The sequence below is a fragment of the Panicum virgatum genome, chromosome 6N (genome assembly GCF_016808335.1).
Source record: "Panicum virgatum strain AP13 chromosome 6N, P.virgatum_v5, whole genome shotgun sequence".
NCBI classification, from domain to species: domain Eukaryota; kingdom Viridiplantae; phylum Streptophyta; class Magnoliopsida; order Poales; family Poaceae; genus Panicum; species Panicum virgatum.
Window position 1 is genome coordinate 20,296,235 of NC_053150.1, and position 70,830 is coordinate 20,367,064.

The 70,830-nt window shown below is 48.0% G+C and overlaps 4 protein-coding genes across 8 annotated transcripts; 2 read left to right on the forward strand and 2 right to left on the reverse strand.

Moving 5' to 3' along the window:
* Positions 1-19,177: 19,177 nt before the first annotated feature.
* On the reverse strand, positions 19,178-19,993 carry LOC120678007. The gene is made up of 4 exons (XM_039959172.1): positions 19,834-19,993; positions 19,609-19,739; positions 19,398-19,533; positions 19,178-19,245 (listed from the first exon to the last, which is right to left on the reverse strand). The coding sequence occupies exons 1-4, from the start codon at positions 19,991-19,993 to the stop codon at positions 19,178-19,180; spliced, it is 495 nt and encodes a 164-aa protein (XP_039815106.1).
* An 8,413-nt stretch (positions 19,994-28,406) lies between these two features.
* LOC120679370 (lysine histidine transporter 1-like) lies at positions 28,407-31,614 on the forward strand. Its single transcript, XM_039960948.1, has 8 exons — positions 28,407-28,804; positions 29,079-29,236; positions 29,485-29,871; positions 29,996-30,389; positions 30,507-30,612; positions 30,732-30,823; positions 30,943-31,011; positions 31,121-31,614. Exons 1-8 carry the CDS (start codon positions 28,763-28,765, stop codon positions 31,217-31,219), a joined length of 1,347 nt encoding a protein of 448 aa, XP_039816882.1. The 5' UTR covers positions 28,407-28,762; the 3' UTR covers positions 31,220-31,614.
* A 15,798-nt stretch (positions 31,615-47,412) lies between these two features.
* On the forward strand, positions 47,413-48,295 carry LOC120679934. The gene has a single exon (XM_039961593.1). The coding sequence runs from the start codon at positions 47,417-47,419 to the stop codon at positions 47,984-47,986; it is 570 nt and encodes a 189-aa protein (XP_039817527.1). The 5' UTR covers positions 47,413-47,416; the 3' UTR covers positions 47,987-48,295.
* Positions 48,296-51,069: 2,774 nt separating this feature from the next.
* LOC120678383 (protein phosphatase inhibitor 2-like) lies at positions 51,070-56,208 on the reverse strand. 5 transcript variants are annotated; one of them, XM_039959551.1, is made up of 6 exons: positions 56,056-56,208; positions 54,084-54,153; positions 52,618-52,733; positions 52,353-52,523; positions 51,425-51,632; positions 51,070-51,387 (listed from the first exon to the last, which is right to left on the reverse strand). In XM_039959551.1, coding segments are annotated over exons 2-6 (501 nt in total). In that variant the 5' UTR covers positions 54,089-54,153; positions 56,056-56,208; the 3' UTR covers positions 51,070-51,386. The 5 variants fall into 5 exon arrangements, with proteins under 5 accessions (XP_039815485.1, XP_039815484.1, XP_039815483.1 ...); XM_039959550.1 differs by adding an exon at positions 54,874-54,955 and having other exon boundaries at positions 51,070-51,632; positions 54,084-54,138; positions 56,056-56,192; XM_039959549.1 differs by adding an exon at positions 54,874-54,955 and having other exon boundaries at positions 51,070-51,632; positions 56,056-56,192.
* Between the last annotated feature and the right edge of the window lie 14,622 nt (positions 56,209-70,830).

The window sequence follows — 70,830 nt, forward strand, 5'->3', positions numbered from 1 at the left end:
CTGAGAAGGAATACCTCCGCGACACCATAAGGGGCTGACAATAATGATGAGCGATGAATGGCTGAAAGGAGAATTGTCCTTGAAACCCATTCAGATCAATTCCCCCACTTCATTCCTCCGTTGCCACCTCAAAAATCAGGACGTGGATGTTCTCTACAACCCCATTGTTAGAGAAAATCTTATATCGGATGAATTTGCATTAACCTTTTTGGGCGACAAAATTCTAACTCCGACCAAAAGAGGAAGCTCAAAAGATTTGCCGGATCTCTCGTGAGCAGCTATGGGGTGGTTAAAAACATGTCTCTACGACATGATTATGTTAGGGTCATTTTGGATTTCCATGCTTTGAGGATCTCAACTTTGATTTCCTCATTGGATATCCCATTAAGGCACTCCTTAAGGATGTTCCGGATTTCGGAGCCCTTAACATCAAAATCGGGAAAGAATCCCACTTTGTCCCAATGACTTGATCATCGAGTTGTGAGACAGAGCAGTTTCCTGCTATTGAGCCACTTGAGGAAGTTTTGGCAGTCTTAGTGTTCGACTCACTAGAATCGGCTCGAGAGAGAGATGCTGGACATTTTGACGAGAGAGAGGACATTGAAGATGAAACTCTTAAACTTCTTGAGTTTGAAAAGTCATCATGACCTCCAGTTGAGCTCAAGCCTTTACCTTCAGGGGCTCATATAGGCCTTCCTACATAGTGGTGCATAGTCTCCCGTAATCATCAGTGACAAACTTTTGGAAGAGGATACAGTCAAGCTCATCACTTTTTTAGAGAAGGATCGACCTGTTTTCAGCTACGCTCTTCATTATCTCAAGGGCATTAGCCCTACTCTTTGCATACACTGAATCCCTCTTGATCCGGGCATAGAACCTTCTAGGGAACCCCAATGAAGGTTAAATAATGCTATGAGGGAGGTGGTGAAGAAAGAGGTCCTTAAGCTCCTGCATGATGGGATCATTTATCCTGTCCCGCACAGTGAGTGGGTGAGCCTTGTTTAGGTTGTGCTCAAGAAAGGAGGTATGACGGTAGTGGAAAATAGAAAGAATGAGCTAATTCCACAACATACCATCACAAGATGGAGATTGTGCATTGATTACAGAAAACTCAACAAGGCCACAAAGAAGGATCACTTCCCGCTACCTTTCATTGATGAGATGTTAGAATGACTAGCGAAGCACTCCTTCTATTTTCTTGATGGTTACTCTAGTTACCATCAAATTCCCATCCATCCTGATGATCAAAGCAAGACAATGTTCACATGCCCATATGGAACTTATGCCTATCGACGAATGTCATTTAGGTTGTGCAATACACCCGCTTCATTCCAAAGGTGCATGATGTCCATTTCCTCAGACATGATCGAAGAAATCATGGAAGTCTTTATGGATGACTTCTCGGTTTACGAGAAGACCTTCGATCAATGTCTGGCTAATCTTGACATAGTCTTGCAAAGATGCCAAGAAAAGGACCTGGTACTCAACTAGGAGAAGTGCCATTTCATGGTCCGAGAAGGTATCGTCTTAGACACTTAGTGTTCGAAAGAAGAATAGAGGTGGACAAGGCAAACATCAAAGTCATTGAGCGACTTCCGCCTCCCACCAATGAAGGGAATTCGAAGCTTCCTAGGACACGTAGGGTTCTTTTGGCGATTCATTGCCAATTTCTCCCAAATCGCCAGACACTTGTCGAACCTATTTGCCAAGGAGGTTCCTTTCCATTTTGATGATGAGTGCTAAAAAGCCTTTGACACCCTCAAGAAGAAACTCATCTCAGCTCCAATCATACAACCCTTGGATTGGAAGCTCCCGTTCGAGATCTTGTGTGATTCTAGTGATTATGCGGTGGGGGTCGTACTTGGACAAACTAAAGATAAGAAGCATCACACGATTGTGTATGCTAGCAAGACTCTTACAGGAGCTCAGCTCAACTATGTCACTACGGAAAAGGAGGTCCTAGCAGTTGTCTTTGCTATCGACAAGTTTAGGTCCTACTTAGTGGGAGCAAAGGTCGTGGTTTATATAGACCATGCTACACTGAAGTATCTCCTCACCAAGAAGGATGTTAAACCAAGGCTTATCAGATGGATTCTCTTATTCTAAGAATTTGACTTGGAAATTAAAGATAAGAAAGGAGTAGAGAATTCGGTGGTGGATCATTTAACGCACATGAGCACCACTGAAACAAAGGAACTGCTGATAAATGATTTTCTTCGGGATGACATGCTCCTCAAGGTGAAAACTTCGCACCCCTGGTATGCAAACATTGTGAACTTTATGGTTTTTGGTTACGTACCCCCATGGGAGAGCAGAAATAATTTGGCCTATGAGAGCAAACACCACCTATGGGATGCACCATATCTATACCAAGTATGTGCAGATGGGTTACTATGAAGATGTGCACCCACAGCAAAAGGACAAAAGATAATTGAAAAATGTCATGTAGCACCATATGGAGGACTGTCAGACCCGGGGCAGCGGGACTGCTTATAGCCATAGAATGTTCTAGAGTAAGGGATATCTCATAGATGTACCTTACTTCTCTTGTAACTACCCAAAGGCGTAGAACTACCTGCAGTACAAAGGAAACTACCCGATTGTGTTGTAGTAGGACTCCAACTGTACTCGGCAAGGACTTTCCATGTAACACTGTCCCCCCGGATATATAAGGGCGGCAGGGACCCCCTCAAAACATCATCAACACCTAAGGCAATACAAACCACCACACAGGACGTAGGGTACTACGCAACTCGCGGCTCGAACCTGTCTAAATCTTTGTGTTCCTTGCACCATCGAGTCCCAGAGGAGTCGATCCCTACCTACAAACCTTACTGCTAAGGGTATCCCTTTGCAAGTTTGGCGGTAAACACCGACAGCTGGCGCGCTAGGTAGGGGATTCGGCGAGCTCATCAAGTGACGCCAACAACGTGCCTGAGGGCACAACCCTTGTTTTCGGTTTCTGGGCATGCACGGCTGATGGTTCGAGCAGCTTCTCCAGCCACCTTGTCGCGCCCAACTCGCCTAAACCGAAAGTCACTCTCCAACCCGCCGACATCTGTGAGTCTGCAGATCTCAATGAAAAAAGAGTTCTATTCGAGCTCAGTTCGGATAACACAGAAAACGTGTCAACTCCAACTCGACTTCTCGGATCAGTCGAGTTCGACACAAATTCTGATTCCAAAAAATCTCACTTTTCCAAAACCCTCGGAAAATACTTGAGTTGTCTCAAGTCAATCAAACGCCCCAAGATCATCAACCATGAACTACTCGATGGAGTAGATCAGGTTTCTCGATCAATAAAGAGATGCATCAAGCTTGCAGAATCTGCCCTTGGTTCATCGAAATCACAGTAGAACCCAGAAGCATTGAACCCACCACAGGAATGGTCAGGTGATATACTCTCAGGGATCGATCGAGTAGATTCAAATCTCGCCAATTGCATTAAGATGGCTGAAGGTACTCTGCAAGACATGAAGTAGAAATCGAGAGGAGGAATTTGCGAGGGATCTAGAAAGACAAACCCCCGGCTTGTTCGGATGGGATCGTCTATCTCCAGGATACCTCAGAACCCTTCATCGAAACCTGCTCACATTTGGACTCCTGAACCAGCCGAGTCCCCGTTTGATCAGGACTTTGATCAATTAATGAACAGCCTCGACAACTTTGAACCATTCGATGATATCGAAGACTGGTCCGACAACGTCGACTTATTCATGGACGCTATGGCCAACCCACCCGAACATGCTGACGCCCTCTGGGAACTGGCCAAACTCAAAAAGGGAAAAGCCAAAGCTCCAGAACAATCCAACAAGTCGATTTTCGACAAGCCCTGGATTAAGGAGCCTGAAGGACTGACTCCCACTCAATCATGGCTACATTGCATGAACGAGAACGCCCTCCGCGTGGAGATGGTCATCCTGCTTCTCGCTCACCCAAAGCACATGTACTCTAAAATCAGTGGCCTAACCGATTCCTACTCCGAGTACTCTTCCAACTCGGAGGATGAGCTGGATGACCTAATCCAGTACAGCAAACAAGTTGAGTCCAACTTGACTAAGAACTCGAAGTCCAACCAGGACTCCCTTCCAAACTTGGTCATCTATGCAACGCCTCAAGGACGGACAATGGGCCTGAAGAAGACACAAGATCCTAACACCTCGGGCTCTCAGCCGACAAATCTACCCTTCCAGCAGAGCACTCCAATAGACCCATCCTCAAGCAAACAAAATCAAGAAGTTGAAGACCTTTGCCGTGAAATTCTCATGGTTCGCATCTCTGAAGTCAATGAACCTGAGGATGACCCCGCAGAGCGTCTGAACCTCGACGACTACAATTCTGATGATTTCAACGAGTATCTTTCCGACAACATAGAGACTACTCCTCCCACGATCACAGAAGCCCAAGCTACTACCAAACAAGATCCGCCTGCACCACCTCCAGCAGTGACAGTCACTGTGCAATTGGAATAACAGCACTCAGCAGAAGATATTTACGAACGTCGTCGCTTGCTTAACCAAAAGAGGGCATTCAGGTGCCAGCGTCTCGCCAACAGCCAGCAAGAACAGCAGGGCGACAACTACGACTACTCCAACTGCGACCTCCGCAACGTGATCAATGTTGGTCGCGACGCGCGCAATGTTATCATCTCAAGGAGAAAGGAACGCGAGGAAATAGAGGATTACAGCCCTTCTTCCAACTACCGCATCCCACCAAAGGCTTCCGCTGTCGGTGTTTAATGCCAAGCCTGCTCAGGGATACCCTTAGCAGTAGGGTTTGTAGGTAGGGATCGACTGCTCTAGAACTCGATGGTACAAGGAACACAAAGATTTAGACAGGTTTGAGCCGCGAGTTTGCGTAATACCCTACGTCCTGTGTGGTTTGTATTGCCTTAGGTGTTGATGCTTGTTTGGAGGGGGTCCCTGCCCGCCCTTATATATCCGGGGGGACAGAGTTACATGGAAAGTCCTAGCTGAGTACAGTTGGAATCCTACTACATCATAATCGGGTAGTTTTCTTTGTACCACAGCTAGTTCTACTTCTATGCGAGTAGTTACAAAAGAGGTAAGATACATCCATGATCTATCCCGTACTCTAGAACATTCTATGCCTATAAGCAGTCCCGCTGTCTCGGGTCTGATAAGCCCCCGAGCTCTTCGTAGCCGAGTCCTGCATGCGTCGAGTACTTGGCCGGGCGTCTTCGAGTACTTCCAGTAGTCAGCACGTCCTTCTGGTTGCTTCTGGTCCTTTATTCAAATACGTCGAGTAGTCCTCCAAGTACTTCCGTTTGTTCCGAGGCTGTGAGGTGCTCAAGCCCCGAAATTTTGATCATATATGGTGCGCGAAGTACTCGCGCTCCATATGGAGTAGCCCCCGAGCCTTAGGTTGAATCGCAGAATCAGATTGAGGGTCACTTCAGTCTTTTTGCTTTATTATTTTCCAAAAAAATTGAAAAATAAATCTTTGATGCACACATCCCACAGCCCCCGAGCCTCAAATCAAAATTCCTTTTGCTGCGAGTAGCCCCCGAGCGTAGATTTGGAATTAAGGATTTAAGACGTGGCATCAAATTTTATCGTTTAGATTATTTGTAGGATTCATCAGATCTGGTATCCGAAAAGACCTCTTTTTCGGGCAAAATCCCAGAAAAATAATACAATTGGATACGCCACACTGATTGCACCCTAAATAACTTTAGGAATAAAACCTAAGATGTACGGCTCTTTATTCAGTGCTCACGTGGAACATTACTGTTTGGAGAATCTGCATTATTGCATCTTTGACTACATCCGTGAATGCTGCCATGAACACTGCAATGAATGCGTCCATGAAGCATGCACTATTGAGTCACGGGTTCTCCTTCAGCAAGCTCCCTTGTGGCTATAAAAGGCAGGGGAGAGGCCTTTGCCAGAAGCACCAAAGTGTAGCAGCCATGGCTTTTCCTTGGTGTTCTTACTCTCGCCCTCCTGAGATTTGTGAAGTCCATTCCAGCAAGAGATGCTAGAAGAGAACTTGCGAGTGACAAGAGAAGTCCCTGCTATCTCATCCTGCCACTTCCTTGCTCTCACTGGATCCATTCTGGACATCATGTCCTTGCATCTTCCAATGAGGCAAGTTCTTTGTGGACTGGTTGGGTCTTATTGTGTCACATCCTTGGGGCTGCCTATTTCTGAGTGCCCAAGAACTGACATCTCTAGCGGGAAAGCTTGATCTTGCCACAACGTATTCTGGGAGAAAGAGAAGTTTCTCCAAAAGATGCTACAAGAGGACTTGCGAGGTGATTACTGTAATCTGCCTCCATACTCTTGAAACTTTTCTTTCAGGATATGTGTATCATTATTCCCTAGATGGAAATAATAAGTTTGTACTTTGTCACGTCCTCGGGCCGATCTAGCTGCAGCAGGCGTCCAAGGAGGCCAAGATGTGTGCATGCAGACCCGAGTCGCTTGTAAAGTTATGTGGAAAAAGTACTTGAGTTGTAATATCGAGTAGTTGTACTGTGTTGATTACTTTTTCTTGTTCTGGAATGTAATCCCAGTTAAGGAAAGAAGAGTCGAGTAGTCGATTAGGGATGTGAGTGTTTTCTTTTTCTAGAATGTAATCTCAGAAAAAGGAATGTCTCTTTAAAATCCCAGTTTTTCCGCGATTTGCAACGGACTGTTGGCCTGTTAGGTGTTTCTACCATGTTGCCACTGCTATTATAAAATGAAACGGTAACTTAGGTTTTATCCCACCGGCCGCCATTTGCTTTCACTGCCTTAGATCTATTTTTGCTCTTGAGCCCCCAGATCTAGAGTTCTTGCTTCCCTTGCACTTCCCATCCTCATCCTAGGGTTTCCACCATTGTATGCGCGTGAAGCGACCCATGGATTTTCGGATGGCGCCCAAGAAAGCAATCAAGGGGAAGGATGTGGCTGCGGAGCCAACTCAAGAGGAAGGCTGGAACGCAAGTAAGTGTTCCCAATCCGACTTGGAATCTTTGGTAAAGCAAGGTCTTTTGGCTCCCGGATCTGTTGTTCAGTGGCGTCCTGCCCTGGGAAAAGATCATCCGTATGAAAATACGAGGGAGATTGTTGCTTTCACCTCATTCTTGGAACGGGGATTGGGGTTTCCTTGCTGTTCTTTCCTTTCTGGGCTCCTGCGCTACTACAGGATCCAGTTGCATCATCTGACCCCCAATTCCTTTGTTCATATTTCTATCTTCGTGCATTTGTGCGAAGCTTTCCTGGGCATCGAGCCCCATTTCGAGATTTTCCGATTATTTTTCCATTTGAAGCCTCAACCCGACTTCTTCGTCTTAGATGTAGTAGGAGGTGCGGGTCTCCAACTTAGTAATAAAGTAATCGAGTGGAAGCCCAAGTGGTTCTATGTCGAGAACCAGTCAGGATGCTTTCCACCTATTACTCCCGGCCCTCCAATCCAATGGCCTGAGTGGAATAAAAAACCAGTTGACGAGAGTCAGATCTCTGAACTACTCGAGCGGATTGCCATCTTGAGGCAAAATTTGTTGACTGGAGAGGCAGTCATATTCGACTGGATGAAGAGAAGAATTCAGCCGTTGCAGGCTCGGGAATCGCTTGGATTCCAGTATCATGGAACAGCTGATCCATCAAGATACTTGAAGGAAGAGATCTCAGAGGATATAGTTTTTAGTCGAGTACAACGACTACTAAGGAACGTAAAGAAAGTTCCAGTTGTTCCTAAGACTTTTTCTGCTGTGAATCCTCCGAATCAGGTACTTGATGAGAATAGTCGATGCGTAGAAATCGAGTACTATACCATAGTATAAATCTGATAGGATTTTGCTTTCTGTAGGAGGACGTGGATCGCTTTAAGAATAGTCCATCACTACCAGGCATTTATTTGCCCTTTTGTTCTTCCTGATTTTTTGATCTGTTAACCAAGTCTAAGTAAGTTTATATGAGATTCCATACAAACAATACTTATGAATGATTTTGATTTGTGCAGATGAAGAAGAAGCTGGAGGGAGGAGTGATAGGGATCTCTGCCCTACTCCAAGTGCCGATGCTCAAACCGGGCATCATAGAGGTACTCGATCTGCGGCGAGGAAGCGTCGTAGCTCCTCCCAAACTACTAGCGATAGGTAAGTAACTAGTTGTGTTTAGAATCGAGTACTTCTGCTTTCGATTTGCTGATTTGTATTTTGCTTTTCAAGCTCTGCGGCTAAAATGCCACGAATCGTATCATCTGGGGATGATACTGTGGTGGGACAAATTGTCCCCTCCACTATAGTGGACCCGTCAAGTGGGATCGGGGCTACTCCTTCAGCGAGTAGTTCCAATGCTGATAAAACCGTTGATGCGGGTAAGCTGGCCGTGATTACAAAGCCTGCCCGTAAATTTGGCATCAAGGGGTTTACCCTAATAAGAGCTCCTGCATAAGTTCCTTAGAACTTGTAGCCATAGGATCTGTTTTTGAGTCTAGTAGTTTGTAACTACTTTGTCTTTGCAGAGATGCGGTCCTGGAAGAGGATGTGGAGGCTGAGAGCCACTCAGCTTCCCAGTCGGGGCTGGAGAAGCCCCCGAATACTCCTGAGAGGGGCAACGATGAAGTCCCAGAAGGTGACGGAAGCAGCAAGCTTCCAGAAGGGGGAGAAGGCAAAAAGCTTCCTGAGGGAGGCACTAATGAACAGCCCGAGAAGACCCCTACAGGTAAGCTTGCAACACCTTATAGGGAATGTATCTTTTTGTTGCTCTTAATGTGATTAATTAGCATGTTCTTCCTTTAGATTCCCAAACCACAGGGAATACTGTAGGGAAAATTGAAGATGTGCCCAAAAGGGCCGTAGCTGAGGTGCCGACGAGTGCTTCCCAGGTCACATCGGGAAGTGGCTTGCCACGAGAGAAGGTGGACCTTGCTTTCAAGTTGCTGGAAGTGAGTGGTCGAATGTGTCGAGTACGTTTTGTAATAGATCGAGTAGTATGCTGATCTTTTTGTTTTTGCAGGAAGCACTGGGACGGGATGGTGGCCAGTCCCAAGATGAGACAGAGCTGAATGCCCTAAAAGAGAGGGTTAAGACGCTCTCCTCTGAGAAGACTACTCTTGAGGGGAAGCTGAAGAAGCTCTCCTAGTCAAAGAAAGGTTAGTCTTTAGCATTTGATATGCGTTCGACTAGTAGATCTGCTTAGTGTTTATAAGATTTTCTTTCTATCGAATACACAGCTTGTGCAGAATCTTTAAAGATTCAAGAAAGCTTGGTACAGGATCTAAAGATTCTTATGTACGGCAACGCAGATGAAATAGAGAAGCTAAAGAAGATCAAGCAGGACTCTGATCAGGAGGCGGCGTCGACTCTCCAGCAGCTCAAGACCCTATCTGAATCGCGGGACTCGATGTATCAAGAACTTGTGGAGCTAAGGGAAGTCAAGGGTGCCACCCTAAAGGTAGCCGAAGCCAGGGATATCCTAGTTAGGGATGGAGATGAACCACTCACTTTGGCAGGGAGGCTTCGCAAAGTTCCTGGAACCTTTGAGAGGTTTGTCTCCGCCATCACCTGTCAGTACGTGGGTCACGTGCTGGGGTTGGTGAAGTCCTATTGGCCAACCACTCGTCTGGACGCCCTTGGACAAGGAGCCAGAACTAATTTTATTAGAAGATAAGTTTCACCGGTATTTGGCGGAGACTTCGCGAGTGGCCGATCAAATTGTGGAGTCCTTGAGCAAGGCAGAGTCTCCTTGAACTTTTCTTGTAATTGAGTTGGTGTGTGGGCCGGGAGTACTGTTGAACAAATACTGAATATTTGTGTAATGTTAAGTACTCACTTTATATTTGGATTGTGGAATCCTTTGGTATGTCGAGTAGTTGTACTCAAAGATCCTGAGTGTAGCCAGCATCGGGCCCACTCAGTCATGGTAGTAGATACAAGGAATTGTATCCGTCAGTGCCTTGGACGGCAGGGTTTTCTCGAATAGGATCGAGTTTGTATGGTTCTAAATCAAAACCATGGTGCTGACCGGTTAGGATTGAATCTCGTGGGTTAACCAAGTGGGAATAGCACTATAAGGGTGTTCAAAGCCGTAGCTTAGTGTGGGTTTCCTTCTCAAAGGAAATGTTTTGTTAGCGCGTAGCTATTGTGGACTTTGTTGTCCAATCCAGGGGAGGACTCTTATTGAGTATTTAGGAGTTATAGGATGTTCCTTGATAGATAGGAGGACCTGCAGCTCTCGACAACTACTCAGAATGCTAAGGGAAAATAGGAGCTCTTTTTGTATCTCAAGCAAGCGAGTAGTACCCGTCAAGTACTTGAGGCAAAAAGATTCTGTAACGAAGATTCCCATAGTAGACTGAGCAAGCGGGAAACTTGTGTCAATCCTATTTTTAGAGTATCAAGAAGTGACCTATGTTTCTTAAGGGATTTTTATAGTTGATCAGTTAGGGTAGACCTTGTTCGGTTACCCAGATAGTATGCGACTGTTTGCGAAAATATCCCAAACTACTCGATCGTATCGAGTAGTATGTCCTGTTAATGGACTGGATTGATTTTTAGAATAGGGCTGTTAGGATTGAACTCTGTCGAGTTAACCAAGACGTGAATATTCTAAAAACATCTCAAACTTACTCGAGCAAGGCGAGTAAGGTGTCCTACCCGGGAACTGGAGTAACTCTGGGGCAAGTCTGTTAGGTACTAACCCCGTCGGGCTTTCCAAGACGAAGGTGCCGAAAGAGTATCCAAAACCTACTCGAGCTGGCGAGTAGGGTGTCCTTTAACAAGGACTAGAGTCATCTTTAGGACAGAACTGTTAGGTACGAACCCCGTCGAGTTGCCCAGGACGTAAATGTCGGAAAGATATCCAAAACTTACTCGAGCGAGGTGAGTAAGGTGTCCTTTTGACCAAGGACTGGAGTAATCCGTAAGACAGAACTGTTAGGTACGAACCCCGTCAGATTGCCCAAGACGTAAATGTCGAAGGGATATCCAAAACTTACTCGAGCAAGGTGAGTAATGTGTCCTCTTAACCAAGGACTGCAGTAACTTTTGGGAAAGTCTGTTAGGTAATAACCCCGTCGGGTTGCCCAAGACGAAGGTGCCAAAAGAGTATCCAAGACCTACTCGAGCAGGGCGAGTAGGGTGTCCTACCTGAGGACTAGAGTGTCTTTTAAGACAGAACTGTTAAGTACGAACCCCGTCGGGTTGCCCAAGACGTAAATGTTAAAAAAAACACTCGGGTAAAGACCATAAAACTACTTGTCAGACCTGGGCCCACGGGACTGTGCACACCGCATAGATGTGAGGAAGATTCCGGATACACACAAGGAAGGAAGAAATTGTAATCCTCCTAGGACTCTACTTTGTAATCCTCCTAAGACTCCTATCTTGTAAACCGACTAAATTCCACCTCATGTACTATATAAAGAAGGGTGGTGTACTTATATCGGTATGAACCAACTGATAGCTAGATTGCTCCACAGAGCACAACACTCCAGCACAGGGCGCAATATATCAAACCACCACACAGGACGTAGGGTATTACGCTATTCCGGCGGCCCGAATCTATCTAAATTTGTGTCTTGTGTCCTTGCGTTTACCTTTAAGTTCCAGATTCGGCGATCTGCTTCCAACAATCTCCTACCTTAGGGCATCCTAAGGTAGGCGAACGATAAAAATACTGACAGTGGGTGCCCACCGTGGGGCCAATCGTCGCGATCATTGGGAGAGCTCGAAGGACCTCAACAACAAAATCGATCTACTCGGCGAGATTCGATCAGCTCAGGACTCGTCGATCCGACGATGCAGCGTGATACTGTGTCGTCTTTTCTCCATTACGTGCCGGCCTCCAACTCTCCAAGCACCGCGCCTTGATGCAACTTGATGTCGGCAAGTAGCAACCCCGGCCCATGTATGCTGTTGAAGCTGCTGCGTGGCCGCATCCAGAGCAGAGTCGGAGACGGTTTCTGACAACATGCAAATTATCTTTGTGCTACCTGTATTCGGAATCCGAGTAAAAGTCGATGTGGAGCATGCCTCCCTCGCTTCAGAAAAGGAGGAGAGCTGCAACCTGGTGATGGCACGGAGGCCAAGATGGAAAAAAAAAAAGGCATCGGGCTGATGCTATGTGTGTGCGGCTGAAATTTCAATCTACCCCAAACTCGCTACATGCACATACAAAGCTACCAGCAAGTATCAAGCGTGGACTACTTTAACCTCGTGAAGACCTTCGGCGACCCGTCGGCGACTACAGCTCGCACCGTAGCTACGACTACTTCGACTATTCTCCGGCGACTACTTCGACTACTCAGGGACACTGCGTCGACAAACTTCGACCTGTCATCGACTACTTCGAATACTTTTCTCGACTAGAAAACTAGTCGAGAACGGGCCTCGCACCATCAATAACTAGTCGGAATCGATTCCGACTAGTCGGCATCGATCAAGCTAAGTCACTTATACCCCTTTTGACTTGTTTTTTCACAAGATCGACTGCTTTTTTTGGTGTACGCCTCTTGACCAAACCTACGCTCGGGGGCTACACCGTAATCGACTGCTTTGTGCGCAACCCGCACTCTCGCCGACCTTTTTTGTGCGCAACCCGCACTTTTGCCGACTTTTTTGTCGACAACCCGCACTCTCAAATGCTTCATGCGCGCCGCACATCTTATTTGTCGCCTTGTCGACTTCTTCTCTGTTTTCGTTGTCTTCTATCAACGGTTGCTAAAGTACTCGAGGAGCACACGCCAACCTCGACTCTTCTGTACGCCTATGTTCCTACGCGTGCATGCGGCCAAGTTCCCTGCGCTATGGGCTACGGCTATCAGGGATCGGGTGCTTACACGTAATAGGCTAACTGCTCGGGGAAATTACATGACCGCAAGACACGAAAAAAAATTTATATGCATTCTTTAATGCTGAGATTTTCTCCCGTTCTTTTACAAGCATTTTCTGCAATGCAAGGATTCGCTCCCAACTTGATATCATGTATATCATTTTACAACATATTTTTATTTTTATTTCACAGGAGATCGAACCTGGAGCGTGCTGCTGGCACGTCCTGCTCTCAGGCTCGGGGGCTGGACACCAAAAACTACTCGACATAGCTTCCATGGCTTTCCTGCCTCGCAGGCTCGGGGGCTGGACGCTGCAAAACTACTCGATTCTGACTCATGTGAAGACCGGAGGCAAGAAAAATTCTACACTGCCTGCCACGATTTTTTGGATCCTTTATTCCAAATCTTGGAATTTGGATTCAAGGCTCGGGGGCTTCGAGACATGTGTCATCGATGCTTATTTTTCAAATTTTTGGAAGATAAAGACGAGAAGACTGAAGACTGATTTGACCCTAAGCCTGATTCTGTAATTCAACCTAAGGCTCGGGGGCTACTCCATATGGAGCGCGAGTTCATCGCGCACCATATAAAAGAAGACTTTCGGGGCTTGAGCACCTCACAGCCTCGATGCAGCCAGTAGTACTAAGAAGATCACTCGAAGCACTCGACGGAGCACTCAAAGTACTCGAAGACGACTTCAGACGTACTCAACGCCTGCAGTACTCGGCTACGAAGAGCTTGGGGGCATGTCAGACTCGGGCCCACGAGACTGTGCACACCGCATAGATGGGAGGAAGATTCCGGATACACACAAGGAAGGAAGAAATTGTAATCCTCCTATGACTCTACTTTGTAATCCTCCTAGGACTCCTACCTTGTAAACCGACTAGAATTCCACCTCCTGGACTGTATAAAAGAGGGCGGTGTACCTAGATCGGTATGAACCAACTGATAGCTAGATTGCTCAACAGAGCACAACACTCCAGCGCAGGGTGGAATATACCAAACCACCACACAGGACGTAGGGTATTACGCTATTCTAGCGGCCCGAACCTGTCTAAATTTGTGTCTTGTGTCCTTGCGTTTACCTTCAAGTTCCAGATTCGGCGATCTGCTCCCAACAATCTCCTACCTTAGGGCATCCCAAGGTAGGCGAGCGGTAAAAATACCGACACTACTCGATAGCTACTCCAAAGTTGAGCGTGACTGTCGAGATGGGGTATTTTGCCCTATGAGCAAGAACCAAGTAGTCGATATAGGAGAAAATCAACTTTATTTGGATATGTCAAAATTACATAACTGTAAAGTGACAGACTCTGACTCTTAAGACCAACCCCTTGCTCGTTGGACGTGAGCAATGGTTTACATGACTGAATAAAACTTATTCGAAGATGGAACTTGGTCGATATGATGGTCGACTAAGTTCGAGGTAGAACTAGTCGATGCAGAGGTCGACTAGATTATTGATAGGGTTTCCTTCAGGAGAGGTGCCCCAAGGGCCTTGCGGAGTGAGTCACACTTAAAGATCATGTGAGAGCTCTTTGAGTGGACGAAGCACTTGCGTAGCAGTACTTTGTCGATCCTGTTTCTGCTCTGAGATGATTCTCCTTGATGCGGGGTGCACGGTTTACCTTGAGGACGGGTACCGATGGTTACCGGCTTGTGCTTTTTGAAGGATGCAGAAGCCTTTGGCGGGATGCGGTAGTTGGAAGAAGGGCTATATGCCTCGACTTCCTCGCGTTCCTTCCTCTTTGAGATGATGATGTTGCGCGCGTCGCACCCAATGTTGATCACGCTGCGGAGGTCGCAGTTGGAGTAGTCGTAGTTGTCGCCTTGTTGCTCTTGTAGGGTGTTAGCGAGATGCTGTCGCCTGAACGCCTTCTTTTGGTTGAGCTAGCGACAACGTTCGTAGAGATCTTCTGCTGGATGCTGCTCATCCAGTTGAACGGTGACGGTCACCGCTGGCGGAGGAGTGGGCGGATCCTCCTTGGTAGCAGTCTGCCCTTCAGTGATTGTGGGAGGAGTAGTTTCCATCTTATTGGAAAGGTACTCATCGAAATCTTCCGAGTTGTAGTCTTCAAGGTTGAGACGCTCCGTGGGATCACCCTCGGGTTCTTCAGAGATACGAACCATGAGGATCTCACGGCAAAGGTCTTGAATGTCTTGGTCTTGTTTGCTTGAGGACGGGTCTAGAGGAGTGCTCTACTGGTAAGGCAGATCCGCTAGCTGTGAACCGGAGGTGTTGGGATCTTGTGTCTTCCTAAGGTGCACTGTCCGTCCTTCCGGCATTGCATATATAACCAAGTTAGGGAGAGAGTCCTGATCGGACTTGGAGTTCTTGGCCGAGTTGGACTCGACTTGCTTGTTGTATTGGATTAGGTTATCCAGCTCATCCTCCGAGTTGGAAGAGTACTCGGATTCGGAATCAGTTAGTCCACCAATTTTGGAGTATGTATGCTTTGGATGAGTGAGAAGCGGGATGCCCATCTCTACACAGAGGGCATTCTCGTTCATCCAGTGTAGCCATGATTGAGTAGGAGTCAGTCCCTCAAGCTCTTTGATCCAAGATTTGTCATAGATTGAATCATTGGATTGTTCTAGAGCTTTGGCTTTTCCCTTTTTAAGCTTGGCCAATTCCCAAAGAGTGTCAGCATGTTTGGGTGGGCTGGCCATAGCATCCATGAACAGCTCGATGTTGTCTGACCAATCTTCGAGATCGTCGAATGGTTCAAAGTTCTCGAGACCGTTCATGAAGTGATCAAGGTCCTGATCAAACTTGGACTCGACTGGTTTCGGAGTCTGAGTGTGAGCAGGTTTCGGTGAAGGGTTCTGAGGTATTCTGGAGATAGACGGTCCATCTGCAGATTCCTCCTCCCGCTTTCTGCTCTTTATTTTGCAGAGTGCTTTCAGCCATCTTAATGCAGTCGGCAAGCTTCGAATTCACCCGATCGATCCCTGAGAGCATATCACCCGACCTCTTCTGTGGTGGGTTAAACGCTTTAGAGATCTGCTACGATGTAGATGGGCCGAGAGCAGTTTCTGCAAGTTTGATGTAGCCCTCAATTGACCGTGAAACTTGATCTACTGCAGCGAGTAGTCCTGAGTTTTTTATCTTGGGGCATTTGATCATCTTGAGATGTGTCAAGTATTTTCCAAGAGTTTTGGAAAAGTGATGTTTTTCGGAATCGGAGTTTGTGTCGAACTCAACTGAACCAAGAGTTCGGGTCGGAGTTGACACGTTTCCTGAGTTGTCCGAGTCGAGTTCAAGTAGAACTCTTTCTTTGTCAAGATCCGTAGTCTCGCGGATGCCGGCGAGTTGGGAGTAAGTTTTTGGTTTAGGCGTGTTAGGCGTGACATGGTGGCTGGAAAAGCCTCCCGTTCCGTCAGTCGTGCAAGCCCAGAAACCGAAAACAAGGGTTGTGCCTTCCGGCACGTTGTTGGTGTCGCTTGATCCGGCCATCGAATTTATTGGTGAACTCGCCAAATCCAATACCTGGCGCGCAAGCTGTCGGTGTTTACCGCCAAGCCTGCTCAGGGATACCCTTAGAAGTAGGGTTTGTAAGTAGGGATCGACTGCTCTAGAACTCGATGGTACAAGGAACACAAAGATTTAGACAGGTTCGGGCCGTGAGTTTGCGTAATACCCTACGTCATGTGTGGTTTGTATTGCCTTAGGTGTTGATGCTTGTTTGGAGGGGGTCCCTGCCTGCCCTTATATATCCGGGGGGACAGAGTTACATGGAAAGTCCTAGCTGAGTACAGTTGGAATCCTACTACATCATAATCGGGTTGTTTTCTTTGTACCGCAGCTAGTTCTACGCCTATGCGAGTAGTTACAAAAGAGATACGGTACATTTATGAGCTATCCCTTACTCTAGAACATTATATGCCTATAAGCAGTCCCGCTGCCCCGGGTCTGACAGCATCTTTCAAGAAGTACAAGCCGGCAAGTACCCATCCTTAGGGTAAACCACGCACTCCACATCATGGAGGAATGCCTCTCGGTTGGGACAGGATCAACAAGACCCTACTACGCAAGTGCTTCATCCACCCGAAGAAATCTCACACGATCTTCGAGTGTGACTCACTCCGCAAGGCCCTTGGGGCGCCTCTCCTAAAGGAGACCTTACCCAAAATCTAGCCGACCACCGTATCGACTAGTTTTACCCTCGAACAGTTTTTATGTAAACCATTGCTCACGTCTAACGGGCAAGGGGCAGATCTTAAGAGTCAGAGTCTGTCATTTTACAATTATTGTAATTTCGACAAATCCAAAATAAAAGTTGTTTTCCTTCGCAAATCGACTACTTGGCTCTCGCACATGTGGCAAAATACCCCATCATCAACATCACTCTGAAAGCCATGCTCAACACCGGAGCAGCAATCAAGTAGTTCTTATGGTTTACTTCGAGTATTCTTACGACATTTTCATCTTGGGTAACCCGACGGGGTTCATCCTAACAGGCCTGTCCTATGAATTACTCGTCCTCGGTTGAGGACACCTTACTCGCCTTGCTCGAGTAAGTCATGGATATCCTTTCGGCATTTTCATCTTGGATAACCCGACGGGGTTCATACCTAATAGACTTGCCTTAAGGATTACTCCAGTCCTTGATTAAGGACACCCTACTCGCTGGCTCGAGTAGGTTTTGGATATCCTTTCGACATTTTTGTCTTGAATAACCTGACGGGGTTCATACCTAACAGACTTGTCTTAAGGATTACTCCAGTCCTTGGTTAAGGGCACCCTACTCGCTGGCTCGAGTAGGTTTTGGATACTCTTCCGACATTTTTGTCTTGGATAATCCGATGGGGTTCATACCTAACAGACTTGTCCTAAGAGTTACTCTAGTCCTGAGATAGGACACCCTACTCGCTGGCTCGAGTAGGTTTTGGATATCCTTTCGACATTTTCGTCTTGGATAACTCGACGGGGTTCATACCTAACAGACTTGTCTTAAGGATTACTCCAGTCCTTGGTTAGGACACCCTACTCGCTAGCTCGAGTAGGTTTGGAATGTTTTTTCGACATTTTTGTCTTGGGTAACCCGACGAGGTTCATCCTAACAGACTTGTCATCTAAACTACTCCAGTCCTTGGGTAGGACACCTTACTCGCCTTGCTCGAGTAAGTTTTTTGGATATTTTTAAAATATTTACATCTTGGTTAACTCGACGGAGTTCATCCTAACAATTCTATTCTAGAAATCAATCCAGTCCTAGTATAGGACATGCTACTCGCTGGATCGAGTAGTCTGGAATATCTTCATAAAATTTGAACGCTTTTTGGGTGATCAAGCAAGGTCTCCCCTAACTGGTCAACTACGAAAATCCTACAAGGAGCATAAACAAGTTCTTGATACTCTAAAATAGGTTGACACAAGTTTCCTGCTTGCTTAGACTACTAAGGGAGCTTCAACTACAGAACCTTTTTGCCTCGAGTACTTGACGGGTGTTACTCGCTTGCTTGAGATACAAAAACAGTTATGTTTTCCTTAGTAATCTGAGTAGTTGTCAATAGCCTCCTGTTCACCTATCTATCAAAGAACACTCAAAGCTCCCAACTCTCCACCAACTCGACAAAGAGTTTTTTCCCTCATTAAACCAGACAATTGAGTCCATAAGAGCATCACTCTAACAAAGCATTTCTTTTCACAAAGAAATATTGGATTAAGCTACGGCTTAAACACCCTCTCTTGAAGTGCTTTTCCCACTTGGTTAAATCCTGCGGGGTTCAATCCTAATCGGTCAGCACTTGAGTTCTGATTAGAACCACGTAACTCGACCCCATTCGAGAATACTTCGCCTCTTAAGGCACCTACGAATACAACTATTCATATTTACCATCACGATTGAGTAGGTGCGATGCTGCCAAAACTCAGGATATTCAAGTACAATTACTCGACACATCAAAGGATTCCACAATCCTACCATAAAACAAGTACTTGATATTACACAAATATTCAACATTTGTTCAAAAGTACTTGCGGCCCTCACGCCAATACAAATTACAAACAAGATCAAGGGGAGTTAGGCTTGCTTAGAGTCTCCACTATCTGGTCAGCCACCACGGAGGTCTCTTGCAAGTACTGATTGAACTATTCATCAGTACAATCAGACTTTGCGCCTTTCCCAAGAGCATCAAGAGGAATCTGTGGCCAGTAGGATTTCATCAACCAGAGTACATGTCCCATGTACTGTCGGGTGGTTGTGGAGACGCACCTTTCAAAACATTCGGGTACTTTTAGAAGCTTCCCCGCCAAGGTGAGTGGTTCGTCTTCATTCTCTTCTGGGATCTCTACAATCTCTACCACAACCTGGGCAACATCCCTCACAGGCCCCAGCTCCTCAAGCGCCTGATGCATCAAGTCCCGAGACGCTGACAGCTCCTTGAACTACTTCAGAGTTGTCACCGCTTCCCGGTCAGTGTCCTCCTTGATCTTCTTCAGCTTTTCAATCTCATCTGCATTTTGGTACATAAGTATCTTTAGATCTAGTACCAAGCTTTTCTCAATCTTTAAAGATTTTGTGCAAGCTGTGTACTCAATTAAAAGAAAACTTATAAACACCAAGCAGAATAACTAGTCGACTGCATCATGTATGCTAAAGGCTAACCTTTCTTGGCTTTGGAGAGCTTCTTTAGCTTCTCTTGAGGGGCAGCCTTCTCAGACGAGAGCGTTTTTACTCGCTCTTTCAGAGCCTTTAGCTCTGTATTGTCCTGGGCCTGGTTACCCTCTTGCCCCAGTACCTCCTGCCAAAGAACACACACAGATCAATATATATTACTCGATCTATACTTAGGTACTCGAAATATTCGACTACTTACCCCCATCAGCTTGTACGCAAGTTTCAACTTCTCCTGCGGCAAGACACTTACCGATGAGACTTGGGAAGTACTCGCCCGCACATCAGAAATTGCCTTTTGCGGCGCATCCTCGACCCTCGCTATAGTATTCCCTGTCATTTGGGAATCTAGAGGACAATTGGGTTACTTAACCAAACTAAGAGCAAAGAAAAGTACTTTTTCAAGTATAAGGCATTACAAGTTTACCTGTAGGGGCTTCTTTAGGTAGCTTCTCGCCATCTCCCTCAGGAAGCTTTTCGCCCTTTTCCTCTTCCGGAAGCTTGTCGCTTCCACTACCATCCGAGAGCCTCTCTTCGCTCCTTTCGGTGTCAGGTAGTGGAGAATCCCGAAGCATGGAGTCTACCATGTCTTCAGCCTCACGAGCACTCATATCTGGAGTACCCGGGAGCTTCTCCACCGCTGATTTGGGGGCTGAGGCATCCTCAGTATCCCCTACTGCTCCCGGGAGTGTGTCACTAAAAAGATGAATTAGCTACTCGATACAAAGGCTAAAACTAGAAGTACAAATTTTAAAGAACTTACATGGGCGCTCTTTTCAGGGCAAGCTTCTTCGCACCCAACTTTCAGGTCATCCTCATAACGACGGCCTGTTTACCCGCATCATCAGTATTATCTACATTGGAACTACTCGTCGTTCGAGTAATCCCAGTCCCCTTTGACAGGTCCACTATGGTGGAAGGGACAGTTTGTCCCACCACAGCATCATCCCTAGATGCTGAGGTCCGTGGCATCTTTGCCGCTAGACTTGAAAACGCAAAAATACAAATTCAAACTAGCAAATCAAAAACGAAAGTACTCGATTCCAAATCAACTAGCCACTTACCTGTTGCTCGTAGTTTGTGAGGAGCTGCGACGCTTCCTCACCACCGACCGTGCACCCCTTGGATGCATGGTTTGGGTATCAATACTTGGAGTAGGGCTGTGATCCCTGTCACTCCTCTCCTCACCTGTCTCTTCATCTACACAACCAAGGTTAGACGTCAAGTACTGTTTATATAAAAAATATGAACATGATATAACCTGGTTCACAGCATAAGAGCACATGGAGAAGTAAAAAGGACGAATAAGTGCCTGCCAGTGGAGGACTAATTTTAAAATGCTCCACGTCCTCCTACAGAAAGCAAATTCTATTAGAATTATGCTAAGGTAAAAGTACTCGATATTTACTAAATCGACTACTCTTATCAGTACCTGCTTCGGAGGATTTGCAGCAAAGAATGTATCAGGAACAATGAGAACTTTCTTCACATCCCTCAGTAGTCGTTGGACTCGACTAAACACCTCCTCATCCGAGATCTCTTCCTCCAAGTACCTTGATGAGTCAATTGTTCCCTGATACTGGAAACCAAGCATTTCCCGAACCTGCAGCGGTTGGATCCTTCTTTTCATCCAGTCGAACATTACTGCCTCTCCAGTCACGTTATTTTGCCTAAGAACGGCAATTCACGCGAGTAGCTCAGAGATTTGACTCTCGTCGACTGGTTTCTTGTTCCACTCAGGCCACTGAATCGGAGGGCCTGGAGTAATCGCTGGGACGCTCTCCCACTGGTTCTCGACATAGAACCACTTGGGCTTCTATTCGATTACTTTATTACTAAGACTATAAGGGATATAAAATCTATCCTTCCTCTTCCTAAGCTGAAGACTCGCACCTCCTACTACATCTAAACCGTAGGAATCTGGCTGCGGTTTAAGGTGGAAAAGGAATCGAAAGAGTTCAAAACGGGGCTCGATGCTCAGAAAAGTTTCGCACAAATGCATGAAGATTGAAATATGAACAAAGGAATTTGGGGTTAAATGGTGGAGCTGGATCCTATAGTAGCGCAGGAGCCTAGAGAAAAAAAAACAAACAAGAAAACCCAATCCCCATTCCAAATAAGGTGTTAAAGCAACGATTTCGTCCGTATTTTCATACGGACGATCCTCACCCAAGGCAAGACACCATTGGATGACGGATTTATCTGGCAAAAGACCAGCAGAAACTAGGGTGTCTAGGTCGGATTCAGAGCACTTACTCGTAATCCATCCTTCCTCATGGGTTGGCTTCGCATCCACACCCTTCCCTTTGCTTGATTTCTTCGGTGCCATTCGGAAATCTACAGAGCGCTTCACGTGCATACACTAGTGGAAACCCTAAAGTGGGGATGGGAAGCAAGGAGGAGTAAGAAGTGTAGATCTGGGGGCTTGAAGGAAAGAATAGAGCTAAGCAGTAAAAGTGAATGGCGACTGGTGGGGTAAAACCTAGTTACCGTTTTATTTTATAATGGCGGTGGCAACATGGTGGTTTTGCGGGCACACAAGGAGGGATAGAGTCCGGAACGAAGTTATTCGGGATACGGTCGGGGTGGCACCAATTGAGGAGAAACTTACCCAGCATCGGCTGAGATGGTTTGGACATGTCCAACGAAGGCCTCCTGAGGCACCGGTGCGTAACGGGGTTCTTGAGCGCGTCGATAATGTAAAGAGGGGTAGAGGTAGACCTTAACTGACGTGGGATGAGTCGGTTAAGAGAAACCTTAAGGATTGGAATATCTCTAAAGAGATAGCTTTGGATAGGAGCGCTTGGAGACTAGCTATCAATGTGCCTGAATCTTGAACTTATTTCTTTCAGGTTTCATCTCTAGCCTACCCCAACTTGCTTGGGAAAAAGGCTATGTTGTTGTTGGTGGTGGTGGTGGCAACATGGTAACATTCCAAAAGCCAATAGTCCGTTGCAAATCGCGGAAAAGGGGGATTTTTTGAGACATTTCCTTTTTCTAATATTATATTCTAGAAAAAGAAAACACTCACATTCCTGGACAACTACTCGACTCAGATTGGGATTACATTCCAGAACAAGGAAAAGTACTCGACACAGTACAACTACTCGATATTACATCTCGAGTACTTCTTCCTAACTAACTTTACAACGACTCGGGTCTGCACGCACACTTCTTGGCTTCCTGAGAGCCTGCTGCAGCTAGATCGGACCGTGGCCGTGACAAAGTACAAACTTGTTATTCCCATAAAGGGAATAATGATACTTGTATTCTGGGAGAAAAGTTTCAAGAGTTTGGAGGCAGATTACAGTAACTGTCTCGCAAGGTCTCTTGTTGCATCTTGCGGAGAAATTTCTCCTTCTCCCTAAATACGTTGTGACAATATTAAGTCTCCTTATCGGAGATGTCAGTTCTTGGGTACCCAGAAACAGGCAACCCCAAGAGTGCGACACAATTACCTGCAACTAGTCCACAGAGAACCTGCCTCATTGGAATATGCAAGGACATGATTTCCAAAATAAATCCGATGAGAGCATTGGGGTTGCAGGATGAGGTAGCAGGGACTTCTCTTGTCACTCGCAAGTTCTCTTCTTGCATCTTTTGTTGGAAAGGACTACACAAACTTCAGGAGGGCGAGAGCAAGAACACCAAACGCAAACCATAGCTTCTGAACCTAGGTGCTTCTGGCAAAACACTCCTCACCCATCTTTTATAGCCACAAAGGGACCTTACTGGAGGGTAACCCGTGAAGCTACAGTGGCAGCATTCACGGACGCAATAATGCAAGATTCTCCATGTAGTACAGTCCCACATGAGCAAATAGTAAAGAGATGTACATCTCGGGTTTTATTTCTGAAGATATTTCGGGTGCAATCAGTGTGGCGTATCCAATCGAATCATTTTTTGGGGTCTTTTACCCGAAAAAGGGGTCTTTTTGGATACCAGATCTGATTAAACCTGAAGATATTCTGAAGAATAAAATCCGATGCCATGTCTTAGATCCTTAATTCCAAATCTTTGCTCGGGGGCTACCCGCAGTATAAGGGATTTTGATTTAAGGCTCGGAGGCTGCGGGATATGTGCATCAGAGATTTATTTTTCAAATTTTTTGAAAATAATGAAGGAAAAAGACTAAAGTGACCCTCAACCTGATTCTGCGATTCAACCTAAGGCTCGGGGGCTACTCCATGTGAAGTACGAGTACTTCGCGCACCATATATGATCAAGATTTCGGGGGCTTGAGCACCTCACAGCCTCATAGCAACCGGAAGTACTTGGAGGAATACTCGACGGATCTGAAGGAAGGCCCAGAGGCAACCAGAAGGATGTTCTGACTACTTGAAGTACTCGAAGACGCCCAGCCAAGTACTCGACGCCTGCAGGACTCGGCTACGAAGAGTTCGGGGGCTTGTCAGACCCGGGGCAGCAGGACTACTTATAGGCATAGAATGTTCTAGAGTTAGGGATAGCTCATAGATATACCTTACTTCTCTTGTAACTACCCGAATAGGCGTAGAACTAGCTGCAGTACAAAGGAAACTACTCTATTGTGTTGTAATAGGACTACAATTATACTCGGCTAGGACTTTCCATGTAACCATATTCCCTTGGATATATAAGGGCAGGCGGGGACCCCCTCAAAACATCATCAACACCTAAGGCAATATAAACCACCACACAGGACATAGGGTATTACGCAATTCACGGCCCGAACCTGTCTAAATCTTTGTGTTCCTTGCACCATCGAGTTCCAGAGCAGTCGATCCCTACCTACAAACCTTACTGATAAGGTTATCCCTGTGCAGGCTTGGCGGTAAACACCGACAAGAACATTATGGTGTCTTTCGCACCCAAGCGAAAATCTGGCAAAGTGGATTCTTTGGGCCATCAATGTATGAATATACTAAGGATTTCATACGGTGATGCCCAAACTGCCAGAAGCATGGAGGCATCATAGCTCACAATGCGATGCCCCTGACATAGAATCTTCAAGTTAAACTTTTTTATGTATGGGGTATCGACTATATGAGACCTTTTCCAAAGTCCCATAATTGCGAGTATATCTTAGTCACCGTGGATTACGTCTCCAAATTGGTAGAAGTCTTGCTATGCAGAGCTGCAGATGCTAAGCACGCCCTTAAGATGTTCCATGAGACTATATTTATGAGGTTTGGCACACCGAGGATGGTAATAAGTGACGGAGGGTCGCATTTCATTGATACTGCCTTCCAGAGCTTTCTCAAGGAACTCAAACTATTGGTATTTGGTAACGTCTACTTTAGAAGCAAGGTTATTTAGCCTGATCCCGGTAATAGCACCAGAAATGCCTTGACATCTCATAGAGCAATTACTGGAAACAAAACTATCATGAACCATGAATCATTCTGCAAGCGGATGGAATTACCGGTGAAGCATTTTACACAGAGTATTCCGGGGTGTCATTTATATTCCGCAGGGAAGGCGGCGACTAAATTGTGTAGGCAGGCAGAACAGGGGTAAGATAGACATTGGATAAGAGGTAGTATGACACACAAGTAAATTCAGCTCTACTAAATATAACAAAGGCAAGGAGCTAGGCAGAATCGAAATCAATCAAGCATGAGAGGAGATGTTGGGAGTGGAATCCAAATAGTTAGGCTTCCATGGGTTGGTTATGGACCAGTTGTTATCATTGTGATACTTTAGCACTTTTTCATACAAACCACATACTAAATAATGGGAATGGTAAGTTAAGTAGTATAAGTCGCACCTTGCCTTGAGCATATTTGGTGCAGATTATGATGGGGTGTCATCAGCGATTCTGATGTACTTGTATAGGGCGTATAAGCATACTAGCTGAAAAAACTATCAAAGAATTTATATCCATAGAATATTTATCAATCAGTAATGTATTTTTAAAAAACTAATGAACAATAGCTTTTTAGTAAACAATAATTTATCATCACATATATCTACTAATAGTTTTTTAGTTTCGATATCTCCTCACACCTATGTGGTAGGTGGAGGTTTACGTGATGAGACTTCACAAGCAACAGATGATCCTGACATCAAGTTCGAAGCAGATGAGATATGTGATGGATTGGTGTTGTGTGAAGACTTTGCAAGATTGAAGCAGGAACATAGAAGAAGGTTGAAACTTAGCCTTCTAGCTACTCTAGTAATTCGTGGGCATATCCCTCATTTGGCTGCAGACATCTCCTGAGAGTGTTCAAGGCTGGGCCTTCCTTTTATCTAAAAACATATAGCAAAAATTGTTCAATGACAAAAACATAACAACAGGCACAACTATTCGCTATGTTCGCTTAGCTTGTCAGCCAACCAGCCAGCAGTACTGTTCTCTCATACTAAATCAGCACCAGCCACCAGCTACCAGCCAGTCAGCAGTACTGTTCTCTCATAACAAATCAGCACCAGCCATCATCCACAGCCATGCGAATACGGCGTATAGTCCTATTCTTTTTTTTATAATGCACTCATGTTGCCCCTGCAACATTGTTTAGGTTTATCCGCAAAAATAAACACTGTTTATGTTAAAACGACAGTCTTCCATTGTTCCCTCTAAAATAAATTAATAATGCATGAGGTTAAATGAATAATTGCAATTATGGGCCCAGTGTTTTGATATCCACTAGAACACGGGCAAGCATACACGTTGAAATACCCCCGCACTTGGCAATCGGCATTAGAGAGGAGCTAGATTTTTTCTGGAAACAACCCACCAATTTACTCCATTCAAGTTGAGCCAAAATCTGAATGGCCCATGAAACTATAATTTGGTTCCATGTTACCCCTAAGCACCCATTTAGTTTATTTCACCCAATAATACAATTTATCTTTTTTGTTTCTACATACATAAGTTGAATTTTAATTTTCAAATTTTCCAGGATAGTAGTGGGCATCACAATGCGTATTAAAAAATTTGTTATAAATTTTCATCTTTGTTTTCATATAGTATTGAACTCCAATGATTAATTTATTTTATAATATCCTAACCTATCAAAATAATGAAGAAAATTTATGATATATTTTTTCTAATATGTGTTATGATATGTACTATCATCTTGTAAAATTTCAACTTAAAACTCCACCTATATATGGAGAAATGGAAAAAACAAATTGTATTAAAGGGTAATTTAAACTAAATGGCATAGTTTGAAGGCTACAATGAACCAAATGATAGTTTAGAGAGTTATCCAAATTTTAACTATAGTTGAGGGGAGTAATTTAGACGTTTTCTTTTTCTTTTCAAATGCTATAGTTATCCGATGACTTAGCTCTTACCTTTGTTTATTAGGCCATTTCCAGTGGGTGGTTTCATCTCACTATTTCCAATACTGCCCTATACTATAAAATATCTTGAGAAGAAACAATCCCTACAATGTAAGATTTCAATTTTAGTATTTCATATGTGCTTATTGCATATAATTGTAAGACACATAATGACTTGAAAACAGTGTATACAAAGTTTCATTTGGATAAAACTCATTCTTATCTCTTTTATTTAAATCATTGTTATGTTATTCAAATTGTTTATATTACAATTTATTTAGTGTGCATGAAACACTATAAAACCTTCCATTAATACCGAGCAGCCGACCGGCCGCTTGTATGTGTAATCGCAATTCAATTCGACTCCATGTATAGGCGCGCCCATGCCCATGTGCAGCCCCCCCCCCCCCCCCCCCAGCTACAGGACAGCAGCAAGCACGAGTCCAACCCACGAGGGCCAGTCAAGTCGTCGAGTCGACGATCCAGCAGGTTTCGTCTGCATCCATCCATCCCCCCAAGTCTTTCCTTCCGCGCGTGTCGCCGCCCAACCGTCCCCGTCGACCTCCTGCTACCAGCCAACAGTCGACATGCCCGTCGTCGCTTTCACCGGCAGGCAGCCAAGACGCGTGATTGGGGCCGGGAGTCAAACTTGGAATGGAATCTTCAGGCGCACATTTTACTCTTTTTTAATCCAATGAACAGGACACGTCTGACCTGCCAGGCTGCAGCGTACGAGACTCAGGTGTCTTCTTTCGCCTGCATGCTTCCAAATTTTAATTTTAAGGGTTGTTTAGTTTCAAGGGAACTTTAAATCATGTCACATTAAAAAATTAATATTTATAAGTATTAATTAATTACAAAACTAACTGACGAACTCTAGGGCTAAACTGCTTGACAAATCTAATAAGTATATTAATTCATGATTAGTGAATTGTTACAGTAGCATCACTGTAGCAAATTATGAATTAGTTATACTCATTAGATTCGTCTCGCAAATTAACACTCATCTGTCAAAAATTTTATAAATAGATTTTATTTGATACTACTAAATGATAAGATTTTCTTCGATGTGACAGAAGCTAAAGAAAAGTATGTGAAAACAAACAGTGTGTTAGTCGTCGGAGGCGATGGAGATAGTTAGACAAATCACAAATGCACAAGTACGCCGGTCCAATAAGAAGATAAACAGCGAGAGGAGGGGAGAGGAGAGTCAGGTCGTAGAGATGCAAGGATGATCCAGCAGTCTTGGTTCCGCACGCACGGAGACGTCTAGCCCTCGAGTCGACCAAGCCGTGGGATAATGGACGACTGAGGTTGAGGAGTATAATTCCCTCGCTCCTCTCCTACTACCAGCTGCTGATGCTGCGACTTTCGGTTTCGTCTATCGCCGGCCTCCGTGTTCAGCTAGCGGCCCGGTCGATTAGTGAAACCCGTCGCTGTCACCATGGACGACTGAGGGGTTGACGAGTCAAAAGTTTGGGCTCTGATTTTTATCAATCCCTCAAGTCTGAAGAGGACACGCACGCAGGGCGACTTGCTTGTCAGGTTCCAGCGTGGACTGATCGAACCCTTTTTTATTCGGAAAACAACAGGTCCAACCTTTCTTCGACTCACCACCGAACGAGCGAGGTCGTCGAGTCATAGACGGGCACGTGCGTGTGAGCTATCTCAAATCGCAGGACTGTGGAGCAGCAGATTAAATAAATTTAACCCTGTTTCTACACGGCGTGTATCTCGGAGATGTTCGAGTAAACAAACTCCCCCGATCTCTTCTGTTGTTAATCAAGAAGAAGAAAAGCAACGAACTCCCCGAGGTCCGGGAAGCTATCAGTCGCGCGAGTGGCCGCGGCCACCCGTGATCGGGGACGCCCCGGCCGGGTCGTTGCCCTCGGCGACCGCATCGTCCGGGCTATAGATTCGCACACTCTCCCCTCTCCCATCTGCGCTCAGTAAAGAAGAGACTAGCCTGACCTGCCTTCCGGCTCTTCTTCCTCTTCATTCATACGCCCGCCGCCTCCATCTTTCGTCTCTGCTGCGACCCTCTCCAGCTCCCTCCATTGCTCAAGGCTCTGGGCCATCCAGCAGCCATGGGGACCCAAGCGCCCGCGAGCTACCCTCCTCCTGCCAAGGTACTCTCTCTCTCTCTCTCTCTCTCTCTCTCTCTCTCTCTCTCTCTCTCTCTCTCTCTCTCTCTCTCTCTCTCTCTCTCATTGTTTATGGATTGCGATTCCCAAAGTACAAGAACCTTTGGATGGATCTCGTTTCTGGGTGCAAACGAGGTCTGAAAACTCTGCAGCTTCCTATCTATCCTTGGTCATGGTTCAATGGGCGGGTGTCAGGCCTAATTAATGACAACTAATTTCCAAAAGAACAGCTAATTTCTAACTCTAACCGGCCCCGCAGGATGACACCAAGACCGCGGAGGAGAAGAAGCTCGAGGAGTGGCTCCCCATCAACGGGTCCAGGAACGCCAAGTGGTGGTACTCCGCCTTCCACAATGTCACCGCCATGGTCGGCGCCGGCGTCCTCGGCCTCCCCTACGCCATGTCCGAGCTCGGCTGGTAACTCCCACGTCCACAATCTCTCTCTTTTCTTCCGCGGCCGCCGCCATGACATCATAAACTGATGATTCAGTAGTCAACTCTTACGATATTTCGATCTCCTCAATATAATTCTGTTCAGTTGTGAATGGACCTCTGGTGGTTAGGAATTTTGACCAATGCAACAAACTTGCGAAATTTCAGCCGCCCGATCGATTTATTTGTTTTGAGTTTTTGACCAACCACGACGACTCGACTCAAATCCGCAGGGGCCCCGGCATCGTGGTGATGATCCTGTCCTGGATCATCACGCTCTACACGCTATGGCAGATGGTGGAGATGCACGAGATGGTGCCCGGGAAGCGCTTCGACCGCTACCACGAGCTCGGCCAGCACGTCTTCGGCGAGAAGCTGGGCCTCTGGATCGTCGTGCCGCAGCAGCTCGTCGTCGAGGTCAGCCTCAACATCATCTACATGGTCACCGGCGGCCAGTCCCTCAAGAAGTTCCACGACGTCATCTGCGACGGCGGGTGCAAGGACATCAAGCTCTCCTACTTCATCATGATCTTCGCCTCGGTCCACTTCGTCCTCTCCCAGCTCCCCAACTTCAACTCCATCTCCGGCGTCTCCCTCGCCGCCGCCGTCATGTCAATCAGGTAAGAACTAATAACCTACTATACCCAACTACTGTAGCGCATCCGGCAAATTTCTGAAAACAGACTATATAGCTTAAATTATGCCTTTAATGATCATCGACATGAACATTACTTGTGCTACTAGTTACTCGACAATCGCGTGGGGCGCATCCTTGCACAAGGGGAGGGAGGCGAACGTGGACTACGACCTGCGCGCGTCCACGACGCCGGGGAGGGTGTTCGGCGTCTTGGGGGGGCTAGGCGACGTGGCGTTCGCGTACTCGGGGCACAACGTGGTGCTGGAGATCCAGGCTACCATGCCGTCCACGCCGGAGAAGCCATCCAAGCACGCCATGTGGAAGGGCGCGCTCGTCGCCTACATCATCGTCGCACTGTGCTACTTCCCCGTCACGTTCGTTGGGTACTGGGCCTTCGGCAACAGCGTCGACGACAACATCCTCATCACACTTTCAAAGCCTAAGTGGCTCATTGCCGCCGCCAACATGATGGTCGTCGTCCATGTCATTGGCAGTTACCAGGTAGTATATATAGAAATACATGGATGCTTTCAATTTTCATGTCATGCCCGGTACATGAAACTCAGTAACTGCATATGTAGAATATCGTCTCTGAACTGAATTTCATTGTCGGCACAGGTTTACGCAATGCCGGTGTTCGACATGATGGAGTCGTTTCTGGTGAAAAAGCTGCGGTTCGCTCCAAGCCTAAAACTCCGTCTCGCGTCCCGTACTTTCTACGTCGGTAATGCCTCTATCTGAACTCAACTCTGAACTCTGAATGTGTGCTTGCTTAACAAAGGGGCACCTGACAGACTGACACTGTAACAAACAAGATGAGCTAATTACTTGCAACCTGTGCAGCGTTCACGATGTTCATCGGCATCAGCTTCCCCTTCTTTGGCGGATTGCTCAGTTTCTTTGGGGGATTAGCCTTCGCACCAACAACTTATTTTGTAAGCCTTTCCACAGATCCGTAATTGGCTAATTTTCTTTCCCGCAACAATGCAAAATCAGGTCTAGAATTGTAACCAGAGAGGCAGAGACCTGACCCAATCTTACTTGTCTCTTCCAGCTTCCCTGCATCATGTGGCTCGCAGTCTACAAGCCCAAAAGGTTCAGCCTCTCGTGGTTAACCAACTGGGTAAGAACAAATGCCTTCACATCTGAATTGAAGCTTCTGTTTTGTCATCAGTAGAATGCCCCTGCTAATGTTGACCTCTGATTTTCTGACTGTCCCCCATGTTGTTCAGATCTGCATTATCATTGGAGTGCTGCTGCTGGTGTTGTCACCGATCGGAGGGCTCCGGCAGATCATTTTGTCAGCCAAGACATACAAATTCTACCAGTAAATATGATTAGCTGGGGACGTATGCATGGCAAGCTGCAGAACACCAGAACACTCTTTTTCCATTCATTATCTAAAATAACTAAATACAGTCAAGCAACTTCATCAGCCATGGTATCAAATCAAAACTTGATCCAGAGAATGATGAACCTAGTTAGTGGTTCATTTAGATAGGCCTAGACCAGGGGATCGATTCGAGTTAGTCAAAGACGTATGTACGCGGCATTTATCTATTTTTCAAGGGTGGACTATTGGCTTTTATGTGCACGTGGGAGAGCAAGGGCTCAGTGGTTTGTATTTCTTTCATCCACGGCTTACTGTACCCTCAAGTTGGGACACTGAAAGAGAGACCCATGTTAATGTTATAATTTATTATGTTTTTGGCCGCTTTCATATTTATTATTTATCCCTCCATCCCAAGAGCAATTCTAAATTTTTCAGACAGAATAGTGGTGGTACAAAAAGAGTCTCGTACCCTTATTTATTGACCACAAGTAGTTATTTTTGGCATGCAAATTAAATCTAACTGCTTAATTAGGCATATAGTTGAGATCCAATTTGCAGCTTTTTTGAGAATTTTTAGGATTGCACTTTTTATGATATTTTTTCAAATGTAGGGTGCCACTTTTATGGAACGGAGGGAGTAGTATATGTGAAAAAAAATCCATTAACTCAAGGGTTGCCGCAGTTTCTCTCTCTTTAAAACCAAAAGTGTCATATCCTTAATTTTGTACAACCAATCGCCAACAAAAATTCTGGTTATGGAACCTTGCAAAAAATTATTGGGAGTGAAAAAAAGCACATCTCCCAAACAGTTCCCAAAAGTACTCTCCCAAAACAAATTTAAACATCGACACGTCATCATGAGGTGGGCCTAGATTTTGTATTTATCCCACGGAGGATTTAATAGCAAACACTGCCTGCTCCCGGAGTGTGCTTTTTGGGCAGCCATGACCAATGGATCAGATCAGTAGGAATTAGAAGCTAGGGCGCCAACGCAGAACTACATTACTTATATGGAGATGTATGGCAGAGAGCTTCGGATTATTCTGCTGGCTTGTCCGACTCGGTTCGCCGGGGGCCGGGCTAGCAGCCGCGTGCCTGGAACCTGGAGGACTCGATGACCGCCGGCGACGCGCCAGGGCAACAAATTGACGGCAGTGTGCAGGCCCTGCAATCTTCACAGCAGGTTGCACGGGTCGGTGTTTCCTCCGTCGCTGAGCCGTCGATCTCAGCGATGGGGAGTGCCAAGGACCAACGGAAATTTGGCTCGGTTAGGGAGATTTTTTTTGTATTTGATGCCTAAACTAGATTTTTGGTAAGTGTTTTGGGTACTCTTGAAGATGCTTTCAGAGCTGCGACCCAACAACAGCCCATAATTTAATTAGGCCTGGTCACTCATGAAGCCCAATTCGTTGCCCAATTTGATTTTTGGTTTTTGCAATTTTGTTTCTTCCTCTTATATTTTCCTCTATCCAAAACCATAATGATGCTGATTCCATCATTATATTTGAACCCCTGAATATTTGTGAGTACTTGATTCAATATTTTCTAGACTCCATATATAAAAATGTTGCACAGTAGGTGAGGACCCCTAATATTCCGTCACAATTCACAAATCTGTTCCACCGATTCTAAGGTGCACCTATCTAATCTGCAGGGCCAGCCTTGTCTTTGATGTCCTTGCTCTTCCTGCACTCCAAGTAGTACGCCGTGAGGGCCACCGGGGAAACTATCCTCACGGCGCGGTGCAGACCGTCCAGCACGAATGCCACGTCGTCGCTTTCCACATCCGCGCTGTGCGGCAGCGCCGGCCCGACGGGGCCGTGCGGAGCGCCAGCGCCGCCGCGGCGAGGAGCAGAGCTCGCGCCGCGGCGCCGCGCATGAGCCACCACGCGCGTGCGCCACGGCTCCCGGGCCGCCGATCCTCCCTCGCGCCGGCAGGTGCTCCGCCACCGACGCGGCGACGGCCACGTCGCAGACGACTACGAGGTAGAAGTAGAAGACGCCCCCGAGGAGCAGGGGCACCGAGCTGGGCAGGACCAGAAACCCCGGGTACGACGAGTGGCGCGAGAGGAAGGCCGCCGGCAGCAACAGGAAGCTGACGCCAGCGCGGCAGACCGCCTCCAGGACGAGGCCGGATGGGAACGTCGCGGCGGCGCCCGCGAGGGCGCCCCACACGCGCGCAGGAACACCCGGAATGTGTGGCCGTCGTCGCCGCCGGAGCACGCCGCAACGGCGGCGGAGACGGTGGTGACCTTGACCGCCACCTAGGCTGCCAGGTACAGGGTGAGGTACGCGACGCCGGCGAGCAGAGCCCGCGCGGCGGCTCCATGGATGTCGTCTCGTATGACACCAGAGTAAGCGCCGCCGCAGTTGAGCACTTTGACGAGGGGCGCCACGACGAGGAGCTTAATGAGGACGAGCGCCGCCCCGAGGACGGCGTTACTGGCGAAAAATCTGCAAGAATAGCCGCCACCTGCACGCCGGAGCACGACGCCATGCTTCAGGAAGGTGACGGTGCCGGGTGCAGCAGCTAGTCTTGCGGTGGCGGCCGGCATGGCTGATAAGATTTCGAGCTCAACTTTCGGAAGATGCGTTCCGTTAGAGCAACTCCAGCTGTAACCTCTATTTCTTGAGTAGGGACTTTTCCTACTTTTTGGAGTTTTATTTTTTGCACCTAATTTCAGTAAGGGTCCCTACTTCTTGGTCCCTATTTTTTCTTTCCTATTTCAAGTTACTCTCTATATATATCCTTCCTATCACAAGGCTACAGTTCAAATGCAAATATTTCTAAAGCATAGTGATGACCCCAATTCAAACTCAAGATTTCAGATACAATAATTCAAATTCGTATTCAAAAATTTTCAAACAAAAAAACACTGTCAGGAAAGACCGCCCTAGCGGCGTTACAATTAAAAAGAGGTCAAGTTGACCCAGCCGAGAAACCCCCGAACCCCGGCTCTTAAGCTTGGGACTGGTGCCACGTTCCTGGGACCGTTACCCAACGGGCCGGACCCAAGCTGACAACTCAGCCCACTGGGTCTGGTGCCACGTTCTTGGGGCCGTTACCTACCGGGCCGGGCCCAGGCTGACTACACAGCCCAACTCATCAAGAGCACAGCGATGTGGTTTTTTGTCCGCGGGCGGGGAAATCCGCCCCGGTGGGGGTTCGAACCCCTCACCTGCGGGTGCCGCTGACTGCGCCCAGACCAACTGAGCTAACAACCTTTGGCGATTCCATGACAATAATCTTATATTGAGAAGAACAAATGGATGCTCGAGTTCCAAGTGCTAATGCTGATTCAGTCTATGTGGATCTGCAGCCTGCTGGCTTTAAGAATAGTTATCCTTACACTTATGTGTCAGCGATACAGAATCAGGATGACATCAAGTACAATTTCAAGTGAAAACAGTAACAGGTTATTGCCATAGTCAAATTGAGAGCACAACAAGTACAGATATGCAGTAAAAGTATCAACCAATTGTGGCGCACAAGCACAATACATATAGCTTCGATTAAAAAGAGAAAAATGCTCACCTTGACAGCCTATGGTGACCTGCAGCCTTGCAGCACTGCTCGACGGCCGTTGACGTGCAGTCCCGACCGGGAGGGGCAAGGCCTCTACCTAGTGGACACTGGGAACTGGGAAGGGCGGAGGAGCGCGAGATGGGGCAGCTGCTGGCAGCAGAGGCGGCAGGCTGTGGCGGTGCCGTGCTTGAACGGTTGCGGCGGAGGGGAGCGATGGAGGGGCAGTGGAATGAAGGGTAGGGGAGTGGAGGGTGGGCGGAGGGGTCTGGCTAAATTACGGGCCTCCCTACAGTAGAATTTCCGACTGTTCCTTTTTTCTTTTTTAGTATTTTTTGTTGTTTTCTGATAAAAAATTTAGAGAAACTTTTCAGAAAAATTTGGAGAGAAAAATTTTGAGAAAAAATGAAAAGTTTGAAAAAAAAATTGCATCCAAAAATAAAAAATAAAAAATTGGAAAAAAAATATTTTGTAAAAAATTTTGCATCTAAAATCAAAATAAAAAAGATTGGAAAAAAAGTTTTGCAAAATACTTTTGCACCTAAAAATAATCAAAAAGAAAAAAGGCCTCATCGCCACTGCCCCCATCTTCAGCGAGCGCCCTCGCCACTGCTTCCCCCATCCTCCTCGTGCGAGCTGGAGAGCCGCACCTCCCCGTCGCCGGCTGCCGCACCGCTAGATCCAGAAAAAGAAAGAGATCAAGAGAAAGAGGAAAGGGAATGGGAGGGGTGTTGGCGCCGAATCAAGGCCAACACACGATTACGCTCGAACGCGCGTCGCGAGGAGCAGCTCGATGTAGCTCTCCTATGCAGGGCGGTCAGACCGGTCAATGGGACCGGTCAGACTGGTCGCCGGTGAGGATCGGTGAAGTCCGACCAACAATTGCCTAGGAGGGACCCCGTCAGGGCAAGCGCGCGCAGGGTTGTTCTAGGATCGGCAGACCACCTAGAACGCCTTCAGACGTCGCGAAGACGAAGGAAGAACAGTAAGTATGGGGCTGGAAGAGCTAGGGTTTGAGGAAGACAAAAAGTAATGCAAAGTAACGAAAAATAATAGATTGATATGTTTTGATCGATTGGATATGCTCAATCGGCCGTGACCCTTTATATTTATAAGGAGGGGAGGTCTTACCCTATCAGGAGTCTAATTCTATACAAATCCCGCATCAAAATACAACTCCAAACTTGAACTGTGCAGTTTGGACCGGTCTGATCGGTCCGACCCGGTGTTAAGTCTTCCAGAGGCCATAACTCTCTCATCTAAACTCCAAATCAGGCATTCTACATATGCATTTCGATCGTCTGGATGAGAGCTACGCAATGGTGAAGTCCAATTTGCATTTTGACAAAGCCATCTTGACTGCTCAGATCGGTTTGTGCATATCGGTCTGACCGGTCTGCACAGTCTGCTAATTTTGGTCGTCAACATATGCCCCTCTGTTTTTTTGTGATGCTTGCATACCAAAAAATAAGTACTTGGACCAAAATTGTCTAAGGACGATGAAAAACATGCATCGGCCATATTTTGTTTTAAGGGCGATAAATTCTATCGGTCGTATCTTGCTTCTTCTTCAAACTGATGACAAAACAACTTGTTTAGGCCTCCATACCTGCTTTATGGTCGCCGACTTTGCTGATACAACCTCTGCTTGTTGCTCCATAGACTCTTTCTTACGCATTCATTGCAGCTTTCTCTTTTGGGTATGAGACAAGCCTGAGGGACACCACCTGGGCTGTAAGTACTTTGAATCCTGTTTTGCGCTCTTCTCTACCCCTTTGATGCGATCAACATCTTCTTTGACTTGATTATTGCTAGCAACAATCAGTCTTTGTGATGAAGTATGACTTGGATATATAGGAGGATATTGAATGTAATATGACTGCATATGCATCCTACTATAATCCATATATGCATAGTAATAAGGATACCAGCAATATCATGGAGCAATCGTCCATCAGATGTGGCATAATTACCTTGACCTGATCGCTCTTGATGTTTCGAGGATGGCTTCATATCCTTGATTTTGCTTGATTTCTCCTTCTGTTTCTAGACAATTCCCTCCTCATATTTGGCCAAGAGTTCCTTGAAGCTCGGCCTTGTTCTGTTCTCGGTCTTGGAAGAATTTCCAGATCCATTGGAGGCACCAGTCAAACCGGTCTTAGCACCGGTCAGACTGGTCGTACGTGTCAGACCGCTCCTGGAACCGGTCGGACCGGTCGATTTGTTGTTGGCTTCTTTCTTCTTGCTTTGCCCCCCCCCCCCGAGCATTGAAGCCTTTGTTGCAACTCGGAAGGTCTGGTTATGTAGCACCTTTTTCTCAGGCTTTTCTTCACCAATGATCACATTTTTCCCTTTAGCCGTTTCGGCTTGATGCGGCCGAATCAACACTTTTGGATTTGACAACTCAAGTGTATGAACGGGAAAAGAATTTTGATCAATTTGCATTGCAGGAACAACCAATCGTCCTTCATTTATGGCCAATTGTATTTGTCTATGAAGAACATTGCAATCATAAGTGGCATGAGAAAAAGTATTGTGTAACTTACAATATGCGCGCTGCTTCAATTCATCCGTTGATGGAATAGTGTGAGAGAACTTAATTTTCCCAAGCTTTGCCAACTCATCAAAAATTCTATCACACTTTGTCACATCAAAAGTGAATTTAATCTCGTCATGCCAATTTTTAGGAATCGGCTTTAAAGAAGCACAAGTGCTGGGCTTATCATTAGACGACCACACAAACTCAGCAGCATATACCTCATTATCCTCATCGTTTGAAATTCACCTTGTAGCACATGCATACCAAGACAATCGGATTTAAACTTTGCATTCTTACTTCGGCTTTCTTGAGCCAAAACCCTTTGCAACACTTGATTAACGGTTAGAAACTCATATGTTTCTAATCTTTCTTTAATATGAGTCCTCAAACCATTAAGATCTAATTTGGCAAGATCCTTTTCAGAAATAACCAAGATATAACATCGGTTTTTTTGTATCTCTAAATCTTCTAATATATTTAGCAACAGATTCATCATGCTTTTGCTTAACCGATGTTAAACGACATAGGCTCAATTCATTATCACCATTGTAAAAATGCTCATGAAATTTACGCGCTAATTGAGACCATGTTTGGACAGAATTAGGAGATAATGTCGAAAACCATAAAAAAAGCAGTAACAGATAATGACAACGGGAACATTCTAATTTTTAAATGATCAAGACTACCATAGATTCTCATTTGTGCATTAAACTGACTAACATGCTCCCATGTAGTCCTACTATCCTCCCTAGTGAATTTAATAAATTCAGGCACCTTAAAATTCTGAGGACATGGTATGGAAGCAAAACTCTCAGGATATGGTTTTTGACAAATAAGAGTTTTATCCTTCAGCTCTATGCCGAACGATTCTTTAAACATAACAGCTAAATCTTACTTATGTTTCTCAAGTATTTGATTAAATTAAAAATCATTTGCCCTTTGAACACTAATATTAGAATTATTCAGCATTTGTGGTGCATGATTCGGCTGTGTATATAGTGTTTGCTGCGAATAGCCATTGTTTGGCATTGCTCCATATGAATAGCCCGAACTTTGGGGAGGCATAGTATATAGATTATATGTCATAGTGGCGTATGGAGGAACACAATAACCAGTAAATCCATTTGTTCAGCTAAAATCAGTCTGAACAGGAGTTATGCTAGCAATTGGTTCAGGAGAAGCCTGATACGCCACCAGAGCACTAGGACCAGTCTGACCGGTCAGAAAACCGGTCTGACCGGTTGGAACCGGTCCACCAAGACCGGTCTGACCGGTTTGTGAAACCAATTTGACCGCTCCACTCGCATTGTATTGCTCTGGAGGTTTCTGACCATCATAAAAATTCATCGGCATGCCATACTATGGTGCAGGTGTTGTTGATGATTCAGGTGGCATAGCATGATTTTGAAAAGTATCAGCAACACTAGACATAGGAGCACTACTATCATTGGCCAAGGGTTGCTTTTTTAATGACTTATCAATTATGTTTTGGACAGTAGCAAGCACCTTCTTCTGACCATCAACTAGTAATTGACTAATTTGCTCCATAGTAATAGGTGATGCTGAAGTATTTAAATTATTGTTAGCTTTGGCTTGCTCTTCTTCGTCCGAAAGAATAACCACCTCCTTGTCCTTGAAGACTTCACCCTTCCGGTTCCTGAAGAAGTGAGACAATAACCACTGACGCTTCTCTTCGATTTCTTTCTCTTTGCACCGTGTGTTCTCCTCTTCGCACTTCTTGATGAAGGCTTCATAAGCTTGACGATCTTCAGCCGACAGTTGATCAACAGTCGGCCTAACAATGTTGCTGGCATCAACGTCACCACTTGACAGCTTCACCATGGTAGTAGATGGAGTAGATTAAATTGATTTTTAAATAACCAAGATCTTTCTTCCCCAGCGGAGTCGCCAAAATATGTTGGCGCCGAATCAGGACCAACACACGATTGCGCTCAAACGCGCGGTGCGAGGAGCAGCTCGATGAAGCTCTCCTACGCAGGGCGGTTAGACCGGTCAATGGGACCGGTCAGACCGGTCGCCGGTGAGGATCGGCGAAGTCCGATGAACGATTGCCGGGAGGGACCCCATCAGGGCAAGCGCGTGTAGTGTTGTTCTAGGATTGGCAGGCCACCTAGAACGCCTTCAGACGTCGTGGAGACGAAGGAAGAATAGCAAGTATGGGGTTGGAAGAGCTAGGGTTTGAGGAAGACAAAAAGTAATGCAAAGTAACGAAAAGTATTAGATTGATATGTTTTGATCGATTGGATATGCTCAATCGGCCGTGACCCTTTATATTTATAGGGAGGGGAGGGCTTACACATCAGGAGTCTAATTCTATACAAATCTCGCATCAAAATATAACTCCAAACTCGGACTGTGCAGTTTGGACCGGTCTACCAGACCAGTCCGACCCGGTGTCAAGTTTTCAGAGGCCATAACTCTCTCATCCGAATTCCAAATCAGGTGTTCTACATATGCATTTCGATCGTCTCGACGAGAGCTACGCAATGGTAAAGTCCAATTTGCATTTTGACAAAGTCACCTTAACCGGTCAGACCGATTTGTGCATACCAGTCTGACCGGTCTGCATAGTCTGCCAATTTTGTCGTCAACAAGGGGAGATATCACGGGAGGGGACTAGCCGATGGAAGAGGGTGGGGAGGAATCACGTGGGTGTGAGACCCTCCATGTGGGGATCGACCGTGAGTTTGGGTGTAGTCCGGTCACCTGTAAATTCATCATTGGGGTGGGCGGAGGGCCGTCTCCGGAGGGAAGGAGAGAGAAGTGGTGCGGCCTCACCATGAGCACAAAATAATCTAAGCTGAATTATCTAAGTGGTTACGTACGTACAGAGCCTTGCCTAAAAAGTTTGTAGCAACAAAATAAGAAAACAGAGTTTCGTTATGATGTTTTCTCATTCGTCTGATGTTTTAAATCAAGCTGAATTAGCCTGACCATGATTTTTCCCCGCATAAGCATCTACGCTTGTCTAATCGATATGGCCGGCCTTCTCCTTCTCCACCTCCTCGTTCCTCCGGCACTCGAAGTAGTAAGCGGTGATGGTGGCCATGGAGATCACGTCGACGACGAAGCGCAACACGTAGTTGAGGCCAGCGCCGACCAAGAACACCACGACCCTGTCTGTACCACGCGGCAGCCTCCGCATGGCGAGAGCGCGCGCGGACCCGGCAGCCACCTCCAGCGCCCATGTCGCCGCGACGTAGAGCCGTGCGCGCTTGCCCGTGCGCCGCATGAGCCGCCACGCGCGCGCCACCCCGCCGCCGCGGCGCCGCCCGGGCTCCGCCACCGCCTCGACGACGGCCATCGCGCACACGGCGTCGAGGTAGAGGCAGAGCTGGAACGCGAGGGCCGCGAGCAGCGCGTCGGGCAGGAGCAGCCGCAGCGACCAGCCCAGGTAGATGATCAGGGGCAGCGCGAGGAGGGCGGCGACGGCGGCCGCGGTGCAGGCCGCCCTGAGGACGCGGCCCAGGACGATGGTCGCGGAGCCTACCAGGAAGCTGCCCCGCACCTCGCGGAGGAGCGAGCCGGATGTGTGGTGTTCGCCGGACCACGCCGCGACGGCGGCGCGCGCGGTGGTGACTCTCATCGCCAGCCCGGCGGCCAGGTAGAGGGCTAGGTACGCCGTGCCGGCGCCCAGCAGGAGCCACGCTCTGGACATGCTGAACTCGGCGTCGGCGGCCGAGTCGTCAGCAGAGACGGCGTTGTGGTCCTCGGGGTTCACGGCGGCGTCGAGAGGCCCCACGACGAGCGCACCGAAGAGGTAGAGTGCCGTGGAGATAAGGACGTCGAGGGCGAAGACCCGCAGGAAGAGCCCGCATCTGCGCGCCGGGAGGACGACGCCGTGCTTGAGGAAGGTGAAGACGCCAGGCGCCGCCGCCGGCTGGGCCGTGGCGGTCGCCATCGATCGGTGTCAAGATCCTAGGTCAATTCTCAGGAGATCGGAATTCAGAACACGCTCGCGGCATGAGGGTTCTTCCGTTCCGACGGACGTGCAGTACTGTCTCCGGTTTATAAGCCACCTCGTCGTCCGATCGCGTTCTTCACCGCCGACGTGGATCCCAACACAGCTCGACACGTAAGCAGCACACTGGTGTTTGTGTTGGGGTGGACCTCTAACTTCTCAAGTGTGGTCTTCTTCTCGGGCTCGAACTCTGCCGATGTTCAGGTGTGGATGATGATTCTTTCTTGGTTGATCTGACACGTTCTAACTTGTAACTTGAAAATCCACTACTAGAAAACAAGCCTTAGGTCCACCCAAAATTACTAGTACAGAGATGAACCGGTACCTTATGGTGGATGGAATCTATGAATGAGCCTTACGTACCGGTTAGTATTATCAACCGGTACCTAAGGCTCTCCATAGGTACCGGGTGGTAACTTTTATATTAGTACCTGGTGGTACCACCAACTGGTACCTATAGACAAGCCTTAGGTACCGGTTGGTAACACCAACCGGTACCTTAGGAGCATTAGGTACCAACGCTTTCCATGGGTTACTTCAAAAGGAAAATATCTCCTTTTCAACTAGAACTGTTGCATAGGTGAGATGGTAAAATAGAAACACGCGAGACTAGAGGTCGCGGGTTCAAATCCCAGCCAAAATATATTTTGCGTGAATATTTTAACCATAGGTACCGGTTGTTTTACTCGGTACCAAAGGGTACCCAAAGACATTTTGCTAGTAGTGATCTAAGCAAGAATTGTGAGAGGGATCTAGAACAAACTACATAGTACTAGGAACTAGCGGCCTACTCAATTGAGAAATGAATTAATCTAAAGAATGCACTCAGTCTCTCACGTTAATTAATGTTCTTACATCAAAAGTGCTAAATTCTTACGGTTTTGTTCACGATCTTTGGGTACTGATTGATAGCATAAGAATTTTATTATTGCTGAGATAAAAAAAATAGTAGGATTGTGTATCATAGGATGTTCATCAATTCCAGAACTAGGATACAGATACTGGATCTGCATGGATTTTTTTCTGTGGTACATCTGGAAATCACAAATCAGTCAGCAGTACTACTGTTATTGTTGCTACTGGATTGCAGTAAGAAATGTGCCAGTTATGAATTACTAACATTCCACTGAGAATTGCACCGAGCACACCAGCCGAACGCTTTTGTTGCTTTAGGAAAGTGAATAACTACTTGGATTAAGCTATAGCTTTGCATGCAACAATACTAATAAAGGAATTCTTTTAACAAACAATGTGCTCAACGGATGGACGGAATGATCTGTGACGACCGTTTTAGGTTGTCCCGAAATGTGTAAAGCCTAACATCAAATATCTGAAAACCAGAATGATGGCGCATCGGAGAACCAAAAATTGGCACCGCAAACAATCAGTAACCTCATACGCTATTTGTTATTTTTGGAACAAGATTAGAACAGTTGTGCAAAAAAAAAAACCGTTCATCAACGAATACTACTAAACTAGTACTGATTAGCTTGCATGGCAGAATTCGATCAGATGAACTAGGAGTAGGCCACCCTAGTGCTGGGAAAGGACATCAAAGACATGGGCGATATTCTTCAAATCAAACAACAGGAATCTGAAGTTTGATGAGCATGACGGATCAATGTACTAATGCAATCAGCAGAGGTATTCACGTGCCTGTAAAATTCTTCCACAAACACGACGGATCAAAATAGTCTCACGCGAGCAGCAAAGCATATCAACAACCCGTCCGGCCGCATGATCGGCAAAGTCTAGGAACTGCAGAACTCAGAACTCACATGCATAATCCTGGCCTGCAGGTTGCAGAGATCGATCGATCGATCGGTGCAGAAGCAGTAGCAGCGTGCTTCGAGAAGAGAAGACGTGCGCTCCCAGAGGCGTCTAGCTAGCAGCTAGCGGGTGATCGAGAGCATCCTCCAGACGTCGTGGATCTCGAGAGCAACCGCGTCGCGCATCCGCCCCAGCGCGTGGAACGCCAAGACGGCGCTGACGGCGGCGTGGAGCGCGAGCCGCCAGGCCGCGGACGTCCACTCGTCGGGGGCGCCGTGGGGGAAGGACCGGAGCACGCAGCAGGCGTCCTCGGCCGCGCGGGCCTCCGCTGCGGCTGCGCGCAGCTTCCGCCTCGCGTCCCAGGCGCGGAGGACGGCGTCGCTGAGGCGGTCCTCCTGCCAGCTCTGGTACAGCAGCTCCAGGGCCTTGCGGTCGCCGCCGGTGGCGCGCGCGAGGGCGTGCCGCCTGGCGTAGAGGTTGAAGGCTTGCCCGGCCCCGGCGTGGAGCACGTCGAGGCGGGCGAGCTCGCGGAGCGCGCCCTCGAGGACCGACGAGGGGGACGCGCCGCCGAACAGCCCGGCGGTGGCGCCGCGGATGTCGCCGGGCGGCGCGCCCTCCGGGAGCACGCGCAGCGTCCCAGCGACCGCGCCGAGCGTCGTGTGGGCGGAGCCGACCGTGCCGAGGAGCCCGCCGTGGGTGTCGAGGGCGACGAACAGGAGGGTTCCTGGCACCGTCTCCGCCAGCTCCCTCCACCGCTCCATTGCCGCCGGTGGTGGTGCGCGCTCGTGTCTTGTTTCTGACGCCGTGGATGCGCAAGCCGGAAAGGACAAATAATTTGTAGTGGGGAGGGAGGAGGGCTTTTACAGCGTCTGTTTTACCTCGAGAGTTTGAAGAATTCACCGTCAGTACTCTCAATGACACTTGGGCCCCAGTAAGAAATTCTTACCTCACTGACACACCGCCATTACTATTTTCACCTCTTTATTTAGCGGAATCCCATTTCCACGTGGGCAGGAGGTAAACAATCCGTTACGGTCGTGGGGTCCACCCCGCCAGCCTGGCTATTTCAAAGCACACGCCGCGCCGCCAAGCGCCAACTGCGGCGAGGCGAAGCCTACCAGAAACAGAACCCGCCGCCGCAGAGAGAGAGAGAGAGAGATGGCGGAGGAGGCATGGAAGGTGGTTGTCCGGCGGCAGGTTGGGGAGGCGGTCGTCTACAACGACCGCGCCCGTGGGCTGCTCGCCGGCGCGCTCGGGCAGCTCGACGAGGCGCTGTGGGACCTCGCGACGCAGGCGCTCGTGGACGACCCGCGGGCCTGGCGTGCCTGGGCCCAGCGCGCGGAGCGGATGCTCGCGGACGCGTCCCCCGAGCTCGCCGCCGCCGCGTCCCTCGTGCGGGCGGCCGGGCTCATCGCGCTCCGCTGCGCCGCGGCCAGCCCGGCGGCCCCTCTGCGCTCTATCGACGACGTCGTCCCCGACGCGACCCTGCGGGGCGCTCTGGCCTGGCTCGAGGACGCCGGGGACGACGCCGGGAGCGCAGGCGACCAGGTCGACATGTGCCGCGCCTTCCTGGCTGGTGCCCTCCGGCTGCTCGAGATCGACCACCCGCCTCTCCCCGGCGTGAAGGGCCTCGTCCACGTCAAGCTCGTCTGCGCCCGCGACGAACTCCAACTCGCGCGGGGGTTTCAGGAGAGGGGCGCCGAGCAGGTCTACGACGCCCTCTTGTTGCTCCTACTTTAGGCGGCGGAGGCCATGTCCGCTGATCAAGTTTCATTGATTCTGATTTTTTCCGTTGCTTGTGTTCTAGTGTTGTTCGTGAATTCATCCCACTCCTCATCTCGATGATGAGCCCTGAATCTTGTGTGATCGAAAGGAGCAGATGTCGGTGATGTTTCCGTTGTAGTATATGCAATGACTGCTTCTTAGCGGATATTATGCAAGTTGTTCTAATCAGAATTTTGATAATGTTGCAATTGTTCTGAACTTCTGATTCGTTCCGTTTTCTGGAAATTTTGATATTTTGCTAAACCAGGGGACATGATGATCTAAGTAACAACAATCTTGGAATGGTGTTAGATTGGTGCGTTGTTCCTAGCAAGCAATTCTAGAGTCACCTTCCTCCTATTTTGTGTCTTGGTTTGTTATTGCAAGTTCAGAGTCAGAATCATAAACATAGTGATCGGCACCTCCTTTGTCCCTTTTATTGATTGAATTATACTCGTGTGATCGTGTTGCAACTGTCCTCTTTAGTTCCATTTTTTCGAAATTTTCATATTGTCAGGAAAACATGAGGTACAAATATATGATGGTATATGGGTGGTCATGCACCTTCCCTGCATCTTGTCTCTTCATTTTGCCACTGGCTGCAGGGATTGATCATTCCACGTTCTGTACCTTCACTGATTTATACTCAGCATGGATTGTTGGCTAGAAAATTTTCTGTCCTATGATTTATTCCATAACTACGATAGATACTGGATTCTGCTTTATTTTTGTGTCAGTGTGGTACAAATGGCGATCAAGTCCACAGTACGTACTTCTAGTGTTCTTATTCAGAGGAACCATCGATGAGTGTTAGAAATGTACTACTATCAATTATCAATTAGCGTGCATGCTACTGGATTGCAGAGAGCAACCGAGAGCTTGTTGCATTTCCAAGCGAATTGTGATTCGATTAAGCCAGCATCGCATGCAACAGGCCTAAAGGAATTCAGTAACTATGTTCTAAGCAAAATAGTGGCCATTTTAGCTAGGATATCAGATGCAAACCTTTTCGTGCAAACCGTTTTAGCTTGGGGAACATATCAGATCCAAGGGAGTGTGCAGGGGATCACGTTCACGTTCAGAAGACCAGAACGATCGGGCAGATCAGATGCATGGCACTCAGTAAAACACGTAGAACTAACATTTGGCACATCCAATGAGCAGCAACCAATTAACCACACAAATGCATGTTGTTACTGGTAAAATCTTCTGAAGTTGTGCATCACAAACTCATAACTGAACGTTGGTAAGCGCACAACATCAGAAATTATTAGCAAAACGAGCAGACATGCTCCAAATCGGATCAAAAGTTCTTTCAAGTTTGACGACCATGACAGATCAATGCACGATGGCATTCAGCATTCGCATGACTGTGATTCAATTCCTCCACAAACACAAAGGGTGAAAATAGTGTCAGGTGAGCACCAAGAAATCTGGGTAGAGCCTAGGCGAGAGTCACGTCCTGGCCCACGCCCGCACCGCGCCTAGCCATAGAGAACCCTCCAGGCGCCGTGGAACTCCAGAGCGGCCGCATCGCGCATCCGGCGCAGGGCGCGCAGGGCCAGGGCGGCACCGACGGCGGCGTGGCGCGCGAGCCGCAGGGCCGCCGACGTCCAGGTGGTCCAGTCCGGGGACCCGCTGGGGGAGGACCGGAACAGCTGGACCGCGTCCTCGACGGCGCGGGCGATCGACGCGGCGGAGCGCAGCTTCCACTTGGCGTCCCTGGCGTGGGAGAAGGCGTCGCGGCTGTGGCGGCGCCAGCTCGCCACCAACGCAGGGTCGGGGCCGGGCGGCCGCCGCCGTCCCCGGGGATGTGGCGTCCGCCCATGGCGTAGCGTTTGCAGGCGCCCCCGGGGATGAGGCGCGCGGCAATGGCGTAGTCTCTGCAGGTGACCGCGGCCCTGTGGTGGATCGCGTGGAGGCCGGCGAGGTCGGAGAGGGCTCCGTCGAGGAGCGCGGAGGCGAACGCGCCGCCGAACAGCCCGTCGGCGCCGCCGCCGCCGTGCTTCGCTCGCTCCCGGAGCGCGCGCAGCGTCTCGACGACCGTGCCGAGCGTCCTGTGGGCGGAGTCGGCCGTGCCGAGGAGCCAGGTGGTGTGGACGGCGACCATCAGGAGGGTTCCTGGCGCCATCTCCGCCAGCTCCCTCCCCTGCTCCGTTGCTCCCGCTCCCGCTCCAGCTCCCGGAGCGCGCTTTCTCTTTGACATTGCTCTCCTCCTCCGTCTTCCTCTTCTCTCCACGCCAAATGCGCTCGTGTGGGATGCGGAAGGAAGGAGGAGAGCAAATTTATGGGAGGGTTTTTACCGCGAGAATCTGCTGGAATTCACCGTCAATCGACGACTGACATGGTGGGTCCCATTGTTTTAACCGCCGCTCCATTCTATTCTCATTTTTTTTTCAGGGCAGGCAGAAGAATCCCATTTTCACCTCGGCACTTGCACTTGGGTAGATAATCCGTTACGGTCGTGGGGTCCACTCCGCCAGCCTGGCTATTCCAGAGCACGCCACGCCGCCAACGCCAACTGCGGCGAAGCCTTCCAGAAACACAAACCCGCCCGCCGCCGCGAGCGAACGAGCGAGAGAGAGATGGCGCCGCCGCGAGAGAGGGGGAGAGAGAGATGGCGAAGGAGGCATGGAAGGTGCTCGTCCGGCAGCGGGTGAAGGAGGCGGCCGGCCGCTGCGCCCGCGCCCACGGGCCGATCGCCGAGGTGCTCGGCAACCTCGGGATGCCGGATCTCGTGGCCGACGTGCCGGCCTGGCTCGCCTGGGTGCCGCGCGCGGAGGTCGCGCTCGCGGACGCGTCCCGCGGCCTCGCCGTCGCCGCGTCCCTCATGGCGGCGGCCAGGTTCATCGCGGCACGCGGAGCAGCGGCCAGCCCGGCGCCTGCGGCGGCCCCTCCGCGTTCCATTGTCGGCGGCGGCCCCGGGCTCTCCGGCGACGACGAGCTCCAGCGCTCCGGCCTCAGCGGGCTCCAGGACGCCAGGGCTTGGGCCGAGAAGGCGTGCGGCTCCGTGGAGGTGTCCCGGGCCCACCTGTCTACGATCAGGCTCCTGCTTGACCACCCGCATCTCCCCGGCATCCACGACGGCCTCCACATCTTGAGCGACTCCGTCCGCCAGGAGCTCGACGCCGCGCAGAAGCATGAGCAGGACACCATTTCGCTTGCCCACGGCGTGTGTCTACTTTAGACGGCGACAGCATCCAGTCATCCACAGATCAAGGTCCATTGATTCTGATTTCGCTTGATGGCTTGCTTTTGCCATACGCCTACCTAGGCCATCGTATGCGTTCTATCTTGCTTTGTTCCTGCTGAATTCATCCCATTCCTCGTCTCCTAAAGAGCAGATAACTTGTGCTGTTTTTTTTTTTTTTTTGAAAGCAGACTTGTGTTGTTTTGATGATTGATTCTTAGTGGATATTTTTGCAAATTGTTCAGATCAGATTAAGTACTAGTGGAAATTGTGCAAGCCTTTATGGCTACTGTTGGTTTCTCACCATGTAACTTGTCACCGCAAACAAGTGGTTCAGATCCAAATCATACTGATTTGCTCCTTCCTACCATCCCTATGATAATGCTCCAATTCTCCTGATTTGTTCCATTTCCTGGAAATTTTGATATTGTGCTGAAACAGATAAGGCATAGTGGTATGGCAACAATTTTGGAATGGTGTTAAATTGGTGCATTGTCCCGAGTAAGATATTCTCAAGTCACCTTCCTCTTATTTTGTCTCGTGTTCCAACTCAGCATGGAGTATATTGCAAGTACAGATTCAGACTCACAATCGTAGTGATTGGTACAATTTATCCTCGTTTATGCTGAATTTGTTTGAATCGGTGTGTGGTCTTGTTAAATGCAAGTACAGATTCAGACTCACAATCGTAGTGATTGGTACAATTTATCCTCGTTTATGCTGAATTTGTTTGAATCGTACTAGCATGATCTTGTTGCAGTGTATTGTCCTGTGTTTGTTATATTTGTAAAATTTCGATACTGTCATGGAATCATGAGGCATAATATTGGGTTGGTCACCTTGTTCTGTTTCGTCATTTTGCCACGGGCTAAATGGATGGCAATGATCATTCCACTTACCTTCACAGTTTTAAATTGAACATGCAGTATTGGGCTGAAAAGTATCGGCCCTTCACGCAATCCTTTTTTTGTAATGCGAACTGCTTCGTATATGCACCTTTTTCTACTTCGACATTGGCAGGACATCTGTAAGAACTATCTTAGAAGAATTACCTCTGACCCGCAAAAAAGAAAAGAAAAGAACTACCTCTGTTTTCTTTATTATTTTTTCCCGGCAAAAGTGTATTTTTTTCATCCCTTAGGTATGGCTAAACTGTGACATTCATCCCTCATGTTTCATTTGGTGCAAATCAATCCCTTAACTAGTTAAAATGGTGCATTTATCATCCCACCTTATTTTAGCAATGGTTTAGTGTCATATAATATTAGTTTAGGTCATGTAATTATCTCACTAATCATGACCTAGCAACATCTAATGTTAAGTCAATCACTATAATAATTCGATGTGAATCGGTTAAGTTAATTTTTTGGGTAAAATTTTTATGGGGTACCCAATTTAGAGAATTTACTGATGTTTTAGGCTTTATATCTTCAACTCATCATATTACATTGCTAAGCAGAGATTAGTCAAATGATAGTGTGGCATAAACTACCATTAGATTGTACTAAACCATTGTTAAACTAAGGTGGGGATGATAAATGCACCAGTTTAGTTAGTTAAGGGGTTGATTTGCATCAAATGAAATATGAGGGATGAATGCCACACTTTTGTAATACTTCAAGGATGAAAAATACACTTTTTCCTTTTTTCCCCTTGTTCCTGAGTTCTGGCAGTTATTCAGGGCCAACCTACATCGAGTTTCCTTCATCCTATGATTGCTATGTGTCTGCTAGTCTGAACTCCTGATTGAATCTATATATAGTTGGCCATCCGGCTCGAAGCTCATGGGCCGACCCATGACCTGAATTTTTGGCCTGTCACAGGCCTGGCCTGGCATGTCACGAAATTAATCGAGCCCGGGCCGGCCTAACACGAGCGTCGTGCCGTGCTTGAGCCGATGCCTCAGCACGTGGGCCCGTCCGGTCCGGCATCGTTTATTGGCTAGCCTGACCAAGCATGATGGCCTCCTGATCTGTCATCTCCTCCCCCACCCTCTCCAGCCTCAGGCCCTCACCTGCGCCCTCCTCCCCATCGACCTCCTGTGCCGCCGCCCCCTCCTACCCTCCCAGCGCCGCACCTCACCTCCCAGCATCGTGGTTGATGATTGTTGGTGTCGTGGAGCACCGAGCTACCCGCCCCCGACCGGCGGCCGCCGTTGGTTTCTTGCCACATGACGCCCCGACGATGTGAGGCCAGCTTCGTAAGTGACGCTCGCGACGAGGATTCAGAGATTTCGCGTCGCGCCTCCCGTACAGCACCGCGGCCGGCGGTGCCCCTCATTCCCTCCCCTCCAAGCTTCACGGCTGATGTCGACGCAGCCCCTGCTCTGCTCCCAGTACCGCGGTCGACGCTGGCCCCCTCCTCCGCGGCCGGCGCTGCTCTCAACGTAGCCTATCCTCGCGTTGCGGCGTGGCCAGCACGGCCGCCGCTCGCCCGCTCCTCTCATTCGGGCCGAACATGCACATAAGGCCCGTTTAATAAATCGGGCCGGCCCGGTACGCGAAACAAGCCTTTATGCCATGCCAGTGCTAGGGTCTCAGCACGTGGGCTAGCCCGGCCCAGCCCGAATAAATAATTGGACCAACCGTGCTGGGCCTAATCATGTTGAGCCAAGTCAGGCCTGGGCCGTGCCGTGCCAGACGGCCCAAATAGCCAACTATAAATCTATGTATTTATGTCGAGGTGAAAATGTATGCAGACTTTGGAATCAAATCTGATCCCATTGCTGTGGCAGGATAATGTACTGTACCTGAATCTGTGGTTGGCTATCCTGGTGAGGCTAGAGGTAAAAGAAACCAATGTGTGATGCAAATTCTTAGAATCTCACGATATTTAGCATAAATTTTTGTAACAACTTCTGATGGGGGCAAATCAGTCTAATCAGATGCCTATTTGGCACTTACCAAACTGTAATTTTTACACACCATCAAAAAGGTCTCTAGACTCTGCAGAAGCGTAACTCATGACATCCTCCTGATGTAGCGCAATAGCTGCTAACAAGCACTCTAAATCATCGCAGATTAAATCGAAGGACCAGGCCACCTCAATGTCTCTTATAGGAGCACAGTTATTCACGATGATCACATTACTGAGTTGATGAGTTCTCTTATAGAAACAATTATTCACGATGATCACGTTACTGAGTTGAGCATCAAACAGTTCACTCTAGCCACAACATATTCGTTGATTAAAAATGTAGAAGAGCCACTAAATGGCATAACGAGCAAGGAGGCAACTCCACTGTATTTTTCAGTCAGCACTTCCATTTTAGGGACACCAGCACAAACAAAATAGGAGGTAACAACTGCTTTGCTTACAGAAAACCGCCCAACCCGGAACCACGGATCCAAACGCACCAAACAACATGCTTCAGCTGCCGTGATGGGCTTCGCCTATCTTAGTGAACAACAGAGAGAATAGGACCATCTCAACTCTCATGTTTGCGCAGAGGGTTTCCTGTCCTCAACCGTGGTACCTTTCCCCATACCCTTGCCTTCGCTGCTGTTATCAACCCTGTTCTTCTCATCAGCCTCATCCTCAACAAGGGACCCAGTGCGCATCAGTTCCTTAACTTTGCGGTACTCATCGTAGTGGGCACGACGATGCTCCTTGAAACTCAATCTTGCTGTGTCTGCTTCTGGATCTACATGAAACCCAAGATATCACTGCATGTTCCAATAAGTTTACAAAAAGGTCACACTAGAGACATCTGGGACTACATAAGGATAACTATGTGTTCCAACTACCAAGTAGAGGTGAAAGATATCTTTTCTCTGGGCTGGCCAACCCAAAACTCATTGGATTGAACTGAGATGGGATAGAAATGAACTAATGTGTGACCGAACAACACACACGTGCATCCTAAGTCCAAGTATAGAGCAAGTAATAATAAATCGACCATCATAAAGATAATGACAGTATTTCATACTTGTGCGCGCCGTACATATGTGTTGGTTTCTAAGATGACATTTGTCTTATCTAAGGAACAGCAAGAACTGTGAGAAGTTTGCCCAAAAGCTTGAAAGCTGAGAGTAGCTGTCTTGAGTAGTCATTAGCTGGATCAATTATGTACTTCACTTAAGCTGCTAGAGCAGAATGGAATTTTCACTGTTCTACTTGTTGAAATAAATTGACGTGCAAATTACTCTATCTACCAACTGAACATGTGCCATCTTTAACTAATATATACATAAATCTTCCAAGACCAACTATTTTTGTGCGGTTCACAAAGACAAACCAATATATTCTTTCCACTAGTAACCTCAATTAATTTCCCATTTAACTACACTATGAAGAATCAACAGAAAATTTGAGCAACGTGTTGTAAGCAGAATAAAATATAGCAGTTGTGCAAGAAACTAACCATCCTCTTGTTCCATAGCATCAGTCTCATCATCTGAGGATGCCCAACCATCATCCTTTGAATTGTTATTGCTTGATGAAGAAGCCACACCATTTAAGGCCGTCAATATAGCTTCAGCCTGGACAGTCTCATCGAGACATTTGTCAAAAGGACGTGTTGGCGATAGGGAACCTAGAAAGCAAGCAGTGACCCTAGTAATCATTGTATGCACACTGAGTCCTTAAATTGGTAATATATTATGCAACGCATGTAGCAATATATGTACCGTCATCATCTATCATAGGGTAATACGGTGTCTTTGGCTCTGTTATCTTCTGCCTCACTGGTTTGTTTGACTCAATCTCATACAAATTGTCCTCATTCCACTTCACACGGCGAGAGCTACAGAAAAAACGTTGACAATCAACAGAGACTATTTTAAGAAACAACCATAACAAACCTTGTGCTATGTGTATGTAATAAAAGTAATTCTCAATCCTGGAGTGCCATCACAACATTACAACAATCAATAAAGTCCATCAAGCATTTTTATTTTCAAATTTCAACAAGCTATTTTACGTATCTCAGCTGTACTGATCATTCCAGTTTTGAGCGTAAGGTTGTAAAACCTAGCAAAAGCAGTGTGAATCAGCAAAGTATTGTTACCCTACAAGGCCGTCTTGCTTCCATCATCTCAGTTCTAAACTCAACCATTCACAAAGGAGAAACCAAATGAGCAAGTCATTTCAAATTAAAACACTAGTTCAAGCAATGCAACTGATTTCAACAATAAAAAAAAAACATCGTCAGCAAAATGAATCTTAATTGAACGTAACAACCAGGCCGCAACCAAAATTCCAACACATAATTCTCTAAATTTCACAATATTTATCAAGCTCACCATGCACACTGGGTCACTGGCAAGGGAAGCACCGAACATAAGAAAAAATAGTGATAAGAAACTGCGCATTTAATCGATTAAAAAACGCTGGCAGCATGACGAATCTTAATTGGACATGACAACAAGGTCGCAATCAAAGTTCTAACGCATAATTTTCTAAATCTTACAATATTATCAAGCTCACCGTGCACACTGGGGCAAGGGAAGCACTAAACATAAGAAAAAATGGTGATAACAAACAGCACACTATTATAAACACTCTTTTGAGTTGGGGTAGAGAGAAAACATCACAATAAGTATAACTTTATTCCAAAATGGATAAACATTTCAAGATGATATGGTCATATACGTGCAAGTTCAGTAACCATGCGACTTGTATGCCTGATGTAAGTTGTGAACAATGGCACAATCTAGTAGTAAGAGTCAAGTGTTCATAGTTAAAAAAAACAGTGCCTTAAATAGATCAGGCGAGACAAAGAAGAGAGATTTAGCATGTCATACTCCCTCTGTCCCAAATTATTAGTCGTTTTAGCTTTTCTAGATTCATGCACTTTGCGATGCACCTAGACATAATACATACGTAGATGCGTAGCAAAATCTATGAATCTAGAAAAGCCAAAATGACTAATAATTTGGGACGGAGGAAGTATTTCACATGCAGATGACAATATACAGTAAGAACTTGGCAGAGAATTTTGCTGATAACATTTACAAACTGGTTAGATTCAAACCTAAGAATAACGAGAACGAATATGGAAAACATGAATTGAATTATCTAAATGTGTTAATAAGCATGAGATACCAAAAACTCTCTGTTACTTGAAACTCATAGATAAACTAGGAGTCCTGACCTCATGCTTGAAGTTTCTAACTCCAACCGATGAAAAGTATTGAAGCTTGTGCAACCTTTACACAGAAAATCTGCTCAAGTTAGATAAATCATTATACAGCTTCTTAAATTTTTCATTGATGAAATAAAAAAAACACATACAAATAATGTCAAAAAGTATGATATAGTTGCAGGCAAGGTATAAAAATATGAGCTAACAACAGCATTTATGTGAACAAGGAAAGCATGTGCTACGATATCCCTTATATCTATCGTGTTTGATATCAATTATCATCCAAGTAGATAATCCATATTTTACTCATTGTATACTAAATTAATCAGACAATACTCAGTGTGTGACAGTTGCAATCGAAACAGCAATACGCAAATATACATCAAGGGAATGCATAAATTCATATTAAGCTCATTAATCTAAGCAATGTCTGATGAGGTACGAAGATAACTCAGCCAAAAGATATCTGAATGACAGTTGACGCACAACTAGCCCAATTGATGAGAATGCCATAATATGTTAATGAATCAGTGAACAAAAAACTGTATCCTTTCATTCTTGGTTTAATCCAAACACATGGCGAGCCAGATCGTGTAATAAAGCTTTTGATTTTCTGAAGCAAATGTATACACATTGTGAGTTGTGACATGCACTTTTACATTTGAAACAGGCGGTGACCTGTACCATATGCAATAGAACGGTTGTCTAGTCACTCTGACGTATGCTATGGTAACTGTATCACAATGGGTGCTTATGAACACACTAAGAGATAGAAACTGAAGATAGTTAGCTACAACACCTCGTTGCAAGATTTCAACAGACTTGTATACTCATCTTAAATTTTCAATAGGCTAGTAAACATCGCAAGGCGCATAGTTTGCCTGCAAGAGAGTGAAACATGACTAATTGAATACAGAAAGAAGATTGCATGTACTATGTTTACAAATTCTCCATCTTGACTGTCACAAGAATGATGCACCCAAAACACATAAATCACTATCTATAATGGATGTGATGCGTGCTATTGTAACAGAATTTTCAAATGAAGGTAAGAAATAATCTTCTAAGAATAAGTTGCATAACATCGGTTCTATCTAACTTGAACAATACAGGGCTACTCAATTTTCTCTTGTTGTACTCAGAAATGAGCAAGACAGAATTACTATAGTTAATAAAAATCTATAATTTTCAGCAGTAGAAGCTTTTCCCATCCAACATAAACCAGGGTCCTGGATTTGTGCATGTCTCATGGCAACACAACAAATAGCTTCTTTCCAATCAAAAAAATAGGACCATCAACATATGGCTTATTTTTAGCAATCATGAAGTGATTGGCCTGGTGCGCCAATTGTGGGCAGCCATGAAACCGAGCTGTTGTTTGCAATACAAGGAATAATTGTTAGCATCTTATGGCCAGTTTCACAGAGCAAATAGCAGCTAGAGCAACAAAGGTACTGCACTATTAGCCACTCATCACCTCAAGCTCTTCATAAGGAATGGCTCTGTCCAAGCCAACATATAGCACCACAATTCCGTCAACTGGATGGCTTGGCTAGTGATCCTCAATACCTTTCCAATCATTGATCATTATTTTTCACAGTATCACTTACAGCAATGGTGACTGATGGGGGACAGGAGATTACTCATATTCTAGTTTACGCAGGTAAGATTGCTTTTTTGGTTTTGTGCAAGCTTGGGAACGATGAATAGAACATTGTGCATTGGCAAGTGAACTTGTCCGTTCATATTTTTTTGACTTTAGCATTGGAGCTTGTTTACTAACCTAGATGGTGCCCAGGACCGAACCCAGTTTAGGACATGGGTGTACATCCGATAATTTTTGCAAAAGAATCGAAGTTCTAGTAGGTATAATACATGCGTATACTTGTAGCTGGGTCAGATCCGAATACAAATAGCTCAGGTTAGGGTTTGGGGTGCTTCGTTTCGCACGGCAGGAAGGGAAGAGAAGGGGCGGGCATACCTGGTGGGTGCTCGCCGCCGGCGAATGGTACGGCGATGACGTGCCGAAGGGCGCAGCGGCTCGCCCAGTCGTCGCCGCCCGGAGAGAGAGAGAGGAACGGGGGAAAGAAATAGATTTTTTTTTATCCCGAAGACGCGTCGGGGTGGGAAAAAAGGAACCGGAAACCAGTAGCCAATCCGAGGCTTTTGCCGCGGTGGGCACCTATTCCGCGCCGTAGTACTCACAGATTTAAGTTTTTAAATAGAGTACAAGTTATTGTATTTAGATAGATTTAGGGGTGGTAACGAGTCATGACCTTTGCGGTCTCTTCACAGCTCAACAAGACCATTAAATTATTTAGTTTAAAATTGTATAAAATTATAGTCCGACTATTTTAGGGTCCGGTCCTTAGATTTTCTAGTTCAAAATTTTGGGCCCTTTACACTAGATAGACTAGAATATTTGGCGTGCGGTGTACTATGTAAATAGTAAAAAAAAGCATATAGAAGATAGTGAAAACAACAATCGATAAATGAATGACGCAACGAAATAATCACAAGAATAACACCACATGAATCGAACAATTTAGATATACTATCCGATCACCATGGTATCCTCTCTATCAAAAATGATTTTCCAGAATCTACATCATCAATATTGCATCACATGCATCACATTCGAGCACCATGACTACTCTACCCATTGAAGCTATGAGAGGAGCAATCACCAGAGTTGAAGGAAAATGATACATTCTTTATTTTCATCTATAATAAGATCATGAAACCTCAACTGAGATCTACTTTATTGATTGTCATTCATATCTACAATAGTATGTTATCAGCCATCACCTGAGCTGAAAGTGATCACATCCTACTGCGAAATAGCTAGCGCTCATGTTTATAACATTGGACAGCAATGACTGCAGAAATATGCTCCATATCTAAACAGATCAAGCAACCAGATTAGATTATATAATATGGTAGCAACAAATGCCCATGGATAGGAGACATAAATTAGAAAGTGAAGCATGTTGTAAGGATATGTTTCTTAGTAAACAAATCTACATGTAGCATTTAAACAAGAATAGATAGACTAACAATTTCCTATAATAATCATCTAAAGCGCGATCGAATAGTATGAACAAAGCACATACATATACATGTAAGAAGTGCAGATGCATACCAAATATCCCTGCATTAGTGTCCCATCGAACTATTTTTTGTCCACAATAGAAAATTTTGAAGCTAACAATAGTTTCAAAGATTAAAAGAGTAAGGCAAAATAAGTCTGCCACCTACCGATACTGAAATAGCACTAAGGCTGCGTTTAGTTCCTAAAAAAGTTTGCGCAGTATCCGTCACATCGAATTTTCGGACACATGAATGAAGCATTAAATGCAGTTGAAAAAAATAACTAATTACAGTCTAACTGATTCCTACGAGATAAATCTAATGATGTTAATTAATTCATAATTGAATATTAATTGTCAAATAACAACAAAATGTGCTACAGTAGCCAAACCCAATTTTTTCACCAACTAAACACCACCTAAAGAGGGTTCAATTTCTCCTTTGCCTGCTCACGTAAACCATGTGTCAAGAGTAGGTGGATTCAGCTCAAACTATAATTGTCGCTACACTCAGATAGGGGTACCCTCTCCTACAAGACAAGGACGAAGGCGCTTAGGAGCGGCAACCACGGACCACGGGCCCGGACCCCTGCGGACAGGTCCCGAACCTCCGCGGGCCGGACCTGGGCCTCTACAAGTGGAAGTCGGACCTCCAGGAGGCCCGAGTCATCAAGCCAGCCAGGCGCAAGCCTCGGGACCTCCGCTCCCCGCTCGGGCAGGGGTCCGGAGCCGCCACGTGCCCCTGTGGGCGCGGCCGCCGACCCCCGGGTCTGGTGCCGCCACGTGTCCCACAGGCGCGGACCTCCGGACCTCCGTTCCCCGCTCAAGCAGGGGTCCGGAGCCGCCACGTCCCCCTGTGGGCGCGGCCGCCGACCCTTGGGTCCGGTGCCGCCACGTGTCCCACAGGCGCGAGTCTTACGCCTGAAGCCAGCCCTCCTGCCGCATTAAATGATGGTGGTTGAGGCGTGCGCTGCCAGAACAGGGCATGGACCGCCCTCTGACGGGTTGGACAAGCACGAATGACAACATGGTAAGCCCGCCAGTTACCGAGGCGGCTCGTCAGTTACCAAGGCAAGCATTAAAGACTCAGCGCCGCGCGCATGGGCGACGAGTCATGATGATCAGCTACTGACTGGAGCACCCGCCTAATCCTGGCGCGCCAAATGTCGGAGGATTTCTCCAGCCGGGTGGCGGATTGCACCCGCCTAATCCTAAGTGCAGGATGAGCTTGGGGACAGCCAAGAAATGCTCGATCTAGAGGCGTATGAACACGAAAAGCACACAAGGATTTAGAGTGGTTCGGGCCGCCGGAGCGTAATACCCTATGTCCACTGTGAGTTATATTGCCAGAGCTTAGAGAGTGCTGTATGAGAGCTTGCTAGAGCCCTGGGCTTGAGCGAGAGTGTGGAGGAGGAGAGAGACCTGGAAGAAGTCCCGAGAACTTGTGTCTGTGTGAACTTGTCATCCTACCGTGCGTGCTCTCCCTTTTATATGACCAAGGGGAGCACGTACACTGAGCGGGGCCCCGACATGTGGACCCGGTGATATATTATCTTACAACGTATGAATCTTCTGACTAGGCGTGGTCTTGAGCTGTCCTGTCAGAGTAGAGTCTAGCCTCTGCAGCCGCGCGTCGAGGTCATGATGAAGCGCCGAACTACTGACTCAGTCCACTGTAGCAGCGTGCACTGTTGCTCTAGTCAGTAGCTGATCATCATGACTCGTCGCCCATGCGCGCGACGCTGAGTCTTTAATGCTTGCCTTGGTAACTGATGAGCCGCCTCGGTAACTGGCGGGCTCACCATGTTGTCATTTGTGCCTGTCCAACCCGTCAGAGGGCGGCCCCTGCCCTGCTCTGGCAACGCACGCCTCAACCACCATCATTTAATGCGGTAGGAGGGCTGGCTTCAGGCGGAAGACTCGCGCCTGATGGACACGTGGCGGCACCGGACCCAGGGGTCGGCGGCCGCGCCCACAGGGGGACGTGGCGGCTCCGGACCCCTGCCCGAGCGGGGAGCGGAGGTCCGGAGGTCCGCGCCTGTGGGACACGTGGTGGCATCGGACCCGCGGTTGGCGGCCGCGCCCACAGGGGCACGTGGCGGCTCCGGACCCCTGCCCGAGCGGGGAGCAGAGGTCCCGAGGCTTGCGCCTGGCTGGCTTGATGACTCAGGCCTCCTAGAGGTCCGGCTTCCACTTGTAGAGGCCCATGTCCGGCCCGCGGAGGTTCGGGACCTGTCCGCGGGGGTCCGGGCCCGTGGTCCGTGGTTGCCGCTCCTGAGCGCCTTCGTCCTTGTCTTGTAGGAGAGGGTACCCCTATCTGAGTGTACCAACAGAAAATGTCAAAGGATTTCTCCAGCCGGGTGGCGGATTGCACCCGCCTAATCCTAAGTGCAGGATGAGCTTGGGGACAGCCAAGGAATGCTCGATCTAGAGGCGTATGAACACGAAAAGCACACAAGGATTTAGAGTGGTTCGGGCCGCCGGAGCGTAATACCCTACGTCCACTATGAGTTGTATTGCCAGAGCTAAGAGAGTGCTGTATGAGAGCTTGCTAGAGCCCTGGGCTTGAGCGAGAGTGTGAAGGAGGAGAGAGACCTGGAAGAAGTCCCGAGAACTTGTGTCTGTGTGAACTTGTCATCCTACCGTGCGTGCTCTCCCTTTTATATGACCAAGGGGAGCATGTACACTGAGCGGGGCCCCGACATGTGGACCCGGCGATATATTATCTTACAACGTACGAATCTTCTGACCAGGCGTGGTCTTGAGCTGTCCTGTCAGAGTAGAGTATAGCCTCTGCAGCCGCGCGTCGAGGTCATGATGAAGTGCCGAACTACTGACTCAGTCCACTGTAGCAGCGTGCACTGTTGCTCCAGTCAGTAGCTGATCATCATGACTCGTCGCTCATGCGCGCGGCGCTGAGTCTTTAATACTTGCCTTGGTAACTGACGAGCCGCCTCGGTAACTGGTGGGCTCACCGTGTTGTCATTCGTGCCTGTCCAACCCGTCAGAGGGCGGCCCATGCCCTGCTTTGGCAGTGCACGCCTCAACCACCATCATTTAATGCGGTAGGAGGGCTGGCTTCACTGAAGACTTGTGCCTGTGGGACACGTGGCAGCACCGGACCTAGGGGTCCGCGACCGCGCCCACAGGGGGACGTGGTGGCTCCGGACCCCTGCCCGAGCGGGGAGCGGAGGTCCGGAGGTCTGCGCCTGTGGGACATGTGGCGGCACCGGACTCGGGGGTTGGCGGCCGCACCCACAAGGGCACGTGGCGGCTCCGGACCCCTGCCCCAGCGGGGAGCGGAGGTCCCAAGGCTTACGCCTAGCTGGCTTGATGACTCAGGCCTCCTGGAGGTCCGGCTTCCACTTGTAGAGGCCCAGGTCCGGCCCGCGGAGGTTCGGGACCGGTCCGCGGGGGTCCGGGCCCATGGTCCGTGGTTGCTGCTCCTGAGCGCCTTCGTCCTTGTCTTGTAGGAGAGGGTACCCCTATCTGAGTGTACCGACAGAGGCCCCCGGGCCCACCTACGGGTGAGGTATGAACCCGTAGGTGGGGCCAAATCCATGTCGTGGTTGTCGCCTGCTCGGACGGACCGCGCCGGTGTTCTTTGCGGGGGAATTCATCCCCTTCAATGCCTGCAACGCCAGTAGCTGGTGCTGCCGGTCTCCAGGTACTCTGGCCCCCCATCCTGTACACAACTTAGGACTGGAATTTAGTAACTTGCCCACGTGGTCCCGGATCCCGTTGGCAGAGGTCCTTTGAGATACGCAGCCGGTCCTATGGAACAGAGTTTAGGAGGCCAGCCCTCAAGCTAGAATGAGGTCCGGACCTCTAGGTACGCAGTTTCGGGTACTAGGGCACCTATTACAGAGTGGTGGAGTGCGCAAGCTTACGGTACGGAACTAGGCTAAGCGGCTACACAAGGCTCCGGACCACCCCCGGGAATAAGTACCTCTTCCCCGAAGCAGGTTCCTAAGGATCCGGACCCCCCTCTAGCAGTGAGGGGGTCCCCATCTGAATCACATGCCGGCCAACTCAATTCGGACACAGGAGTGGGAACCACGCGGGGGTTAGCGCAAACAGAATGCGTAGATTGAAATTGGAATGTAACATCCTTAGAGGCGAACTGAGAATAAACTTTTCCTTTATAACTAGTTGTACATGAGATGTGCGATGTAAGCTAGAACACGGGTTTATGGGGCCGGAGCTGTCCGAACCTCCGGGCCCCCAGTCTTAGGTACTACGGTACTCGCCCTAGGGAGGTAGAGCATGCAGACATAGGGTATGGAACCAGGCTAAGCGGCTACACGACTCCGGACCTCCCCGGAGGATGAGTACGCTTCCCTGAACCTGGTTCATAGAGGTCCGGACCCCTCCATTGGGGAGGCTCACCGGACTGGATCACATGGAAGTACTACCTAGTTACAAAGGAAAATATTTTATTCCCTGCTAGGCCTCTAAGGGTAGGACTTACAGAGATGTAGAGTCGGGGGTGCGACCGGAGTCGGCTTAACATCGGAGAGAGCCACCAGAGTCAGCTTAGTGCGACCGGAGTGGACTTTTCGTCGGAGCGGGCTTGGTGCGACCGGAGTCGGCTTTCTGCCGGAGTGGGCTTCTTCACATGAGTGAGGTATGCAGCGAGCTGGGATTTGTTGAAGCTGTGCTCCCCCCAAAACTGCTTGATGACGAGCTGGGAGAGCATGACCCGCTGTCGCCATCCTGCTGACGCGGGCGCTTGCAGCGCGAGTTCTGGCCCCCGGGCATATCTTGAGGGGCCGAGTGCCATGAACGGCCCTCAGTGGCCCTGGCGCACTTGTCCGCCAAGGCAAACAAGGTGGCAACAGTTTCCACCTGGTGTGTGGCTAGCTTCTCCAGCATCTTCTCACCACGGACCCCCTGTCGGAAAGCCGTGATAATAGATGCATCAGAAATACTGGGAATGGTTCCACGTACCTTGGTGAAGCAGGAGATGAAGGCCCGGAGCGACTCCCCGGGTTGCTACCTCATGGCGTGGAGATGGGTCTCCACACTGTGCTGCTGGTACGCACTGGCAAAGTTCGCCGAGAACAGCGCGCACAGCTCGCCCCAGGATTGGATCGACCCGGGGGAGAGGTTCATGAGCCAAGTCCGGGCTGGCCCGGTCAAGGCTGCATGGAAGTAACTCACCATGACGGCATCGTTACCCCCAGCCGCCGTGATAACGGTGATGTAGACATGCAGGAATTCTGACGGGTTAGTCATCCCATCGTACTTCTCCGGCAGGTGCGGCAGGAACTTGGGTGGCCAGGCCACCACGCGGAGATGCTCCGCGAGCGCGACGCAGCCCACATCAGCCTCCGGGGTCTGGATATGACCCTGGGACCTTGGTGCCGCCGCGCCGAGATCGGCGTCGAGGTTCCGACCCTCGATGTTGAGCCGGCATTCACGTGCCCGCTCCATGGAGACGCGGGCGTCGTCTCCCGCACGCCTGCGGTTGAGTTCTGCCCACAGATCAGTTGTCCGCACACTTCCCACTATAGGAAAGCGCGCAGAGGTTGGTGCGCCGCCCTGTCGTCGACGCTGTCTCGACCCAGTCCCCGTGGAGCAGGGGGTTGCGTGGGCCAGGATGATGAGGCGGTCGATGTCGTCATGCCACTGCCTCATGACGTCCGGCGAGACCGCCAGTTCTGGCAGGTTTTGGAGCAGCTCCCTGGCCGCGGCTAACGGCTTGCTCGGAGCGACCTGCGCGGGTGCTCTGGGGGCATGCTCCGCTGCACGCTGCTGCGTGCCATGGGCAGCAGCCCTCGGCATTGGACGGCGAGAGGATTGCGGCACGGGTGTCGTTGCGCCCTCCCCCATCGGGTGGTCATGGAACTCGACAATCCGAGCCATGGAGATGCCAAGTGGGCGATCAAGCGGAAACCAAGCTAGCCCCTACCTGGCGCGCCAAATGTCGGGTGGTAAACCCAGCCGGGTGACAGAATGCACTCGCCTAAGCCCTGAGGGAGAATGAACTCGGGGGGTAGCTAGGATTAGTCCGATCTAGATGCAAGAACACGATGAACACAGAAGGTTTAGAGTGGTTCGGGCCGCCGGAGAGTAATACCCTACATCCACTGTGTGTTGTATTGCCTGTGCTCACAAGAGATTGCTTGAGAGTGGTTCTAGCTGGTGAGCTAAGAGTGTGAGGGGAGGTGGATTCAAACTCTCTCCCTCACACTCTCAGCTCACCAGCTAGAACCACCTTCGAGCAATCTCTTGTGAGCACAGGCAATACAACACACAGTGGATGTAGGGTATTACGCTTCGGCGGCCCGAACCACTCTAAACCTTCTGTGTTCATCGTGTTCTTGCATCTAGATCGGACTAATCCTAGCTACCCCCGAGTTCATTCTCCCTCAGGGCTTAGGCGGGTGCATTCTGCCACCTGGCTGGGTTTACCACCCAACAATAATGCCCACATTTGTGTTAGTTTCTCAATGGCATGCAACTCTGAAAAAACTAAAATATCACTCAAATATCATCGTACCTTTATTACCAGTCATGTATCCTAATCCTACTGATGCTGCCCATACAAATGTCAATAAAGAGGAGAGGACGAACGACAGTAGAACAGCTAGGAACATAGAGCATAGCATACTACATCATGGCAAGGCAATAGCAGGGTAAAGAGATTGATGCTAGGTGACTGTAGCAATGAGAGCAGAAGAGTCAAGGTATTGAGATCAACCGATTTATCTATCCATAATCCATCTATTATCATTAATGAGCAAACAACAAGCTACTTGTTGACGCCAATTCAGGGCCAACACACGAACACGCTAGATCACGCGGCGTGAGGAGGGGCTCCTTGCAGCACCTCCTATGTGGAGCGGTCAGACCGGTCAGGGGGACCGGTCAGACCGGTCGCCGTGCAAAACTACGATGATCTAACGAACGCTCACCCGGGAGGGACCCCATCGGGGCAAGCGCGTGTAGGGTTGCCCTAGGCTTGGCAGGCCAGCTAGGCCATCTTCAAACACTATGGAGACGAGAGAAGAATAGCATGTCGAGGTTGGAAAAGCTAGGGTAAAGGGAATAAGGTAAAAAGATAAAAGATGTATTTTTGATAGATTCGATTGGGTTGTGTTCTCAATCAGCTGTAACCCTTTATATTTATAGGGTGGGGAAGACTTACCCCGCACGAAATCTTGTTTCCAAGATCTAAATCCGCTAAAACCCTAGTTGTACTCGGACTCTGCCTGGACCGGTCAGACCGGTCGGACCCACCGGTCAGACCGGTCGGGCTCCTGCCAGATCAGCTACAGCACTAGACCGGTCGGACCGCTTGGTCAGACTGGTCAGACCGGTTGATGTCAATTTTGGTTGTCAACATATGCCCCCCTTGTTTTTGGTAAAGCTTGCTTGCCAAAAAATATTCTTCTGAACCAAAATTGTCTAAAGGCGACGATTAGCAACGCATCGGCCATATATTATCTCTAAACAAGCTAAAATAGCCGAAATAAGAGAACTAGCAAATGTAACAATTTCTAGCTTAGGATCAGCAAACTATTTCGGCCTTATATTCCTTAGCATGTTCAATAATATAAATCTTGACACGGCCAATGTGGCCAATTATTCAAATCATAGTTCCTTGGTAAAGCATAAAACTGATAGTCATAACATGGCAACCAAGGATTATGTTCAAACCATGGATTATAATTGGATATATCTGAATACGCATTCCATGGCACATGCATCGACGAAATAAATGATGAATACCAATACAATGACCGTTGATGCTTTCTTGATCTTGGTGGTGAAGAATTTCTTCTTTGTTTGCCTTCCAATTGATTGCTTTGTTTTTGTTTAAATATCTTGTATTTATCCAGAAGCACCTAAAAGGTTGGCTTGGTCCTATTTTTTGCACTGCCAGACTTCCTAGGTTCAGATCGGTCAGAACGGTCTGACAAACCAGTCAGACCAGTCCTGTCAGAACCGATATGGTTGCTCTTATCTTGCCCCCCGGCCGAACTTGAACATTGTTCGACTACATTGTTTGAATCATGATTATCATTGGGGACAATTTTACTAATTGAGCTATCAGATTGCTCTTGAACAACCGGGTTTTCTTCATCTAGTGTCAAATCTGAATTTTTGTTTAATCGTCCATTTTTTTTGACACGATAAACTTGCTTGATCACCTTATGGTTATTTTCCTGCATAGACTGATCTCTTTGATGAAAATGGTCATTATTTCTAAGTGATGATTCATTAATTACCGGCTCTCTATAAGTAACATGATTTTGACCAAAATAATTATGAGAAGCCGGCATCCAAGGATTGTAATACCATGTTAAACAAGAATAAGGCATGTAAAAATAAGGTCCACATGGCATAGGCATAGGTGATTCATGTGATGAAAACGACATTGATGAAGTAGGAAAATTATTACATTGCCAATTTCTGTCGCGGAACTGGCGTTTTGGAAATGATCTTGGTTGTTTGGATTTATTAGGCCGACTAGCATCTTTAGCATCTCTTTGTTTTGGAGGTTTAGCTGGAAACTCTCCAATGGGCTTCGGCTTTGCCTCTTGATGCTTACTATGACCTTTGGCTTGAACGGTTTTTCAAACACCGATATCAGGTTTCTTCGGTTTAACCATCCTCGGTTTTGACTTATTTTGCTAAACCTTAGATGAGGCGGTCAAACTGGTTAGACCGGTTTGCAAACCGGCAAACCGGTCAGACCGATTGAGGCACAACCGACACCTTTGCCTCTGTTTTGTTGCCCCCCGAGCGTTGAAGTACTAGATTTAGTTTTTCTGTGCTCTTGCCAGAGAATTTTGGTTCGACAATTTCGGCTTGAGACAGTCGAATTGTATCTTGACCAGCAACATTAGGCAAACTTTTGCAAGGATTATTAGCCAGCTTTTCAATAACTGACTTTTGAATAATAGGAATTGGATCTACACTCTTATTTCTATTGATATGATCATCCACAAAATTAAGCAACCCACTTAGGCGCTAGCTATGGACTTATTGTGCTTTGGTAGATCATACATCTTCAACTCATTGATGACATATCTTCACCATGATGACGCCTTGTTCCGTTACCCAATAACAGTGAGGGCATAAAGTATTCTTGAGTAGCTCTTCAGGTAATCCTTCAAGTGCCATTATATTATTGGAGTTTGATAGATCGGCCATGTTAGCCAGATTTTCTTCCCCAGCGGAGTCGCCAATTTGTGTTAACGTCGATTCAGGGCCAACACACAAACGCGCTAGATCGTGCGGCGCGAGGCGGGGCTCCTTGCAGCACCTCCTGTGTGGAGCGATCAGACCGGTCAGGGGGACCGGTCAGACCGGTCGCCGTGCAGAACGACGACAATCCGACGAACGCTCACTCGGGAGATACCCCATCGGGGCAAGCGCGCGTAGGGTTGCCCTAGACTTGGTAGGCCAGCTAGGGCATCCTCAAATGCCATGGAGATGAGAGAAGAACAGCATGTCGAGCTAGGTTGGAAAAGCTAGGGTAAAGAGAATAAGGTAAAAAGATAAAAGATGTATTTTTGATAGATTCGATTGGGTTGTGTTCTCAATCGGCCGTAACCCTTTATATTTATAGGGTGGGGGAAGACTTACCCCGCATGAAATCTTGTTTACAAGGTCTAAATCTGCTAAAACCCTAGTTGTACTCGGACTTTGCTTGGACCGGTCAGACCGGTCGGACCCACCGGTCAGACCGGACGTGCTCCTGCCAGATCAGCTACAGCACTAGACCGGTCAGACCGCTTGGCCAGACCGGTTGATGCCAATTTTGGTTGTCAACATATGCCTCCCTGTTTTTTGGTAAAGCTTGCTTGCCAAAAAATATTCTTCTGAACCAAAATTATCTAAAGGCGATGATTAGCAATGCATCGGCCATATATTATCTCTAAACATGCTAAAATAGTCGAAATAAGAGAACTAGCAAATATAATAATTTCTAGTTTAGGATTAGCAAACTACTTCGGTCTTATATTCCTTAGCATGTTCAATATTATAAATCTTGACACGGCCAATGTGGCTGATTATTCAAATCATGGTTCCTTGGTAAAGCATAAAACTGATAGTCATAACATGGCAACCAAGGATTATGTTCAAACCATGGATTATAATTGGATATACCTGAATACGCGTTCCATGGCACATGCATCGACTGAATAAATGATGAATACCAATACAATGATCGTTGATGCTTTCTTGATCTTGGTGGTGAAGAATTCCTTCTTTGTTTGCCTTCCAATTGATTGCTTTGTTTTTGTGCAAACATCTTGTATTTATCCAGAAGCACCTCAAAGGTTGGCTTGGTCCTATTTTTTTGCACTGCCAGACTTCCTAGGTTCAGATCGGTCAGACCGGTCAGACCGGTCCTGTCAGAACTAATATGGTTGCTCTTATCTTGCCCCACGACCAAACTTGAACATTGTTAGACTACATTGTTTGAATCATGATCATCATTGGGGACAATTTTACTAATTGAGCTATCCGATTGCTCTTCAACAACCGGCTTTTCTTCATCTAGTGTCAAATCTGAATTTTTGTTTAATCGTCCATCTTTTTTGACACGATAAACTTGCTTGATCACCTTATGGTTATTTTCTTGCATAGACCAATCTCTTTGATGAAAACGGTCATTATTTCTAAGTGATGATTCATTAATTACTGGCTCTCTATAAGTAACATGATTTTGACCAAAATAACTATGTGAAGCCGGCATCCAAGGATTGTAATACCTGTTAAACAAGAATAAGGCATGTAAAAATAAGGTCCACATGGCATAGGCATAGGTGATTCATGTGATGAAAACGACATTGATGAAGTAGGAAAATTATCCCATTGCCAATTTCTGTCGCGGAACTGGCGTTTTGGAAATGATCTTGGTTGTTTGGATTTATTAGGCCGACTAGCATCTTTAGCATCTCTTTGTTTTGGAGGTTTAGCCGGAAACTCTCCAGTGGGCTTCGGCTTTGCCTTTTGATGCTTACTATGACCTTTGGCTTAAACGGGTTTCCAAAGGTCATGGAGACGAGAGAAGAACAGCAAGTCGATGTTGGAAAAGCTAGGGTAAAGAGAATAAGGTAAAAAGATAAAAGATGTATTTTTGATATATTCGATTGGGTTGTGTTATCAATCGGCCGTAACCCTTTATATTTATAGGGTGGGTGATGGGGGTAAAGGTAATGGTACCCCGAGGAACCCGCGATTAAGCAATAAAGGCCCAATAAGGGAAAGTTAAGCACGGCCCGAGAAGGGTGCAACCAGCCCACTAAGGTGCCGACCCTCGAGGGGAGCGCCGCCCTCACACCGACCCTCGCGGAGGCGCCTCCGCCTCGCCCGACCCTCACGGATGAACACTCGCCATCCCAAGGTTCCCATGGGAAAATATCTCTTTGACCCCCATGGAAGGGGTAAGAGCAGGCCCACAAGACGGTTTGACCAAACCATGGGCTTGAGGACCATCATTTAGCCTAGAAAAGGCCCGCGTGGGCTGATATGACCACTCGCCCCTACCACAGCACGAGCTCAAGCAGGGGCAGCAATAGTCCGACGTGACAACGCCTCACTGATGGGACGAAGCACGCCCTCCATCACCCCGAAGTCAGCTGTAAGAATGGGAAACCGTCCTCGGGGAGAGGGGGAGGACGTCCCCCCTGCCAACGCCGGTACCGCCAGCAAAGTGATCATCAACACGTGTCCCCGCGATGGGACGATGGCTATAGCGTGTCATGACTTTCCTTCACCCGTCATGATCACCAGGAGCGGAAGATGGGAGAAGGAGATTGCAACCAAAGGAATGGGTGGCTAGGGGCCGTACCGAGGCCAACCAACTAGAAGAATGGATGGCAAGGACGCGTCCGACCCCCTAGTCTTTTCCTTTCTCACTTTTCCGTCCCTTTTGTATCCAACCCCCTGGTCTCCCTTGGGCTATAAAAGGGATGGGAGGTACCCCATGTAGAGGGAGGAGGATGAAAACTGACCAGCCGAACCACACACCCACCCCCCACACACGCATACTCACTCGTCTTCCACTAGAGACTTGGGAGCCCGTTCCCTCTTTCGCCCATTTGTAACCCCTACTGCAAACTTTGAGTGCAAGAGCGCGAGAGCTCGAATTGGATGTAGAAACATTCTGCCCGAACCAGTATAAACCCTCACGTCGAATCCTTGCATTACCATCCGAAGTAGCGACGCGCTTACAAATTTACTAGCCGGTGATACGGAACACCGACAGTTGGCGCACCAGGTAGGGGCCTACCGCGTCGCACGACTTCCCCAGGCTTTGGATGGGTGCTGGGCGCACACATGTGTTTTGGTAGCCTTGACTTCATCGTCACCCTCGACGCTAGAGAATGGGAGCCAACCTCGGGATCGCTGCCGAGGCCGAACGGGACGTGCGGCCGGTCGTCCAGGGAGACGACATCCTCCCGGTCGAGCGGCCACATGGCTTCGACAGCGCACAGCTGGAACACCAGCTCCATACCTTCCTGGGCCCTCGCTCGGATAAGGAGGACATGCGCACCGCCGTGTTCGCATTCGTGACCGTCATGGCGCAGCTCGCGGGAGGGAAACCCCTCTCTCCTGACGTGGTGTTCAACGCCGCAATGGAAACATTTCGATTCGGCCTCCCAAACACCGCGACAAGCTACTACCGCGCCTTGGCACCGCCGCTCATGGCAAAGCCCGGTGGAGGCGGGCTAGTAGCGATGGCCGACTATGTCGCAGCCTCGCGGGGTCGATATTCGACCTACTCGCAGAGGAGTCTCTTGACTCCGAGTCGGTTTCCAGCACCGGGAGTCATCACCCGAGGCTGGAATGCCACATGGCGGAGATCCACGAGGGGCTCGTGGAAGACCTGGGGCTGAATGGAGAATCCCCGGTATGGTAGGGAGTGCCTCCGCCTGCGCCGGCACCAAGGGATAACACGCTGCCACCGCAGACGCCCTCGGTGGGGCTCCAGGCACAGCAGAGGGAGCTCCAGGAGGCACGGCTTGCGCTCGAGCGAGATCGCGCCCAGCTCGAATGTGACGCCGAGTGCCACGGCTGAGGTGCGCAACAAGCTCAACAAAGATGGAGGAGCGCCCTCGCTCTTCGACCGGGCTAGCCAGAACGTGGCGGCGGCGGTGGCTATTCTCGATGGCCTGCCTCCCCCCACCACGCTTGAAGAAAGGCAGGCCTGCAAACGGATTCAACGCTACCTCCAGTTCGTGGCAAATCAGCAGGGAGGAGGTGTCGGCTCCCACCCTCGGGCCTCTCAGGCCAGCGTGCGTGTCCGCAGTGCCAGGGACGGGAGGCTGCCGAGCGCCGCCTCTCGAGCCGCGAGGTGCACGAGGACGAGCGCCACGTCCCGAAGGCCAGTAGTCAGCCCCGTCCCGTCAGGATGCGGAATGTCCGGTCATGCTAGCCCACTCGCGGGCGAGCGCGAACCATGACACGTGTCACATCCTCAACTCTCGCCGGCACGAGCGGGATGGGGGTGACAATGGCGGCGCCTCAGTCAGCCGCACATACCGATCGCGCCGAGGTGGTCATTACAACAGCAACGAGGACCGCAGCATGAGCTCGGAGCCTCTGGGCCCCCGGGTCTTTAGCGTCCACATCCGCGATGCGAATGTACCTCAATGGTACTGTTCACCCGCCAACATCGCCAAGTACACCGGAGAGACGAA

What these genes read in the sequence shown, in the direction of transcription:
- LOC120678383 (XM_039959551.1), bottom strand. An exon ending in CCCTATGATAGATGATGACG is followed by an intron (nt 52,524 to 52,617) that starts GTACATATATTG and finishes CTTGCTTTCTAG; the next exon opens with GTTCCCTATCGCCAACACGT. An exon ending in TGCTATGGAACAAGAGGATG is followed by an intron (nt 51,633 to 52,352) that starts GTTAGTTTCTTG and finishes GGTTTCATGTAG; the next exon opens with ATCCAGAAGCAGACACAGCA.
- LOC120679370 (XM_039960948.1), top strand. Translation starts at nt 28,763, where the DNA reads ATGGGGACCCAAGCGCCCGCGAGCTACCCTCCTCCTGCCAAG. An exon ending in ATGTCATTGGCAGTTACCAG is followed by an intron (nt 30,390 to 30,506) that starts GTAGTATATATA and finishes TTGTCGGCACAG; the next exon opens with GTTTACGCAATGCCGGTGTT. An exon ending in GTCCCGTACTTTCTACGTCG is followed by an intron (nt 30,613 to 30,731) that starts GTAATGCCTCTA and finishes CAACCTGTGCAG; the next exon opens with CGTTCACGATGTTCATCGGC.
- LOC120678007 (XM_039959172.1), bottom strand. Translation starts at nt 19,993, where the DNA reads ATGGTAGACTCCATGCTTCGGGATTCTCCACTACCTGACACCGAAAGG. An exon ending in ACCTAAAGAAGCCCCTACAG is followed by an intron (nt 19,740 to 19,833) that starts GTAAACTTGTAA and finishes CCCAAATGACAG; the next exon opens with GGAATACTATAGCGAGGGTC. An exon ending in GCTCTCCAAAGCCAAGAAAG is followed by an intron (nt 19,246 to 19,397) that starts GTTAGCCTTTAG and finishes ACCAAAATGCAG; the next exon opens with ATGAGATTGAAAAGCTGAAG.
- LOC120679934 (XM_039961593.1), top strand. Translation starts at nt 47,417, where the DNA reads ATGGCGAAGGAGGCATGGAAGGTGCTCGTCCGGCAGCGGGTGAAGGAG.